This window comes from Dreissena polymorpha, chromosome 1 (assembly GCF_020536995.1).
Source record: "Dreissena polymorpha isolate Duluth1 chromosome 1, UMN_Dpol_1.0, whole genome shotgun sequence".
Classification (NCBI taxonomy): Eukaryota; Metazoa; Mollusca; class Bivalvia; order Myida; family Dreissenidae; genus Dreissena; species Dreissena polymorpha.
In genome coordinates, this window is record NC_068355.1 from 168229888 (window position 1) to 168301976 (window position 72089).

General features: G+C 35.4%; 1 long non-coding RNA gene across 1 annotated transcript; it reads right to left on the reverse strand.

The window, feature by feature from the left end:
* Positions 1-22291: 22291 nt before the first annotated feature.
* On the reverse strand, positions 22292-23412 carry LOC127860351 (uncharacterized). The gene is made up of 3 exons (XR_008039722.1): positions 23173-23412; positions 22698-22900; positions 22292-22399 (listed from the first exon to the last, which is right to left on the reverse strand). It is a non-coding gene; the product is annotated as an uncharacterized LOC127860351 (long non-coding RNA).
* Between the last annotated feature and the right edge of the window lie 48677 nt (positions 23413-72089).

Here is a 72089-nt window from a genome sequence, read left to right on the forward strand (position 1 = left end):
TTGCACCTTTGCAGACTGTCTGGGAGTCTCATTCAGGTGCCTTGACGGTCTGAGAGACTGTCTGACACCGTCTGGAAGTCTCCTGCAGGTGCCTGGAGGTCTTGGCACCGTCCCAGACTGTCTGGGATTCTCCTGCTTGTGCCCGACAGTCATGTATATTGTCTGGCATCGTGTGCGAGTCTCCTGTCGGCGCCCAGATGGTCTTCCCAACGTCATAGACTGTCTGGGAGTCTACTGCCGGTGCCCCGACGGTCAGGGTGACTGTCTGGCACCGTCTTTGAGTCTCCTTCAGGTACCAAAACGGTCTTGGCATCGTCGCCAACTGTCTGAGAGTCTCTTGCAGATGCCCCGGAGGTCTGGTAGACTGTCTGGCACAGTCTGTGATTCTTCTGCAGGTGCCCAGACAGTCTTGGCACCATCGTAGACTGTCTGGTAGTGTCCAGCAGGTGCGCCGCCGGTCTTGAAGACTGGTACCGTCGCACACTGTCTGGAAGTCTCATGCAGGTGCCTCGCAGATCCTTATGACTCTCTGGCACCGTTGCAGACTGTCTGGTTGTCTTCTGCATGTGCCAAGATGGTCTTGACACCGTCACAGACTTTCTTGAAATCTCCTGCAGGTGCCCAGCTGGTCTGGGCGACCTTCTGAAACCGTCGCAGACTGTCTTGGATTGTCCTACAGGTGCCCAGACAATCTTGGTAACATCGCAGATTGTCTTGGAGTGTCCTGGTACGGGTTTTGGGTGCCGACAAAGCGTCATGCAACGAGCAGTCGTGGTGTGAGGGGTGGACTGCAGTCGCTCGACAGTATGTCAAACTACCCGCGGTCGACGGACGATTGTCGCTCTCTATTAAACCCGGTTATCGTCACACAACATAATTCCCTGGTACAACCATAGCCGCCCGACTATGGTCGCTCTCATTAAACCGGACCCTGATGTGTCACTTCCTTGGACAAAAAAGACAGACCAGGATCTGGAGGGGGTTGATGACCATGATTGGGTGTCGAGCTTTCTGTTCTTATGCTGTGCTTAACAATCAAACTTTCAACAGTTGGGTCAGCACACATTTCCAAATAGCTTAAGAAAAGAAGGGTTGTCTTAATTTAAAGAGAGAATGTCAATTTGATCAAATATTAAAATAAAGAAACAACAACATTGATTTTCAATTGAGAGAATTTACTACACCCAGGATAATAATGTATCATTTAATGACAACTACATAATATAATAAAATACACAATATACACTTGTGCATACAAGAATATTTCAAAACATATATAAACATATATTAAGTCTATAGAAGAAATTAATTATTTATAATTAAAATATGTATATTTCGTGACTTATTTTTTAAATATTACTGAAATATATTTGGAAAGAATAAATCATTTATAAATACAATTTTATAATGCGTGTTTTTTTTCAATATGACTGAATGTTTCATGTTTCATTTGTCTCGTGACGGAGTGTTCTTTACAATGAATTTACAGAATTGTAGTACGAATATCTAGAGGCATGAACGCTTAATTTTCAACCGTGCAAGGAACACACTATACTATCAATACTTGCAGAACAAATACTCCATCAAAAGCAGAGACATAGATAACACGTTTTGAACTAATCATTCAATCATTTTTTTGCCACAACACTGTCTTCGTCTGTTCCAAGGATGCTTTTGAGGTTTTTCTATCTGTCAGTCTCATCCCAAAGATTAATAAATTTTGGGTGAAATCGCTGAAATCGGGCCTTTGATGTTCTTTTTTTGGCACCTTCAGTAACAGATTTTTTGGAAGGCATTGTTCATGTTGTTTGTAAACACATGCACATACTTCATGCTTGTATATTATGTGGAACTCCGAACACACCTCTGTGATTATAAATAAATTGGTTTGGGTTGCAACGCTTCATAATATTCAAGTTTTTAAATCGTAAAAAATGCATATAAAGGATGATTTAGAGCATTGGAAATGTTCAGCATTAATATTTCCTCGCAAAAAAACATAACAAAAAACAAAATTTGCAAATCTGAAACCATTTTCTTTTTGTCAATTTTGTCAATTTACCAAAATGTGAAAAGGTCCCTTTAATAAACTATCCAATAATGTTGCCTATTTTTGTCAGTTGATGCAATTAGAATCACTAATGGGGAGTTTTTTTGGTGTCTGTCAAGATACTGTCCAATACTGGTAGACCTTTGCTACCGTTTTTTTCGGTGTAGCTGTCTAAGTCAGCTTTTCACCTTACTGCAAGTGTCCAATAAAATTCAAGTAAAATTTCCCGCGGCTAGACACGAATGAATACACTTCATTTATTCCATTGGCTGATTTGAGCATAATCCCCCAGAACATTGGAAACATGACCCCGTCTTTGTACTATAGCATGTAACACTGTTTTACTGCGTGTTCAGCATGAAACAATTTTATCTCTTATGAAAAGACTTAATGGATAGATCAGTTTTACACACAACTCTTGACATCAATACAGTTTGTGTGTGCCCCTTTATATTCAGAAGATTGTCAGCGCCAGAGCATTTGTACTTAAAGGCTATGTTCTCATATTTATGCCCCCCTTCGTAGAAGAGGGGGTATATAGTTTTGCTCATGGCGGTCCGTCGGCAGGTCGGTCCGCCCGTCCGTCCTTCAGATGGTTTCCATATGATAACTCAAGAATGCTTACGCCTAGGATCATGAAACTTCATAGGTACATTGATCATGACTAGCAGATGACCCCTATTGATTTTCAGGTCACTAGGTCAAAGGTCAAGGTCACAGTGACTCGAAATAGTAAAATGGTTTCCGGATGATAACTCAAGAATGCTTACGCCTATGATCATGAATCTTGAAAGGTACATTGATCATGACTGGCAGATGACCCCTATTGATTTTCAGGTCACTAAGTCAAAGGTAAAGGTCACAGTGACTGGAAATAGTAAAATGGTTTGCCGATAACTCAAGAATGCTTACGCCTAGGATCATGAAACTTCAAAGGTACATTGATCATGAATGGAAGATGACCCCTATTGATTTTCAGGTCACTAGGTCAAAGGTCAAGGTCACAGTGACTTGAAACAGTAAAATGGTTTGCGGATGATAACTCAAGAATGCTTAGGCCTAAGATCATGAAACTTCATAGGTACATTGATCATGACTGGCAGATGACCCCTATTGATTTTCAGGTCACTAGGTCAAAGGTCAAGGTCACAGTGAATTAAAACAGTAAAATGGTTTGCAGATGATAACTCAAGAATGCTTAGGCCTAGGATCATGAAACTTCATAGGTACATTGATAATAACTGGCAGATGACCTCTATTGATTTTCAGGTCACTAGGTCAAAGGTTATGGTCACAGTGAATCAAAATAGTAAAATGGTTTCCAGATGATAACTCAAGAATGCTTACGCCTAGGATCATGAAACTTCATAGGTACATTGATCATGACTTGCAGATGACCCCTATTAATTTTCAGGTCACTAGGTCAAAGGTCAAGGTCACAGTGACAAAAAAACGTATCCACACAATGGCTGCCACTACAATTGACAGCTCATATGGGGGGCATGCATGTTTTACAAACAGCCCTTGTTTGAGTTAAAGGTCAACGCAAACTGGACAATAGTTGCTATATCTTTTAATGGCATTAACCATAGGACCCTTTGCATTGGGATCATTTTAATATGGTAGGAAGGATGGGTTTTGTATTCATCAACTCTATTGGTTTGGATTATTATGTAAAAACATGACAGGTCTTGGTCAAAACTTACACATCACTAACATATTTGGTTGTCATGCTTGTACAAAATTGTATAAGCCTACTATGGGCTGTTTGTCCTTTACCGACAAATTTTGCTATTTTTATATTTTCAGATCAAAGCATCTTGCTGACTTCCACGAGTAATAATTGTTACTGTCTGCGTGATTTATAAAACTGAAAAGCAGAAATATGTGAAAAGACCTTCAAAATAGCTTTGTGTGAAATAAATTGAAGACTTGGAAAAGCTGGATGTCACTGCCGAAGAATATATATGCTGGAAGGTAAGAAACTTGTAGATAGGTGGTGTGTTTCTTCTCCAATTACTGTCCCTCTTTCTATGTCAATGAAACATCTATAGTCACAATATTTTTAGTTCCAATTTCATTCTTATTATTGTCTGTCTTTGATACTTGTCACAAGATCTAGCAATACTTAGCCACAACCTGTGATTGCAAATAAAAAACATCAAGTTATCAAACTGGGACTGCATCCTCAGTAAGCTCCAAATAATAACTTCACAAATTTCTTCCAAAACCTACTTGTTCACTGTTAAAATGTCAGAACAAATATGAAACATGTGCACCTCGATTCCGGTGTACTCCATTGCAGATTAATGCGGGTAGACTTGATTCTTTCTTTGTACTGACTAATTAATCGAACGACGCGAACATATTGCAAATGTATACTTGTGAAACCGAAGGCATTTACGAAAAACATTTTCAATATCAGGATATAAAGTGCAATTAGACCAGGATTTCTGGGTATTATGTAATAATATAATGTAACATAAACTGTAATTGTTTGCTTAAGATGTCTAGATAGGATTAACAATATTATGTAAAATTGGCTATAACAGTATTTAATAATAACACTCCAGTATCTGTATCATAACCGCTTTGTTTCCCCACCATTCTTTTATGCTGCGCGTATGCTAGGTTAGGAGGTGCTGTGTGAGTGATACACTGTAGAGGAAAACAATAGGCAGCAAAGTCAGTATTTATTCAGGAATGTATGGTTTTTTTTAGCTGTTGAGACCAGTCTTTGTCCGTCGTCCGTCCGTCGTCTGTCCACATTTGTTTGTAAACACTGTAGAGGCCACATTTATTGTCTGATCTTCATGAAACTTCTTCAGAAGCTTTGTCCTAATGAAATCTCAGTCGAGTTCGAAACTGGGTTGTGCCGGGTCAAAAACTAAGTCACTAGGTCAAAAAAAAGAAAAAACTTGTAAACACTGAAGAAGTCACATTTCATGCCCAATCTTCATGTTACTTTGTCAAAATGTTTGTCTTAATAATATGTTGGTTGAGTTCAAAAGTGGTTCTGCATGGTCCGTTGAAAAACATGGCCGCCAGTGGGAGGGGCAGTTTTCCTTATTTGTCTATAGAGAAACCTTGTTAACTCTCTAGAAGTCACAATTTTTGCCCAATGATCATGAAAGTTGGTCAAAACATAGGTTTTATAGATATCTCAGACGAGTTTGAAAATGATCCAGATCGGTGAAAAAACATGGCCGCCAGTGGGTGGGGCATTTTTCTCTATATGTATACAGTGAAAACATGTGAACACTCTAGAAGTCACATTTTTGACCTGATTTTCATGAAATTTGGTCAGAACATTTGTTTCCTTGATATGAGAGTTGACTTGGATAATGGTTCCGGTCAGTTGAATAACATGGCTGCCAGGGGGGGGGGCAGTTTTCCTTATTTGGCTATAAAGAAACCTTGTAAAAACTCTAAAGGAAACAATTTTTGCCCAATCATCATGAAAGTTGGTCAAAACATTGGTTTTATTGATATCTTGGACGAGTTCGAAAATGGTCCAGATCGGTGAAAAAACATGGCCGCCAGTGGGCGGAGCATTTTTCTCTATATGTATATAGTGAAAACATGTGAACACTCTAGAAGTCACATTTTTTAACCCAATTTTCATGAAATTTGGTCAGAACATTTTTTTCCTTGATATGAGAGTTGAGTTTGAAAATGGTTCCGGTCAGTTGAATAACATGGCTGCCAGGGGGGGGGGGGGGGGCAGTTTTCCTTATTTGGCTATAGAGAAACCTTTTAAACACTCTAGAAGTCACAATTTTTGCCCAATCATCATGAAAGTTGGTCAAAACATTGGTTTTATTGATATCTCGGACGAGTTCGAAAATGGTCCAGATCGGTGAAAAACATGGCCGACAGTGGGCGGGGCAGTTTTCTCTATATGTATATAGTGAAAACATGTGAACACTCTAGAAGTCACATATTTTAACCCAATTTTCATGAAATTTGGTCAGAACATTTGTTTCATTGATATAAGAGTTGAGTTTGAAAATGGTTCCGGTCAGTTGAATAACATGGCTGCCAGGGGGGGGGGGGGGGTAGTTTACTTATATTTATATAGTAAAAAAAGCTTGTGAACACTCTAGAAGTCACATTTTTTGCCCAATTATCATGAAACTTGGTGAAAAGATTGGTTTTATATATATTACATAATTATTGCCCTTAGATTGTCCAAATTTTTATTATATTATACAAAATCCTCTATTATTAAACACTCTAGAGGTCACAATTTTGTTTCAGATTTTATGAATCTTGGTCATAATATTTATTTTTGTAAGCAAAGTTTGATGTTTAGTAAGGGGGGTCTACTCAAAATATAGGTCACCATGTCAAATCTTACAAACACAAAATCACTCCATATGCCAGAGTTTTGGTTCAATAATTATGAAACTTGACCAGGATGTTTGTCTGGACAATATCTAGGTCAAGTTTGACGTTTGGTAAAGATTGAATGAACCGACTCCTCTCAGGTTAGCGAACTAGGGCCATCTTGGCCATCTTGTTTATACAATAAGTACAACAGATTCAACATAAATCAACACATTTTCAAATTTAGTAATTTAACATTTTCTCATAATAATTCTACAATCAGCTTTTTGTGGTGAGAACTCACTTTGTTGTGGAAGTAATTTTATCAAAACAATATCTTGTATGTAAAATTTCTTACTAATTATCAATCATTACAGTTACAGAAATAGCAGACACTGCATTTTTTTTCTAATATGTTACAATTACATGAATATATTTTTTATATAAGCAATATTTTGATATGCAAATAGTAAAATTACTGTATAGCTTATTTGCCATTTAAGTAATAAGTCTAAAAAAGATCTTTTAATAACATAACCAAGCACTCATTAGAAGAGTTACATTTATTAATAGTGATAATATGCAATTAAACTACTTTACATAAGTCTAAAATTGCCAAATTGAAAACTACATGTAATCATTCAACCCTTATAAGAATAGTAAAAATATTGTTTTATCACAAATAAACAAAAATACATTTAATAAAATGTCTTACATGTGGAGGAAACAAACAGTCAGCAGTTGTCACAATTTATTTTAGAAGCTACATTTCTTTTGCTGCTATGTGACTGCATGTGCTTAAATACTAAATCTCCCAATAGATAGTGCCTATTTAAGAATATGCAGTGCAATTTGAGATCAGGATGTCTTGGAATTATGTAATAATACTATGTAACATTAGCTTTAATTGTTAGCTTAAGATGTCTGGGTATGATGTAACAGAATTCTGTTAAATTGGCTTTTATAGTGTTTAATAACAACACTGCAAATTTAGCAGTTAAACCTATTTTGTTCTACTTATAATACTACTTTTAAATTAAAACTTAATAATTTTTTAACTTAGCAGTTAAAACCATCTTGTTTTATTATATTACTTTTAAATTATAACTAAAACATATTTTAACTTTTATAATATTATTGATTAATCATATCTGATGTGGGGTGCATAACAATAGTTTTATTTTAGTTGTTCCCCATCAAGTTTTGTGTCTACCTAAATGGATATACAAATAGACATCCTATGTTAATGTCAAACTAGACCAGGAGAATCTGGGGATTCTGGGATCCTGTGTAAACTCAAAAGGTACTTATGTGAAACTTGTCATGTGGATAGAGGACCATATTTTAAAGTTTTTTAGATTTGGCAGTCTGTCCTCTGTTCATCCGAAAAATCTCGCTTCTGCAATAACTAAGTAGAACTTAAAAATTGTTTATGAAACTTGGTATAATTATGAAGAGTGAATGTGGAATAGGCACAATTAATTCAGTTTTATTTTGTGAAACAAAAATTGTTGTTGTATGATAACAGAAATACACAATAACTAAAATCTGGATCCTGCAACAACTCAAAAAATACTTCAGCAAGGTTGATGCAACTTGGTATGTGGATAAAGGACCATATGAATATTCATGTTACATGTATTTCAGTGTTTTTTTTTGTCAGACAAAAAGCGTGGCTGATATGGTTACAGAAAAAATTGAAATAATATAACTGAAATCTGCATCCTGCATGCCATAACTAAAAAGTCCTTAAGCAAGGTTAATGAAATATATGAAGATCCTGTTATAACTCTGACTGCTGTTTTATATGTGACAAAAGTTTTGTGATATTTGGACTGAAATAGAATGGTGTATTAAAGAAACATGGCTTTAAGATGTTTAGGTAGTTTCGGGTATTAGTCTTTTGTGATTCCTTGCAATTGCAACCTGCTCAGAATAGTTTCCTTGTGGTCTCATATGAACCTTGGATAACTTATAGCAGATTTAATAATCATAGCTGTCTTTTCCATTCCTTTTGGATCATGAGTCTTTGTCTAGATACTAGGTACCCAGATGCAATACTATTCTATATTTTCACTCCCAATGATGTAACAAAAGTTCAAATATTTCACTCTTGGGTGTGTTTAAAACATGTTTTACAACAACAATTAAGTTTCACTTGTGGTAAAATAAATTTGATAAAATCACATCCATAGCAGTTCATAAGGTCATAAAACTCTGCATTTGGGGTCACGAGATATGAAATATGGTTGCGTTGCTTTGGCGTTTGCTGCATCTATTGCTGCAAATATATCCCAAGCGTACTGTTTTTTAATTTGTGCCAACATCTTATTTTCAATGAACAGTACCTTATTTTCACAACGTATAATCATTTCATCTTCTTTCTTGTGCCTCTGTGCTCTGTCGCGTCCCAAAGCGTCCCAAAAAGTCCATTTTTTCCTCTTCATTTTCAGTGAAGGTCAAAATTACAAAAGCAAACTCATCTACTCCTTTACCAAAGAAGTAAAAGAAAATGTCCACTGTATTGGAAATTTCCTCTGAGAATCGTAGGGGTTGCAGGATGAGACAAATGGCATTAAATTGATGTCCAGAAAAATGAACCAATTTACGCAACTCCCAACGTGTCTCATTGTTCCTGGAGTCAAAAAAGCCAGGTGTGTCGAAAATCTCATTTTTTCGTCTAAATCCATATGCGACCTGAAAAATAGAATTGTTATCCAATGAATTAAAAATTATAACTAGAGAAAGTAATCAAAATGTTGTTATCAGTCACCACATGTTATTTTCATCTAAATTGTTCTACAAAATTAATTATCCTAGAAGGATAATGAAACTCTTGTTGTCCATTCCTGCCTCCTAAGCCTTTATTCTGCTCTATTTAGAACGTAAGGGACTCCTTTTTTTGGCCTTTCATTGGCAGTTAAGGTCAAATGCAGGTGGTACCTGAAGCAATTTAATTCGTTAAAATGTCTCAACATTCTCATTCATTTCTCCTTAAATTTGAATACCTACACACATTGTTTGCATACATTTCAAAGCAATGTACCATATACAAATTAAAGCCATTAAGTATCAATCTTACAGCATTTCTTATGTGATGTTTAAACTAAAGGTCTAATGCTGATTTTTTAACGAATCAAAGTACTGACAGTACTGGTGTAACGATGCTTTGAAGAGGATGGATATAAAAGCATCAATTTACGTGTGTCCAGCACTCCTACCTAATAAGCTTAGACTGACAACAGTTAGGACCAATTTAAAATGATAGCTGCAATTTCCACCTATTTATTTTTTGACTGAAATACTTTTTAATTTTAGATATGGTCTTGTGCTGTGGGGGGATAGGATTTTCCGGAGTAAACCCCACCTTTCCGGTATTGTGACCACAAAACAAACAAAAAAAACATTGCGCCCGGAGCGGGAATCGAACCGGTGTCGTAGAGGTTAAAAAGCATACGTGCTGACCACTGCGCAAGCGGGACGCACAACTACTCAAAGAAATGTTGTTTTATCAATATATATCATAGCAGTGCAGTGTTTATAATTTGCAGGTTCGAAATTGTTCGTATTCTTTAGATTTGTGATCGCGTAAAAAGTTAATTTTACATGTTTTCATTCGCAATTTATTTACAAAATCGAGAACAAATATCAAACACAATAGAGCAAATATATAGTTGTTTCATTGGTCCATAAAGATAAAATGGATAAAATAACTAATTTAAAATCAACGTTTTGATACACTTATTGAATCTGTTTCCCCAGAATATGCTGTTCTATTAATATTTACCTTTATCAATGATAATTAGCAAGGTATGCCGATTAGAAAAATAGAGCTATCTCAATCGGACTGGCTCGGTCTTTTATATAGGTCGCCATTGTGAAGAATTTTTTCATGGTATGATAACTTAGACGAGCTGCTTCGCAGCACTGTCAAAAATGCTATTTTATTAATATGTATATTCTAAAACGAGTGGAATCAAAATGAGCAATGGCAAAAAATATTATGATACTAAATAACGATGTTTCTCTGCAAACTGCTTGAGTATTTTCGACAACTGACGCAGAAACTTGTCCATTGTTATTACGGATCGAAGCGTGAACACTTTGCGATTTACAATGTACATCAACTTTTACACTTAATATCGTGTTATGTTAATACAGTTCTTTTTATACAAGTTTTATTAATAATGTGTGCTTTTTCTGTGATTTTTTTGTGCATGACAATTGTTATCCAACATGGTTCAGTGTGTTGCTTTCGGGTGCAAAGAATGTGGGGAAAAGGGAAACAAGGGACTGTTCGGTTTGGCCAAGGAGGATTTTACTTGTAAGAAACGGATTAATAATATATTATACGCATGATTGTATTAATGGGTTAGTAACAAACAATAAATTACAACCCTTCTCTTATTATTAAGGACAAATATGTTATTCAGTGGAACAGCTATATTAAACAAGAGGGCCATATCGCTCCACTGTTTTTTATGCGAAAAAAGCATGCAATGCGCATGGGTTGAAATGTACTCAAGCATGTGACTTTCTCTTTCTATCCCTCGTCCCATTGGGCGCCTAAAGTTGGAAGGGTGAGCATTTTTATATATGGAAAACGTTAGTACGGTGTTAACTAAACAGACTAAAAAGCCCGGGAATTGTCACACAGGTCCTTTGCTTATAACGTAGGTACATTTATCTCTCCAAAAGATATTGTCATTCTTTCTATTTCACATATTTTTAGATGCTGAAGATCAAATTTTTTTTTTTTTTGGTGTGTGGCCTATTTTCAATTATGTGACCCTTGGGGCAGGGTCAATTTTGACCCCAGATGCATTATTTGAACAAATTTAAAACAGGTTGACCCCAGGAACATTAGTGTGAAGTTTCATCCAAATTGGATCAGTAGATTATGAGGAGATGATTTTTTTAGGAAAAGTTAACGCACGGACGCGCGGACACACGACAGACACCGGGCCATGACATAAGCCCCGCTGGCTTTCAGCCAGTGGAGCTATTTAAGTTTCACAAAAAAGGCCCTATTTTGGCCTATTTTCAATTTTGTGACCCCTGGAGCAGGGTCAATTTTGACCCACGATGCATTATTTGAACAAATTTAAAACAGGTTGACCCCAGGAACATTCATATGAAGTTCCATCCAAATTGGATCAGTAGATTATGAGGAGAAGATTTTTTTTGGAAAAGTTAACACACAGACACACAGCAGACACTGGGCCATGACATAAGCCCCGCTGGCTTTCAGCCAGTGGAGCTAAAAACCATTGTAAAGTATTGGAGATCTAGTGCACACAAACTATGTACTCAATATGCATGGTATTTTGTATAGTCAAGGGCAGATAACTCTGGGGTTACATATCTGATCCGGATATTTTTTACTTCATGTACAACTACATATCATGGTTATCATTTGTGTGACGTTTGGTGAAAATCCATTGTATAGTTTTTGTGATCTAGTGCACACAAGAATTTGCCAACAGACGGCTGATTGCCGGACGCACGCCTCATAACATAATACAACCCTTCGAGCGTATATAAAAATAATTAATAGGAAGGATATCCACATCTCATTTATCGGTGTAAACCAACTCTTACCTTTACAGATGATTATTCTAACATTCAGAAAGCTAATGTATTGTAGGTATCTAAGATGCTGTTACATGCCAAGCTTCTGTAGTTGAAAGGTGCAGCCATCTGATGCTTACAGCCTTAACATCATGTGCTGGTCATAGCTTTACAAAATTGGTTACTTTCAAATGTCAAACACACAAACACATAATTAGTTATAATAATCTCTGTTAAAACTTTGATGGAAAGAATCTTCATAGTGGCCACAAAAATGTGTGTATATTGTTACTTAGTGTTACATTTGCAGATGAACCAGAGCATTTTAAAGGCAAATATAAATGTTCAAGCTTGCACAATGACTGAGATGTTTGATGATTTACATCTATTGAATGTCAAGAAGAGGAAATACCAGTGGTCCAATTTTTGTATAATTCCCTGATAATGCACTGGGTTTTTTTTCCTAATTTTTCTCTGCAGGGATTTTTTTCGGCGTAAGCTGTATTAAGCCAGCTTTTCACCCTGACTTGACCTTTGTAAGGGTCCAATAATACTCAAATAAAATTTACACTTCATTTATTCCATTGGCTGATTTGAGTATAACACCAGAACATTGGAAACATATCCGCGTCTTTGTAACACTGTTTTACTGCATGAAACAATTTTATCTCTAATGAAAAGGCTCAATAGATAGAACAGTTTTACAATCAATTTTCGACATAAATACAGTTTGTGCGTTCACCTTTTATTTTCAGAGAATTACCAGCGCAAAAGCGTTTATACTAAAGGCTATGTTGTCATATTTAGTACTTACTTGCATTGCATTTCAACCCGCGAGGTTTCGGGTCAATAAGCGGCTATTTGTGAAAGTCATAGTTTATATACAGTTCATCGTCGGAGTTCGCAGAAGGGGTTGCGATCATTGTATTACACCGGTCTTACTGACAATAACGTAGTGACTGTAATGCATTGCATTCCAATCCGCAAGGTATCAAGGTCAGTTTGTCAGTTTGCGGTCAGTTGCAGAAATGTTTATATAAACGCCGTCTCGTAAACTTTGTGCACTTGAAGTCTGTTTTGATCAGAAAGATACTAAATAAAGATATTTGGCGATATTATTGTGGTATGTCAATCATCGATTTTTAATATGGTTTCAACATTGGCATGATAAGGACCAATTTTGATAAAATTAATTAGAAATATTTATCCATTTAGACCAGTTTATTAAGCATGAGCACAATAATTCACTATACTATTATTATGCAATTAAATAAGATTCGAGTATTGCCGGCTGACCTATATGCACTCGTTTATTTTCATGTTTCTTGTGTTTTTCTATTCTGTAAATATAGATATCTGAGTAATAATATCACATAAAGCATAATAAGCCACGAAATCTGGCGCAACACCCCGTAATTGATTTGCTTATGATGTAGCTAAGAACTGCGCAGAAAAAAGGCATCTGCTACTTTTTATCTCATAGAGATAACTTTTGATCGTTCATAAACATCGACCACAATCAACGCCGTATATCTTTTTTAAAGATATTTCTTGTTACCTGATAATTTTCCCTGTTTACCAGAATGTGTGGCCACCTGATCATATTGTTTTATTGCTTATCATATTTGATGTTAGAATTGTCCATTTGAAAGAAACAAAATACCCTCAGCCGTGCATCATTGGGTTCCATATATTATTATATATTTCTGGATGCTTCTGAGGTTGTTCCCATATAACAATTAGCAGTCCTATATAACCAATAACTCCAATACAGACCTAAAAACTAGAGTTTACATCAGATGGCTGGAGCTGCTTGCCACACCTTTTCTCAACAGAAACTTACCAGTTTTACAGCTTTTACATTCTGAAAATACAACTTACAAAAAAAATGTATTTTTTCTCCAGCAAAAAGTGGAGGTTTTAGTGCAAAAATAGGAAAAAGTAGTAAGGAAATGAAATAGTAGGAAAAAGTGGGAAAAGTAGAAATAGTTGAAGGCCTGTTTCTAGAGTCGCCTACAAACAAACTCGCAAAATCTCATAATTTTTAGCTCCACTGGCCAAAGGCCAGCGGGGCTTATGTCATGGTCCTGTGTCCGTCATGTGTGCGTCCGTGCGTGCGTCCGTGCGTGCGTGCGTTAACTTTTTCTTTAAACATCTTCTTCTCCTAAACTACTGGTCCAAATCTGATGAAATTTCTCAGGAATGTTCCTGTGGTGAACCTCTTTCAAATTTGTTCAAATTATGCCCCTGGGGTCAAATTTGACCCTGCCCCGGGGATTCAAAAAATTGAAAATTTGCTTATATAAGGCCTATTTTGTGCAAACTTTATAAATCTTCTTGTCCATAACCATTAGGCCTAGGGCTACCAAATTTGGTATGTATTGACATCTTATAGTCCTCTACCAAGTTTGTTCAAATTATGCCCCTGGGGTCAAATTTGACCCTGCCCCGGGGGGGTCAAAAAATTGAAAATTTGCTTATATAAGGCCTATTTTGTGCAAACTTTAAAAATCTTCTTGTCCATAACCATTGGGCCAAGGGCTACCAAATTTGGTATGTAGTGACATTTTATAGTCCTCTACCAAGTTTGTTCAAATTATGCCCCTGGGGTCAAATTTGACCCTGCCCCGGGGGGGGTCAAAAAATTGAAAATTTGCTTATATAAGGCCTATTTTGTGCAAACTTTAAAAATCTTCTTGTCCGTAACCATTGGGCCTAGGGCTACCAAATTTGCTATGTAGTGACATCTTATAGTCCTCTACCAAGTTTGTTCAAATAATGCCCCTGGGGTTAAATTTGACCCTGCCCTGGGGGGTCAAAACATTGAAAATTTGCTTATTTAAGGCCTATTTTGTGCAAACTTTAAAAATCTTCTTGTCCATAACCGTATGGCATAGGGCTACCAAATTTGGTATGTAGTGACATCTTATTGTCCTCTACCAAGTTTGTTCAAATTATGCCCCTGGGGTCAAATTTGACCCTGCCCCGGGGGTTAAAAAATTGAAAATTTGCTTATGTAAGGCCTATTTTCTGCAAACTTTAAAAATCTTCTTGTCCATTACCATTGGGTCTAGGGCTACCAAATTTGCCATGTAGTGACATCTTATAGTCCTCTACCAAGTTTGTTCAAATTATGCCCCTGGGGTTAAATTTGACCCTGCCCCGGGGGGTTAAAAAATTGAAAATTTGCTTATATCAGGCCTATTTTGTGCAAACTTTAACAATCTTCTTGTCAATAACCAATTGGCCTAGGGCTACCAAATTTGCTATATAGTGACATCTTATAGTCCTCTACCAAGTTTGTTCAAATTATGCCCCTGGGGTCAAATTTGACCCTGCCCTGGGGGTTTAAAAAATTGAAAATTTGCTTATATAAGGCCTTTTTTGTGCAAACTTTAAAAATCTTCTTGTCCATAACCATTGGGCCTAGGGCTACCAAATTTTGTATGTAGTGACATCTTATAGTCCTATATCAAGTTTGTTCAAATTATGCCCCTGGGGTCAAATTTGACCCTGCCCCGGGGGGTCAAAAAATTGAACATTTGCTTATATAAGGCCTATTTTGTGAAAACTTTAAAAATCTTCTTGTCCATAACCATTGGGCCAAGGGCTACCAAATTTCGTATGTAGTGACATCTTATAGTCCTCTACCAAGTTTGTTCAAATTATGCCCCTGGGGTCAAATTTGACCCTGCCCCGGGGGGTAAAAAAATTGAAAATTTGCTTATATTAGGCCTATTTTGTGAAAACTTTAAAAATCTTCTCGTCCATTACCATTAGGCCTAGGGCTACCAAATTTGGTATGTAGTGGCATCTTATAGTCCTCTACCAAGTTTGTTCAAATTATGCCCCTGGGGTCAAATTTGACCCTGCCCTGGGGGTCAAAAAATCAAAAATTTGCTTATATAAGGCCTATTTTGTGCAAACTTTAAAAATCTTCTTGTCCATAACCGTATGGCATAGGGCTACCAAATTTGGTATTTACTGACATCTTATAGTCCTCTACCAAGTTTGTTCAAATTAAGCCCCTGGGATCAAAGTTGACCGTTCCCCAGGGGTCACAAAATTGAACATATGCTTATATTGGGCCCATTTTGTGCAAACTATAAAAATCTTCTTGTCCATAACCATTGGGCCTATTTTTACCAGATTAGGTAGGTAGTGACATCTAATAGTTCTCTACTAAGTTTGTTCAAATTATGCCCCTAGGATCAAATTTGACCTTGTCCCAGGGGTCACAAAAATTAACATATGCTTAAATAAGGCCTTTTTTGTGCAAACTTTAAAAATCTTCTTGTTCTTAATTATAGAGCTTAGGGCTACTAAATTTGGTATGTAGTGATATCTTATAGTCCTCTACCAAATTTTTTCAAATTATCCCCCTGGGCTCAAATTTGACCCGGCCCCGGGGGTCACAAAACTGAACATATGACCTTTACCAGTGGAGATTACTGCGGCTGTTTGGCTGTGACCAACAACAACATCAACATCTTGTAAACATGAGATAAAACTCTGTCATTTAGTGCCATTTTAGGTCAGATGGTGACTGCTTACAAAGGCATTGAAGTAAGAACATGTGTTATGAATGTTTTTCTTATAAACTGAAAAAAGTCGGGTTTTATTTAAATATGTCGAATGTGACCATATATCCGGATGAAAATATTTTGGATGACATGTTAATTTCATGTCTTTTTTATAGTGTTAAAACCAGTTTAATAATATATTATTGATTTTAAAAACACAGCTTCCATGAACATAATTATTTCAAGGAAAGTCAATATATGATACTGCACGGTAAACTCAAACTTTGTATCGAAGAGAAGGTGTTGAAATTAATGAAGTGCAATGTCTTAACTATCGTATATGCTGCTTTTTAATAACTAATGATTCATTGTTCCATTTGTGAATCGTGACTGATCATGAATTGTTGAAATGATTGTCAATTGCTCAACAATCCATATATATTTCTGACCATTTTATAATTTTCTTAATATTAGTTATGAATTGATCTTAGAAGTCAAATGTATTACTTAATTAAATACATTTATAAATATAAAGAAATAATCTTTAGATTATCATAATATTCTCAGGCTTGTTGGTCTTAGGGATGTGTGGGTTGATGAGCAATTTCTCCTTTTATCACAATTATTTCTACCCTACCTGATCATTTCCTTCATATTCCATTTAAATTCAATTGACGTCTGCAACCTCTTTCAAATTGGGAAAGTCCAAAATGTGTTGTTTGGTCAAGGGTTAAGGAATTTTGATTCCTATGGGTCTTGTGAATCTGTTTCAAATCAAATGCGTAGATTTGATCTTCAGCATCTAAAAATATGTGAAATAGAAAGAACGACAATATATTTTGGAGAGATAAATGTACCTACGTTATAAGCAAAGGACCTGTGCAACAATTCCCAGGCTTTTTTGTCTGTTTAGTTAACACGGTAGTAACTTTTTCCATATATAAAAATGCTCATCCTTCCAACTTTAAGCGCCCAGTGGGACGAGGGATAGAAAGAGAAAGTCACAATTTGCTTGAGTACATTTCAACCCATGCGCATTACACGTTTTTTTCACAAAGAAAAAACAGTGGAGCGATGCAGGGCCATCATGGCCCTCTTGTTTAGTAATGACTTAATTGATTTTTCTTTTATTATAAAAAAACTCTAGAGAAATTGAAGTCTTGGTTTCCCACTTTTGGTCTATACATTTAATTGAATGCCTGGTTTTGTTAAAAAAAAAAGTTGTAATTGATTTGAAACATATTCACAAGACCCATAGGAATCAAAATGCCTTAACCCTTTACCAAATGACACATTTTGGACTGTCCCAATTTGAAAGAGATTGAGACGACAATTAAATTGTAATGGAATATGAAGGAAATGATCAGGTAGGGTAGAAATAATTGTGATAAAAAGAGAAATTGCTCATCTTGAGCAATTTCTCCTTTTATCACAATTATTTATAAAGTGGTCAGCTACAAACCCGTTAAATCCTGTTAGTGTTTGGTAAAGGGTTAATAATCTCTGGTTCCTTCTTAGAGCCTTTCACACATTTATAACAAATACAAAAGTAGCATCTTTCTTTGTAAACAATCATCTCAAAATATAATTAACAACCCACACATCCCTAAAACCAACAGGCCTGAGAAAATTATGATAATCTAAAGATTATTTCTTTATATTTATAAATGTATTTAATTAAGATATACATTTGACTTCTAAGATCAATTCATAACTTATATTTATGAAAGTTATAAAATGGTCAGAAATATATGGATCATTAAGCAATTGACAATCATATCCACAATTCATGAGTCACAATTCACAAATGGAACAAGAATCATTAGAAATTAAAAAGCAGCATATACGATAGTTAATAACATTGCACTTCATTAATTCCAACACCTTCTCTTGGATACAAAGTTTGAGTTTACCATGCAGTATCATATATTGACTTTTCTTGAAGTAATTATGTTCATGGAAGTTGTGTTTTTAAAATCAATAAGATATTAATAAACTGGTTCAAACACTAAAAAAGACATGAAATTAACATGTCATCAGAAATATTTTTATCCGGATATATGGTCACTTTTGATATATTTAAATAAAACCCGACTTTTTTCAGTTTATAAGAAAAACATGCATAACACATGTTCTAACATTAATTCCTTTGTAAGAAGTCACCATCTGATCTAAAATTGCACTAAATGACAGGGTTTTATCTCATGTTTACAAGAAAATCAGAAGAAAACAACAAAATCAACATTTTTTCCCACAGCTTCGTGACCCAATTTCCGATGGTCTGTATAAACATTGATTTCCAAAAGAATAAAAAAAATAGTTGTGCATCTGCTTACATGTATTGATAGATTTTTTTATTGATAAACATCTCCCATGCTTCAAAAAGTAAAGATAATGTCTACAGACGGACGCAAAAAGACTTGCATGCATGTAGGTTTGTTGTTGTTGTTGTGACCTTGGAACTAATTATGTAAACAATGTCTTAGACTGGTCCGCGCATATGCAGAAATGATTTTGATCCTGCTTTTGAACTGATGGGTTATCATATTAACGGCAAAAAAAGCTTATAAATTTAATTTCTTTGTAGATATGGGATGATTAAGTTCCAAATGCCATTCTCGACCTTCCAATAGACCATAACTCCTTCTGAAGAGTTTTTTTTTGTTTTGAAAACAGGACTTCCGGTTTCAAAAAGGAGAAATTGCTCATGATGAGCAATTTCTCCTTTTATCACAATGATTTCTACCCCACCCAGCCAATTTATAAATAGTCCTTTACAATATTATTTCTTGTCTGCAATCTCTTTCAATTTGGGGCAGTCCAAAATGTGTCGTTTGGTAAAGGGTTAACATTTATGGATAGTTCACATGTTGGTCTACCTTTCACGCTAGACAGGTATGCATTTATCTCTTATAATTAACAAGAGGGCCAAGATGGCCCTAGTTCGCTCACCTGAGAGGAGTCGGTTCATTTAATCTTTGTCAAAAATATGACCGAGTGATCAAGTGTTTGATCCAGATGAGTCAGATACTCTCTATAGTCATATAAGGAAAACTACCCCAACCCCCTTTGTGGCCATGTTTTTGACTGATCAGGACCATTGTCGAACTCATCTGAGATATAAATAAAACCAATGTTTTCACCGAGTTTCATGATGATTGGGCAAGAAATGTGACTTCTTCAGTGTTTACAAGCTTTTTGTCCCCTACCGATGAAACCAGAGGGGACTTGGTTTGCGCTCCTTGTGTCAGTCAGTCAGTCAGTCAGTCAGTCTGTCCGTCACACTTTTCTGGATCCTGCGATAACTTCAAAAGTTCTTCATATTTTTCATGAAACTTGAAACATGGTTAGATGGCAATATGGAGATTATGCACGTCATTTCATTTTGTTCCTACATTGAAAATTCTGGTTGCTATTGTAACAAATACATAAAAAAAATATATTCTGACAATGGTGGAGTTTTACCGGTAGGGGACCATATTGCTTGACAATAGTCTTTTTTTACTATAAAAATATAAGGAAAATGCGTCACCCCCCCCCCCCCACCCTTAGCAGCCATGTTGTTCAACAGACTGGAACCATTTTCGAACTCAACTCTTGTATCTAGGAAACAAATGTTCTGACCAAATTTCATGAAAATTTGGTCAAAAATGTGACTTCTACAGTGTTCACATGTTTCACTATATACATATAGAGAAAATTGCCCCGCCCACTGGCGGTCATGTTTTTTCACTGATCTGGACCACTTTCAAACTCGTCTGAGATATCAATAAAACCAATGTTTTGACCAAGTTTCATGATGATTGGGCAAAAAATGTGACTTCTTGATTGTTTACAAGCCTTTTTTACTATATAAATATAAGGAAAACTGCCCCGTCCCCCACCCTTCCCAAATAAGTGTGTAAAACTCGAGTTAAACACGAGTTTTATCCGTGTTAAACCAAGCGGTATTGGCAGTTGGTTTTTAGTGGGTTTTGGTATGTTGGTTTTTGTGAGTTTTGGTAAGTTGGTTTTTTCTGTGTTTAAAGTGGGTATTTTTACCAACTTGGTTAAAACTGAGTTAAACACAGAAAAAACTCACTTGTTACATAAATGTGGGCTTTGGTAAGTTGGTTTTTTGTGAGTTTTGGTAAGTTGGTTTTTTGTGAGTTTCGGTATGTTGGTTTTTTGCGAGTTTTGGTAAGTTGGTTTTTTCTGTGTTTAAAGTGGGTATTTTTACCAACTTGGTTAAAACTGAGTTAAATACAGAAAAAACTCACTTGTTACATAAATGTGGGCTTTGGTAAGTTGGTTTTTTGTGAGTTTTGGTATGTTGGTTTTTTGTGAGTTTCGGTATGTTGGTTTTTTGTGAGTTTTGGTATGTTGGTTTTTTCTGTGTTTAAAGTGGGTTTTTTTACCAACTTGGTTAAAACTGAGTTAAACACAGAAAAAACTCACAAAAACCAACATACCAAAACTCACAAAAAAACAACATACCAAAACCCACAAAAAAACCAACATACCAAAACTCACAAAAAACCAACATACCAAAACTCACAAAAAACCAACTTAAACACACTTATGTCTACAATAGTGTGTTTACGTTGGTTTTTGTGAGTCTTTTGTTTGCTTAAGGGATCATAAAATTTTGCTTGTTTGACCTGTAACCTTTGTAAAAAAAAATATTTACACCTTAATGGTAAAAAGGTTATTTGAGATAAAATCACAACAGATCATTACAAGCCCCATGTGATTATAAATAAAAGACACACACAATTTGCAAAAAACTATGTTTATATTAAAAAAAACAAATAATGTGAACATTTTTACAGTGCATTTTTAACAAAACCAGGAAAACATCTACGCAAGATACATTATCACAATATGCGAGCACATTTAACATAATAAATTAAAATAAATAACATTCTCCTCTTTGGGCTACCACAGGTAAAAATGGGAGGAAGGGTATGAACCATGATTATATACAGTTTCAGTTAGTGAGGGGTGATACAGAGGATAAAATTAATAATAATTGTTTTTAACTGTGTTGGTGGTACCGGATTTATAAAATGACAACATTAAGGAATCCTTCATCCTATATTTTCCTGGAATAGTCCTTTACACATATTTACACCTTTGAACAAAGGAACATATTGCTCAGCACTAAACAGTTTATATATTCTCCCCGCAGTACATGACACAAAGCCTCCTCAAGGCCCATCTCATGTTCTCTTCCACTGTTGATATGGGCAGGGCAAACTTTTTGGAGATGACAACTGAAATGTATATGAACAATCAATGCAGGATTTTACTGTACAATACAGTATTAAAAAAACATGTAGAAGTTTATTCCACCCAAATCAAGTCTGATCTGAATGACTTGATTTTGGTGGAATAAACTTTTACATCAATATCATCAGTTCAGATATCCCATTTTAACATCATCTACATTAGAAGGATTTCAAAAGAGGTTTTTGAAACAAGGAGGCAAATTACTGTTGCTTGAATTTTTTATATCGTTCAAAATTAGAGCTTGATTGTTAACTTTATACTGAGGTTATTTTTGTCTGCCTATGTGTTAAATTCTCAAAACTTTTATACACAAACACAATTTTTAGTAACTCTTAAATTTTAGCAGTAGTATTAAATTAACGCAAGACAGATTATGTGCTGGAGTCAAATTTGAATCAATTGCATTATGTTTGTTTCAAAATGAATATGGAGGCAGTAGAACACCTATATATTTAAATCCCCTTTTTCCCTATAAAAAAGAATCATACCAACCATGGCCTAGTGTTCAGCAATCAGGAGACCCTCTCGAATCTCCCCTTTAGGGGAGGTTGAACAGCACTTCATAGAGCAGTCACCAGCTGATCAGGTCTGAAAACTATACTGTCATGGCCTTTGTGAGGTGCGTCTTGTGCATGATCTCATTTGAGATCAGGTCCTGAAAGATTTTTTATAATATAAGTGATAAATATTGCTGTTATGGTATATCTTGTTACTATAAATATTATTAATTTAAATCAATACAAGTTTGTTTGCTTGTTGTTTTTGTTTGTTTATTTTTGCAATTTAAATCCTGTGATCACATGTGACTTAACGCTTGTCATAAATAATAAAAAGAAATTACGTGCGGTAGAAAATACTGTTTGAAAATGTACCAAGATATGTGGTCTCATTTGGCTGTGTGGACTGGTCGGAAGTGTGACGCCTTTCAAATGCTAAAACCTGTATAGTTTTACCTCTCAACAAATCCAACTTTCCTTGGTCAAGGACAGGGCTTGGTTTTCCCACTCCTGATCTACTCAAGTTGGGCTGCTCGTGCAGGGTAAAATCTGGTGTCAAAATCCATACATCAGTTAGTCCCCCTTCTGCTGTCTTTTGGCATGAATATTCTATCCAAAGAATCTTCCAATCAATGTAAATTTCACCTTGGGAGTTTAACCTTCAAATTTAAAATATAAAAGTTTTCATTGAATATGTGGGAAAGAAATCTGTTCATTAATGACCAGAAATAGGTATAAATAGCATTTAAGATGACAATAATCATAAAATACAGCCATAATTATTCAAATGGTGTTGTTTTTCCTTATAATTGCATTACATTTATACTTATCCATTTACATTTCCCAGTGACAATACATAAATATGATAATGATCATAATTAATTCAATATAAAACTAAATAAAAAAGTGATGTAAAAATGAAAATACAAACCTAAAACAACTGTTCTTCAGTATTCCAAGATAACAGGCAGTTGATGAATTATGAGACCATATCACTTTAACCATCCACTTTGAATCTCCTTTGCAACAAACTTATTGTTGATTTACACATTGTAGTACATAAACATTGTTTTCACCACACAATACTTCATGCTGAAAGTTATTCAAGACATTTTAAACTAGAATTATAAGTCTTAATGTTACTCAATTATACCTTAAAGCTCAAAGTCAGTTGATGAAAACACCCTTTGTTTTCAAAACATAACTTCCTGTCTCCAGCCAATCAAAGTCGCTTGTTTTCAAATAGATGGCTCAGCCAATCAAAAGTCTATCAACACCCCTTTGTTAGGCCTATAGATGGAGCACTGATACTGTGATAAGAATTAATGTTTATGATTTAATTGGGGGGGGGGGGGAGGGCTAATCTCTTATGTGTGTCAGCCAATTACTAAATCTGAGAATTATCTACTGATTTCAACACCAACATATATGTATTTATTGAATAATACACAGCACCCTTAGCATATTATATTTAATTGTGAATATTTAAAAGAAACATGCTGAATGGTGTTAGCAAATAATATTAATAGTATAAATATTATTTATTTTTATTGCCTTTTTAATTGTATGTTAAAGGTCAATGTGGTAGGCATTAATTGTATTGGGGTTAAATATCAGTATAAGAAAGTTAAAATAGTTATTGTTTTTATGTTGAGGAGATATAATTGATGCTGGCAAGCCCACATAAGTTTCCATATATTAATCAACACTTTCACACTGAAACTAGTTTTATTTATTATAGAAACAGTGTCACTCTCCCCCTCAAAAAATGAATAAAAAAACACACTGTAAGTCTATTGAATTCTCCAATGAACATGAATTAAATGGAAGTATTCACATTTTTATAGATGTGTGATTGTTCTTATAATATATTTAATATTTATGTATTGATTCAAAGTGAAAGACAAACAATTTCATATTCAGGTATAAAACTAAGTTTGAACATTTTAACATTTTTATAGTATCTGTGAACCTGTGATGTTCTGAAAGAGCAATTTTTATCCAATGTTTCCTTAAAATTATGGGGAGCCCATAAATGTACAAAAGGTGCAATGGCAAACAAGCTGTAAAAAAGCCCCTTTACAATTCACCTTGATAATATATGGCTATAAACATGAAACAAAGACCTAGTTGAAGAATTATTGTTTTATTGTTGAGTTATGTTAATAAACAAAAGACCAACTTATTGATAAGTGTGTTAAAGTGAGTCTTTTAGCCTTGTTGCGGCTTTCAAATTATTTATAAAAAGACCAACTTAAACTCGCTTTAACCCACTTCTGTTTATAAAAAGACCCACTTCTGTTGTAAAAGACTCGCTTATGAAACAAAAAGACACACTTAAACACACATAAACCAACTCATAAATAAAAAGACTCACTTTTGACACATAAAAAACCAACTTCTTACAGCAAAAAAACTCGCTTTAACACACATCTACTTTAAAAAACCAACTTTAAACTCAGTTAAGCACAGTTTAGCTCACATAAAACTCGCTTTTATTAGCAAAAACCAACTTCCGCTCAGAAAAACTTAGAAAAAACACAGTTTTATGTTGGTTTAAGTGTGTTTTGGTATGAAAGTGGGTTAACTTTTTGCAAGGGCTGGCAACCATGTTTTTCAACGGACCGGAACCATTTTCAAACGTAACTCACTTATCTAGGAAACAAAAGTTCTGACCAAATTTCATGAAGATTGGACTAAAAATGTGACTTCTAGAGTGTTCACATGTTTTCACTATATACATATCGAGAAAACTGCCCCGCCCCCTGGTGGCCATGTTTTTTCTCCGATCTGGACCATTTTCGAACTTGTCTGAGATATCAATAAAACCAATGTTTTGATGAAGTTTTATGATGATTGGGCAAAAATTATGACTTCTAGAGTGTTTACAAGGTTTCTCTATAGCCAAATAAGGAAAACCACTGGTGGCCATGTTTTTCAACGGACCTGAACCAATTTTGAACTCAACCAACATATCATTAAGACAAACATTTTGACAAAGTTACATAAAGATTGGGCATGAAATGTGACTTTTATGCTCCCCCAAAATTTATTTTGGAGGGAGCATATAGTTGCCGCTTCGTCTGTCCGTGCGTGTGTCCGTACGTGTGTCCATCCGTGTGTCCGTCCGTCCATGCACAATTTTTGTCCGGGCTTTTTCTCAGCAATTAATGACCGGAATTCAATTAAACTATATGGGAAGCTGCACTACCAAGCGGAGATGTGCATATTATCAGCCGGTTCTGGTCGGATGATTTTTCACAGAGTTATGGCCCTTTGAAATTTTCCATTTACTGTGCATATAGTGCAATTCTTGTCCGGGCTATTTCTCAGCAACTAATGACCGGAATTCAAAGAAACTTTATGGGAAGCTTCACTAGCAAGAGGATATGTGCATACAGTCTTGGCATTAATTTTTTTAGGCACTAGCCTGGTTGGGCTACCAGCTTTGAAATTTCACTAGCCGGAATCAATTTTAACTAGCCCGAATTAAAAGTTATAATTCTGTTACATTTGTAACTATGTTTGTATTGATGAAACATAGAACAATAAAGATTAAGCAAATAAACACTTGATTCTGTTTTTATCTACAGTTAATATCTCACAAAAAAATTAACACAAGGTCTCCTGACATCTCCATTCCATCATGGTCATTGTCTGAGTCTCCGACATCCAGGTCTGACATATCATGTATGCTCCTTAAGGTGGCCTGAAAAAAAAACAATTGTATAACATGATATAAATTTTCCAAACACATATCTGAATAAAGTAAATAAAATGTCAAACTAGCAATAATACCTGTGCATAAGACGTAGCACAAGGAGGCAACTTTCCTGCCCAAACTTCTGAGTATTCTAAATCTAAAACCACATTTGTAGCAGCAGTTCTATTGCCTAAGCCACATATGATATTTGCCGATTTGCCGATTGTACCAGCATCTAAAATGCAGTATAATACACCCTTTGAATTTACTGTCAGGATTTGTGCCTTGACAGATAAACTTTATCTGTAAAAAACTATACTTGTAAGTTAGTGCATGATATTTAATTGCATATTTTTTCGGCGTTAGCTGTATACGCCAGCTTTTCACCTTTTCCTGATCTTTGTTAGCGTCCAATAGAATTCAAATAAAACTTCCCGCGGCCAAGTACAGATGAATACACTTCATTGACTGTATTGGCTGATTTGAGAATACGACCAGAACATTGGAAACATGTCCGCGTCTTTGTAACACTGTTTTACTGCGTGTTCAGCATGAAACAATTTTATATCTAATGAAAAGGCTTAATAGATAGAACAGTTTTACACTCAATCTCGGCATCAATACAGTTTGTGCGTCCACCTTTTATTTTCAGAAGATTTTCAGCGCGAGAACGTTTGCACTTAAAGGCTATTTTCTCATATTTAGTACTAACTTCCATATTCCTGTCAACATGTTAACATGTTAAAGTATAGAGAGCAGTGGAAGCGAAGACTCACTTTAATGCATTGCATTTCAACTCGCGAGGTATATCGGGTCAATTTGCGGCCACTGTGTGTGAATGTCAGAGTTTACATACAGGTCATCGCTGCGTCTCTACCCTATGTGCTGATCGGAGTTCACGGCCAGGAAAATAATCGTTACATAATAAAGACGCTATAGCGTGAACTAGGTGAACTGGAATTTTCTTGAGACCAGACAGATGTTTAATGAAGATATCCAGCGATATCATATGGTATGTCAATAATAGATTCTTAATGTGTTTTACAACAATACCATGATAAATATTATTTTTAATTAATTTTACAAGAATTATGCCATCATATTGACTAATGAATTAAGCATGAGCGCAATGATTCTCGATACTGTTAATAATCGAATCAAATAGCAACGCCAGACAAACCACTAAAACAGGTTTGTTCGAAGAACGCGCGAATAAATATTTAAAATATGTACGGATACTTCCCGTGTGGCCGGTTGACTCATATGTTTTAATTTCACTTCCATTCTTCTTTTGGTTTTCTGTTTTGTATCTATACGTTTATGAGCATGAGCGCAATGATTCTCGATACTGTTAATAATCGAATCAAATAGCAAAGCCAGACAAACCACTAAAACAGGTTTGTTCGAAGAACGCGCGTATAAATATTTAAAATATGTACGGATACTTCGCGTGTGGCCGGTTGACTCATATGTTTTAATTTCACTTCCATTCTTCTTTTGGTTTTCTGTTTTGTATCTATACGTTTATGACCAGCAATATGTAATAATTTAAAATAAGCCGCGAAAACTCCGCGTATCATCCCGTACTGCGTTTGCTGCAGCTAAGAACTGCACAGAAAAAGACATTCGCTATCTTTGATCTCATTCATTGAAGTCTTTACCTTTCATCAACTGCAACCACAATCAACGCCGTATATCTTTTTTAAAGATATTTCTTGTTTACATTATGTATGACATGCACATACCAGCAAGTCAGCAATGCAGGCGCATAATCAAATTTCTCAATACTTGGAGACATCAAAACGAAGCCAAGACTGATTATTTTTCCATGACATTTGGAATTTTCGTTTTGTTGTTCATATTTTGTGTTGCTACCTTCATTCTCATTTTGCGGTTGATGTTTGTGTGATGCGCCCTCAATATAACACAGAAGATACATTAAAATAATTGTATCGCGGCAAGTTCTCCACCAGGTAATAATAATTGATATAGCGTCTCGCGAGATCGACTTACAACACTGTTCACTAAGCGTCTAATCAATAACTGCTCAAGGGAAATAACCAATGCAGTCTTGAATAAGCGTCTATATGAAGCTATTTCGGACTCGTTACTAAGTTCGGACACGAAAAAAGCACTCAACCCATCGGGCTACCGGCTTAGAATTTTCACTCGACCGACGCAAAAATCACTCGACCCAGTTGATGGTCGAGCAGGTTACGGCCAAGACTGTGCATATTATCAGCTGGTTCTAGTCAGATTATTTTTCACAGAGTTATGGCCCTATGAAATTTTCCATTGTACATATAGTGCAATTCTTGTCCGAGCTATTTCTCAGCAACTTATTACGGGAATTCAATGAAACATTTTGGGAAGCTTCACTACCAACAGGAGGCCGGGTATGGTCTGATGATTTTTTACAGACTTATGGCCCTTTGAAATTTTCTATAAACTGTACATATAGTGCAATTCTTGTCTGGGTTATTTTTCCCCAACTACTGACTGGAATTCAATGAAGCTTTATGGGAAGCTTAACTACCTTGAGGAGATGCGCATGTTATTTTTATGGGTTCTGGTTAGATGATTTATTTAGAGAGTTACGGCCCTTTGAAATTTAAAAGTTGCTAAACCATCCATCGTATTATTTTGTCCAAAGTTATGCCCCTCAAGACGTTTCCATTTATCTGAATATATAGTGCAATATTGTGACAAAAAAACCTTTGGGGAGCATCACTCATCTCCGACGGTTTCTTGTTTGACCTAGTGACCTAGTTTTTGACCCGACACAACCCAGTTTCCATCTCACCTGAGATTTTATTGGGACAAAGCTTCTGACCAAGTTTCATGAAGATCGGACAAGAAATGTGGCCTTTAGACTGTTTACGAACAAATGTTAACGGACAGATGGACGGACAGACGGATGACGAACAAAGACCGGTCACAAAAGCTCACCTGAGCAATCAGGTGAGCTAAAAAGTTATTCCAAGTGTGTTTTGTTAAACTTTTAGTTTGAGAAGAAAATAATTTATTCATCCCATAATGAATAAATAGCAAAAACGCATAAACATGCAAAGTTCAACGACTTCCTGTGGCCATGTTTTTTGACAAATCAAATTTTCTTGAACAATTTTTTAATGGGAGCCTTCAAGGGATAAATTTGGCCCCAGGGGCATAATTTGAAAAAACTTGGTAGAGAACTATAAGATGTCGCTACATACCAAATTTGGTAGCCCTAGGCCCAATGGTAAGATTTTTAAAGTTTGCACAAAAGAGGCTTTATATAAGCATATGTTTAGTTTTGTGACCCCCAGGGCAGGGTCAAATTTGAGCCCAGGGGAATAATTTGAACAAATTTGGTAGAAGACTATTAGATGTCACTACATACCAAATTTAGTAGCCCTAGGCTCTATAATTATGAACAAGAAGATTTTTAAAGTTTGCACAAAATAGGCCTTATTTAAGCATATGTTCATTTTTGTGACCCCTGGGGTCAAATTTGACCCTGCCCCGGGAGATTTTAATACATACCAAATTTGGTAGAAATAGGCCCAATGGTTTTGGACAAGAAGACTTATAAAGTTTGCACAAAATAGGCCCAATATAAGCATATGTTCAATTTTGTGAATCCTGGGGAACGGTCAAATTTGATCCCAGGGGCTTAATTACGGTTATGGACAAAAAGATTTTTAAAGTTTGCACAAAATAGGCCTAATTTAAGCATATGTTCATTGTTGTGACCCCCGGGGCAGGGTCAAATTTGACCCCAGGGGCATAATTTGAACAAACTGAGAAGAGAACTATTAGATTATACTACATACCGCATTTGGTAGCCCTAGGCCCTACGGTTATGGACATGAAGACTTTTAAAGTTTGCACAAAATGGTCCCCCCATCCAAGCACTTGTGTGATGGATGGGGGACATTATTGGAATAAGGCCGGAGACCAAAAGTATACAAGCATATTACTCCAGTGACCAGTCTATTTCGCTGTTTTTAAAGGTCAAAATTTTGACCTTAACCCACGTGATAACCACCTATAAAGACAACGAAATGCATGAGGCGCTCATAGATTTTAAAGTCATTTATGTTGGCGATAAAACTCTAGGTAAAAATAACATGGTTATTTTTATTTCCCCAGATCATTAGGGATGGGAGAAAACTCTATAATTCATTTTACAAAAGGAAAAGTAAGGGTGGGTGCTTGTATACTTTCGGCCTCCGGCCTTATTCCAATAATGTCCCCTATCCATCACACATGTGCTTGGATGGGGGGACCATTATTTTCACAAGGCCTCCAGCCTACAGTATACAAGCATCTTTAAAGACGCCAACATAAACACCCAAAAGAAAAAAACAAACTATTTGAATGTCTATTTTACAAAATTTGTATTCAACATATCATATAATCCTTAACATACGAAAATTGTATGTTCTAATATTATGCAATAAAAGCAATTTTCATATCATAACAATGATAATATTGACATAATTTCTAATAAGATTCTTGTTTATTCCATTTAAACCATTCATCTGTTCATCATAAAAATTACAATTTTACAAATATGATCAATAATTGACTGACGATGTGTCTTTTAGGGACGATTAGAAACATTTTTCGTAATGTCATTTGGGCAAAATATCTTCATAGTCGAGATTCATAGCAAAAAATAGAGCATTCCTATATGACTATTTATACCTTGTCAAACAAATATAATTGTAACTGATATTTGAAAAACACTAATTAAAGCAATAATGTAAATGCAAATCAGAAAAGACAAAAAACAATCTTCATATTACAGCAGATATGAGTTCTACAATGGGTAATCAAATCAAACTGTTACTTGTGATCATTTTCAGAACATTGTGGAAACAACATGTTTCTTTAAGTAATACTATGTTCTTTCTCTAGACAAAACAGCAGTACTAAATGACTGAGCCTGATCACTTTCTGAGTGATCAATATCTCTAAGATAGAATTTAATTTTTTTTTAACTGATGACCAATCAGCAGTTTTTAATATGTCAGACACTTTACAACCTTTCATGAACGCGGCAGAAACAGAGGCTTCTCTAAATGAATGAGTCTTATAAATGTTTGTATCAACACCTGCAAGATCTTACACATATTTGAGCCATCTTGCAATGGTACTGGTGGACACAGCCTTAAAATTTGAATAAGAAACAAACAATTGTCTAGATTTTCTTAAATCCTTTGTCTTAGACAGAAAACATTTCAAAGTCCTTACTGGACAGAGTCGAAGATCTTCAAAAGCCCTCAAAATTAAAATATGATCATTACCTGGCTTTAAATGCTTTAGCTTATCGCCACAATTAAACAAGACCCTATCAGCTTCCAAAACACAACGATCTTCACAAAGAGATTTTAATGTCTGTACCCTTGCGGCAGTCGACAAAGTAACTAAAACTGTTAGTTTACATGTTAAATTTTTTATAGACAACTTATCAAGAGGTATCCATGTAGAAATCAAATTAATAACTTTACTGACATCCCAAGTAAAATTATATCTTGGTTTTGGTGGAATAGTGTTGTATAATCCCTTCATAAACCTAATAATAATCCTACTAGAACCTTTGAACTTAGGATTAAGAAGCTTCAATGTTTCCATAATCACAGATTTATGTGTACTTATTACACTGTAGGATTTATTCATGTTCTTCAAATAAAACAAATATTTTAAAATTAGTTCATGAGTTGGACAAATGGGATCTCTATATTGGATGTAACACCACAAAGTCCATTTCTTCCAAGCTGATGAATACTGCTTTCTTGTGCCTGATTGCCAACTGTCGAGGATGCCTTCCGCAATCTGCGGTGAAATGCCTCTATCAGCAAGGGATTTCCGGACACAACTGTTCCAATCAACTGCAACTTCTTCCCCATTGGATGTTGTGTGTCGTTGTGTGGAAGCGTCAAAATATCCTTGTGACGTGGTAATCTAACAGGCAAAGAAATTATACACTGTAGTAAGGATGGAAACCAAATTTGATTTGTCCAGAAAGGACATACAATCAATGCCTGTTCGACATTATCTTCTCTGATTTTATTTAAAATAGCTCCCATAAGACAAAAGGGTGGAAAAATGTATGGAGTAAATTTGGTCCAGCTCAATGAAAATGCATTTGTTGCAAAAGCATTTGGATCTGGCATCCATGAAGCATACACCTCTAATTGACAATTAAGCCTTGAGGCAAATAAATCAATATTTGGATGCACAAGTTGTGTGATCAGTCTCGTAATTTTTTTCTTTTTAAGTATCCATTCAGTGCTATCTAAAAAATGTCTTGAGAAGAAATCTGCTTCTACATTATTCTTTCCTGGTATATGATATGCCGATATGAAAACATTTCTTGCCAAACACCATTCCCAAATAATTTTTGCCAGATCATCTAAAGAGGTATTTGCCATTCCACCAAAATCATTTATATATGCAATGGCTACCAAAGAATCTGACTGAATTCCTACATGTATGTCATGTTTATGATAAATTCACACCCATGGTCTTGATTTTTCCTATTTTATCATTTGGCAAGAAAATCTTGAACAGCTCTGAGTCAATCACAAACCCAAAATAGTTAATCCTTTTAACGGGCTCTTCAACAGATTTCTCGTCATTAATAACAAAACCCAAAGACTCCAATGTTTGAATCATTAGTTCAGCATTTGACTTGCACAATTTTCTGTCATTATTCATTCCTATCGAATCATCTATGTAATAATAACACCTTATTCCCAGTTTCCTAAAAGAAGCATAGATTGGCTTCAATGTTTTTGTAAATACAAAAGGTGCAGAGCTTAGGCCGAAAGGCAAAGACACAAACGCATATAACTGATCTTGCTTGAGAAATTTTAAAAACTGTATGCAGTCCTGATGAACGGGAATAGACCAATAAGCTGAACGCAAATCCAGGGAAATAAACCAGTCATTTGGTTGTATTAGTTCCAAAATAAACGCAAAAGTTTCTTGTTTGAATTTATCATAGTGAACATATTCATTCAGCTGCTTTAAATGTATAACTGGTCTAAATTTACCATTTGGTTTAGGAAATAAAAATAAATTTGATATAAATTCGCCATTCTCGTGAGTAGAATACTCTATTGCACCCTCTTTAAGCATTTTGTTTACTTCTTGGTCAATGAAGGTTTTTTCATTCTCTGAAAATTTGATTTGATTTGGAATATTTACTTGTATTGGAACCTGTTCAAAATTAATGTTTATCCATGAACAGTGTCCAAAACCCATGAGTCTGAAGTTATATTTTTCCATTCATCAAAACAAGACATTAATCTTTTAGAATTACTTACAGTAGCATCAAAATTGTTCGCCTTCAGTTTGGGGCAGCTGATGTTGCTGTTGCTACTGCTGCGGGTTTTCTCTCTGTAGAATAATTGCTAAGAACTAGCAATAATTTTCACTACATCCTTTACATAGTTTACACAAAATGTTTTACTTTTCGACTCTTTTGACCTCGGTTGGTTTGTCTGGAACAGTTGTACCTTTTCTCTTAAAGTTTACTAGCCACACTCAAAATTTAAATCATTAAAAATTACTTGTTTTTCTGTGTTTTATAAACAAGAAATCTAAGGTACCCCATTCAATTTTTGAAATTTTTAGCAGATTGAGCATCTTTTCAAATATGAAGAAAACAAAGAAAAGTAATCAGATTCTATAACTTGGATACACAATATTCTGGCAAAATTCGCCTTATTTACAAAAGATAAAAAATATTATTTAAAGTCAAAAAGCATTGTGAAGATTTAATTAAATAAATTGTTCATATCATAATCTTTTTTTTTAAGTCTCCAGTAAAAAATGCAAAATTAGTAATATAACCAAGGAATCAATTGAATCAATTGAAGTGTTGTTAGACAAGGTAGTTTGCATACTCTTAGTCTTGACCACGTGTGTCCAGCAATTTTTTGCCCAATTGGGAAAAGTACCGGTATGTGTCAATTCGGAAAATTTTGCATTAAAAAAACCTTGAAATTGGAAAAATTCGCGTCGTGATCGAAGTCTTCATATTGGGGAATTGGTGTATTTGATTTTTTGCTCCAAATACTTTAAAATTGATAACTAAATTGTTAAGTTGATTTACTTAGGTTCAAGCCATAGAGCTTCATAGGGGAACTAAACTAAATGGTTTTTTTTTTTTTTTTTTTTTTTTAGAAACCTTCAATTGGGATTTTGTTGACAGCATTATTGGGAAATTTGTAGGATTTTTAGCATAGTTGCGGTTACGCAACTATGCTTACGTTAGAGCTACATTTCGAAAACCGACATGGAACGTTTGACCATTATGAAGCCTTACCTGATCAAAAATCAGACGAAATATCTATTTAATATAGTATATGGTAATTCTAACATTTTTTTTATTTAGAAACGTTTTTCTAACGTTTTCTTCCAAGAATATTGCTGACACCGTTTTTAGTAATTTTTCTAAGACCGTTTTACTTGAAAAAAACCTTCTAAGAAACTAAAACAAATTTCGTTCGTAAAACAATTCTCTTCTGGTTGATAGTGATCTCACACCTACTTTCTATTTCCTTTGTTTACTGTTCTGGGAGAGGTCAAATTCATTTGGCCCTGGTTTAAGGATATGAAGAATTTTATTGGTTAATTATAAATAGAAATTAACATATTCTCAACAGGAAGTGGGGCATAAAGCACTTTTATTCTTTGTAAATGTGTAAAAAAAATAGCGGAGTACGATGAATGTTTTCTGATTTATGACATGGATTCTGACCAGCCTTTCTATGGATTTAATGAAGTAGAGTTTGAAAGTAATAGAGATGTGTTAATTGAAATTAAAATGATTTAATTTGAGCCAGAAATTAACGTTACGAGTAGAGCTAACGGTTTAAATGTGGCATCGAATTTAATGGATTCGCGCAAATTCTGGACGAGTGTTGTGTCTGTAAAATATTAAATGGAATGCCGTAAATGTATCAAGTCGGAAAAGAAAACGGATGGTTGCATAATGGTATGCGTGAAATAATGTAATTCTACGTATTTATTTTCATAGTTATGTCATTTTGTAACCATTCACATGCGTCACGATTTAGAATTCCCGTTTCTAAAAATAGAACTTTTTGGTAGCATGAACCAACAAGGGAGGCGACTCGTGATGTCAGAAATTGTTAAGGTTACAATAAACTAAATAATCGAGTCATGAATAATCGAGTCATGAAGGTCTGTACTGTACTCTCTAAACCAGGGACCTATACTGTATAGGTCCCTGTCTAAACAAATCATCATATTTTCCTCGAAGGCATGTTTTACACTTTAGACTGTTGTTCTGGTTTTATCGTTTGGAGATATTGATAGGGTAAGCATAGGTGTTCACTATTAAATACCTGAAATAGGATAAAGTTAGAGATTAAAGTAAAAAATGGTACTGCAAAAGGTTACAATCCACTAGAAAACGGCCGAAAAAAGAAGGTGCAAAAACAGTCGATTTTGATTTGAGTCGAATTTTTTTTTGGTTTGAACATGACATATCTTTTTTATTGCTTAAATCGATTCAGCTAAGAATGCCCGTCAAGAAAAGGTATGGTTATGGGGGTCTCTAAGTGCAAAATGTTGTATTTATTTTCGCTCAAATTTGTCGCTTTTACATTGAAACATATAAGGCAACTATTTAGTATATTTTGACCTTAACATTAACTTCAGCAGCAACTTCCCTGTATCTTGCAACTATGCTTTCAACGCCATCGGCGCTCTCGTTCTAATTGGGAAAGTGCCGTTTTCTGGTACTTTATAAAGAAGGAAAAAAATCGCTGGTGTCACTTCCTTGGACAAAGAAGACAGGCCAGGATCTGGTGGGAGCTGATGACTGTGATCGTGCATGGGTGTTTTCTGTTCCCACACTGTGCTTAACAGTCAAACTTTCAACAGTTGGGCCAGCACGCCTTTCCAAATAGCTTAAGAAAAGAAGGGTAATGTCTTAATTTAAAGAGAGAATGTCAATATGATCAAATATCAAATTAAAGAAACAACAACATTGATTTTCAATTGAGAGAATTTACTACACTGGATAATAATGTATCATTTAATGACAACTGACTACATAATTTAATATAATATAATACACAATATGCACACTTGCATTCTAGTATATTTTATAACATATATATAGTCTATAGAAGAAATTAAATATTTATAAATATTATACCTCAAATAAATTTGTCTCTTCTTTGCGTATATAAACTTCATAGGTCCGTTATTTTGAATTGTGCCCTGTAAAGATGCGCGCGCATCTACATGTAGTCAGCAGGCGCTATTCAGAATAGCGCCCGCTGACTAGATGCGCGCGCATGTAAAAGTGCCCGCTAGAATGGTTATTTGTAATATGCAAAGATTTTTGCTTTATATACTTAGGGTAAACGCACGATTCGTTTGACAGGTCACAAGTGTGCGTCTTTTTCGGCGTAAGCTGTATTAAGCCAGCTTTTCACCCTGACTTGACCTTTGTAAGGGTCCAATAATACTCAAATAAAATTTCCCGCGGCTAGGTACGAATGAATACACTTCATTTATTCCATTGGCTGATTTGAGTATAACACCAGAACATTGGAAACATATCCGCGTCTTTGTAACACTGTTTTACTGCATGAAACAATTTTATCTCTAATGAAAAGGCTCAATAGATAGAACAGTTTTACAATCAATTTTCGACATAAATACAGTTTGTGCGTTCACCTTTTATTTTCAGAGAATTACCAGCGCAAAAGCGTTTATACTAAAGGCTATGTTGTCATATTTAGTACTTACTTGCATTGCATTTCAACCCGCGAGGTTTCGGGTCAATAAGTGGCTATTTGTGAAAGTCATAGTTTATATACAGTTCATCGTCGGAGTTCGCAGAAGGGGTTGCGATCATTGTGTTACACCGGTCTTACTGACAATAATGTAGTGACTGTAATGCATTGCATTCCAATCCGCAAGGCATCAAGGTCAGTTTGTCAGTTTGCGGTCAGTTGCAGAAATCTTTATATAAACGCCGTCTCGTAAACTTTGTGCACTTGAAGTCTGTTTTGATCAGAAAGATACTAAATAAAGATATTCGGCGATATTATTGTGGTATGTCAATCATCGATTTTTTATATGGTTTCAACATTGGCATGATAAGGACCAATTTTGATAAAATTAATTAGAAATATTTATCCATTTAGACCAGTTTATTAAGCATGAGCACAATAATTCACTATACTATAATTATGCAATTAAATAAGATTCGAGTATTGCCGGCTGACCTATATGCACTCACTTATTTTCATGTTTCTTGTGTTTTTCTATTCTGTAAATATAGATATCTGAGTAATAATATCACATAAAGCATAATAAGCCACGAAATCTGGCGCAACACCCCGTAATTGATTTGCTTATGATGTAGCTAAGAACTGCGCAGAAAAAAGGCATCCGCTACTTTTTATCTCATAGAGATAACTTTTGATCGTTCATAAACATCGACCACAATCGACGCCGTATATCTTTTTTAAAGATATTTCTTGTTATTATTAATCACATCTTTAAAATACAAAAATTAAATGCTATATTTGGGATCAATGGTTTGAAACATGTTGTCTGTAATAAAAGCAGATATCTTTATATAAAATGAATCTCAACATGTGTTTTGTTGGGGTGTTAATTAATAACAAGTCCATGTTACTAATCTAAATATTTATTAACACACAACAACTATATGAATCTACTTGATGAACATGAGTACTATTGTTAAGAGAGAGAGTGGTAAAATTGAACTGCCACGCTGGAGCGTGTACTGGCTATTTAAACTGATAAGCCTTGTGGCTTATAGTAGACTGGCTACCTGAACACATGAGGAAGCTATAATATAACATCTCCCTTTTTTAATTAGTTTAGTTTGTTGTACAAAATAAATTTTATACAATACAATACAATCATGTAGCCATAAGTATATTCAAAGTTAGCTGATAGATAATACATGGATAGCATAAGTCTTAGCTTAAACCCCTGCTGTTTCAGTAAACCTGTTTATCTGTCACTTGTACACTGATACAGGTAAACAAAAACTCGTTGTTAACTGAACAGTTCATTAAACGTCAATTATTTGCCTGGGCTTCACCTGGCGTCCATATCGTGTGGTGTACACTGGCTGACCAGTTCCGCTGTTAACGGGTGGTTTTGATTGTGCAGGAACTGGGGATGGTTGTAGTGCCGGTAATTGGCTTGCTTGCAATGACTCTGGGTTCAAAGGAATGAAGCCATTGCTTTCATTGTTAATTGTTTCCTCTGCCAAAGTCTGACAATCAAAGCTTGGTATTTCAGGAAAATATTCATTGGTTTTCATGAGGTGATGTCTATTACGCCTGTATGAAACGCCTTCAGGTGTCTGAATAGTGTATGCCCTGTTATTGTGTACCTTTGTAACAACAGCTGGTTTTCATGAACCTTTCTCTACTTGCTGAAACCTAACTGACTGACCTTTGTTTAGTGGATGTAATTGTTTTGAGTGTTTGTCATAATTTGTCTTTTGTTTTTCTTTCTGAATTTTAAATTTGTCTCTAACAGTTTCGTGATTGATGTTGTAAGGTACAAGTTTGTCAGATGTGATTGGTAAAAATGACCTTATTTTCCTTTCCATAAGTAATTCTGCTGGAGAATAACCTGAACACAATGGCGTTGCACGGTATTCCAAAAGTGCAACCTGTATATTTTGACCACTTTCTCTTGCCTTTAACAAAAGAGTTTTAGCTCTTTTTCACACAAGATACTGCCAAGCCATTTGACCTGGGTAGTGGGGTGATGACTGAACATGATTGATGTCCCATTCAGCCAGGAAATGTTGAGACTCCTGGGAACTGTTATAGCTGGCGCAATCTCTGGGATACCATGGTGTGAAAACTAAGATTGAAGATGTTTAAAGACGCTTGAGGAATTGGTGCTGTTTAATTTACCCAGTTCAAAGTAATTTGAGTAATAGTCACAGGCGATAAGGTAGTCTTGACCATTAAATGTAAATACATCAGTGCCAACAGCCTGCCAAGGATAGAGAGGAAGTGGCTCTTTGATGATTGAACTTCTGTGATTCAAACAAATTGGGCAATTGAGAACTAACTGTGTGATTTTTGCTGAGATATGTGGCCAGAACATGATATCTCCAGCTCTACGTGAGACCTTCTGCAGTCAGCAGGTGACCAAAATAATAAACTTCAGTCATGCCAACCTAAATTTTGTCCTCATTTAGGATAATACGTTCAACAAGCGCCTTTTCAAGCACGGCTTTAAGGTTGCTGTCATGTTCCTGTCAAGTTGGACCATAGACAAGGATGTCATCAACAATTGTGACCACCCCATTAAGGCCTTCAAAACATTGATCCATTCGTCTGATGAATTCGTCTCCACTCAAGCATAGACCAAATGGTAACCTCAGATAACGATACCTTTCAAATATGGTACTGAAACCTGTCAGATATGATGACTCTTCACTAATGTTAACAGCTCAGTAACCTGATCTGGCATCAAGTTTTGTGAAGTATTTTGCTCCATTAAGGGATGGCAAAATATCGTCAAGGGATCGCATAGGGTAATGCAGACGGCGGACGCTGTATACATTTATTTAGGTCCGTGGGATTCAAACAAACTCTAAAATTGCCTTGGCCTTTTTCCACGAGTACCATGGAATTAACCCATTCGGTAGGTTCATTGACCTTTGTGATGACCCCTAATTTCTCCATTTTTGCCAGTTCAGCTTTACATCTGTCCTGTAGTGCAACAGGTATTACAGGCTTACTGTCGGGCTTTAAATGAATGTTGCACTCATCCTGCATGTTGCCTATTCCTTGAAAAAGCTTTGGAAAGTCCCGTACAATAGTCTCTTTCGTCATTGGACAGTTCGATGTCTGGGATTCCACTGAGAAAGATAGCTGGATTAGGCCAAAATTAACAGACGTTTGTAAACTGAGCAAAGGCTGTGATTGCCTATGCACTACATGGAATTCAACATTCTCAGAATGACCATTACGTGCGTGTATGCAATGTTAGCTAATAGTGCCTTTAGTCTTTAACGGGGTGCCATTTTATGTTGATAACCAGAGATTTGAACGTTTGAAATTTCCCTTGGTACCAATGCTTTGATAGTTAGAAAATGGCAGTATATTTACCTGAGATCCAGTGTCAATCTTGAACTTGATGATTTGTTGTTTTGGACCTACCCCAATTTCTGCAAAACTTTTCCATTAACTATTTTGGATTCAATACTATCCACAAAAACACTATCACAAAGCACATCATCACTATGTACATCATCACTATGTACATCATCACTTCGATCGGCACTGTTAATGTCGTGGACATTCCTAGATCGGCATGTGGATGCGAAATCTTTCCACTTCTTGCAAAGGTGACAATGTTTTCCATGGGCAGGGCATTGTCCTTTTCGGTGTGCGGTGGTGCAGTTTTGACATGTCCTCTCCTGTTGAGGATGCAGTCTTGAAGACTTGGCGTTTAAGTGAGGTGATGGTCTGGAACGACCATGTCTGGATGCTGCTTGTTGGCTGGCCGACTCCGATTTTGCAGATGGACGTGGTCTCTGTTTGCTCGACATGTTTCTGAATTTAACATTGTCAACTGAATCCTCTGTCTTCATTTCTGTCAACTGTTTTTGTGCATACTCGTAGGATTGGCTGATCTCAATGGCTTTTCGCAATGTAAGTTTGTCACCCTGTGCGATAAGCTCTCTCGGAGCTTTTCAGACTTAATCCCAAACACTATTTGGTCTCTAATTAAATCATCTCTATATTCTGCTCCATATGCACAATCCAATGCTAATGTTTTAAGCCTGGTAATAAATGCTTCTTCTGTGGAATTTTCTTGTTTTTCATTATGAAATTTATATCTGTTGAAGATATTGTTGGATCTTGGTTGTACATGCGTTTGAAATGTATCAAATATCGCTTCTGTTGATTGTCTTGCCTCATCTGTAAGTGGAAGTGTGTTGAATATTTCAGGGCCTTTCTCACCGACCCAAAGTAACACATACGTCACTTTTGCGCTCTCCTCCTTTGCTAATGCTCCTTTTAAAATGAGTTCAACATGTTGGCGGAACTTTTTAAATTCCTCCAGGAGATTTGCACTGTCCAAGTTTATCATTGGAATTGGAATTCCTGTTAGATCCGTCTTATTTTATGTATAATTCCACAAAATAGAATGTAAACACAAAATAGTCATCAGAATTAATTTCTGACACCATGTTTTGTTGGGGTGTTAATTAATAACAAGTCCATGTTACTAATATTAATATTTATTAACACACAACAACTATATGAATCTACTTGATGAACGGGAGTACTATTGTTAAGAAAGAGACTGGTAAAATTGAACTGCCACGCTGGAGCGTGTACTGGCTATTTAAACTGATAAGGTTACAATATACTAAATAATTGTTTCATGAGGGCTGTACTCTCTAAAAAAATAACATAGTTGACTCGAAGGCATGTTTTACACTTTAAACTATTGTTCGGGTTTTATCTTTCGGAGGTTATTGTTGGGCATAAATAGGTGTACACGACCGAATCCCTGAAATATGATAAACTTGGAGACTTTAGTAAAGCCTTGCACTGAAAAAGGTTACATTCCACAAAGAAACGGCCGAAAAAAATAATTGCAAAAACAGTCAATTTTGATTTGTGTCAAGTTCTTTCTTGGATTGAACATGACCTATCTTTTTTATTGCATAAATCGATTCCGCTTAGAATGGCCTTTAAGAAAAGGTATGGTTATGGGGTTCTCTATGTGCAAAATGTTGCATTTATTTTCGCCCAAAGTTGTCGCTTTTACAGTGAATTATATAGTGAAACTATTTAGTATATTGTGACCTAAATGCAAACCAGGCCTAGTAACAAAGCATTGTGTACACACCGGTCTTACTGACCTGTGTACTAACGCGCAAGGAATTGTGGGTAGCACTTCTTTTACAAGTGAAAAGTAAAAGCGAAAGTAAGTCAAGTAATCGTGTTTCTGAAAATCGCTATCAGTCTTAATTGAGATTCAAAATCGCATTTAATCATACTAAATAACATTTCTTTAAACAACATTCCATTTTAAACACATATTTAACACCGTTTTTCTTATTATAGATAAATATTCATTCCTACGCGGAACTATTTTTGCGGAAGCACAAATCCCCAAATCAGGGGAATGTGATGCGTCCTAACATAGAGGTGACAATAACGAAGTGACGTCACCATCTATGTATAGAATGAGTAACAAAGGAGCTGTATTTACAGTAAATCATCATTTTTTGGGTGGGATATTACGCGTTTTGGCAAATTTCACGGAATAAATGTGTTTGTTTCATGAATTTCAGGAGCATTGTGAGTTTTTAAGAAAAAATTTGTTTTCAGAGGAAAATAAGAGAAAAAATGTACAAAAACTCGTCTTGAGCATCTCAAATCGCAACAATCTGTGCTGGAGGAACTCATGGACACGTCTAAATAGTTGTTTCCTTCTTTTTCTTCATAGCTTGTAACAATATTCCAGTATTTTGACCAATTGTTATTATTTTGGGTAATCGTTTTACTCCTGAACGCCCGTTATAAATCAAAGCTCCGACCGCAAAACCCAGATGGCTTATCAGGTGTTATAATAAAATGCATTTCTACGTGAAAGATCGGTCTGAAATTTAGACTGCACATAGAAAATAGGTTTATAAGAATCGAGAAGTGCTTATTTTTGGCGATAATAACAGTAAACGTTGTCTTATAGGTTACAATATACTAAATAATCGTTTCATGTAGGGCTGTACTCTCTAAAAAAATATAGTTGAATCGAAGGCATGTTTTACACTTTAAACTATTGTTTGGGCTTTATCTTTCGGAGGTAATGATAGGGCATAAAAAGGTGTACACGACAGAATCCCTGAAATATGATAAACTTGGAGACTTTAGTAAAGCCTTACACTGAAAAAGGTTACATTCCTCTAAGAAACGGCCGAAAAAAATAGTTGCAAAAACAGTCGATTTTGATTTGTGTCAAGTTATTTCTTGGATTGAATATGACCTATCTTTTTTATTGCATAAATTGATTCCGCTTAGAATGGCCTTTAAGAAAAGGTATGGTTATGGGGGTCTCTATGTGCAAAATGTTGCATTTATTTTCGCCCAAAGTTGTCGCTTTTTCATTGAATTATATAGTGAAACTATTTAGTATATTGTGACCATAAGCCTTGTGGCTCATAGTAGACTGGCTACCTGAACAGATGAGGAATCTATAATATAACAACATGTGAACTTCTTTACAATAAAAATGAATTTTGTATAAAGAAGCTAATTTTTCCGTGTCCAACGTTCGCAGGGACACAACTCGCGTACAACAATAATACTGTTCATATTATTAATAGTCCCGATTCGGTTGGCAGGTCACAAGTGTGTGTTTTTTTGGCGTAGCTGTCTAAGCCAGCTTTTCACCTTACCTGACCTTTGTAAGTGTCCAATAAAATTCAAATAAAATTTCCTGCGGCTAGATCAGAATGAATACACTTCCTTTATTCCATTGGCTGATTTGAGCATAATTCCCCAGAACATCGGCAACACGACCGCGTCTTTGTAACGATGTTAAACGCATGATCAGCATGAATCTACTTTATCTCGTATAAAAAGGCTTAAGGGATAGAACAGTTTCACACTCAATTCACGACATAAATACAGTTTGTGTGTGCCCATTTCCATTTACTAGAAGACTGTCAACGACATAGCATTTGTTTTTAAAGGCTGTGTTCTCATATTTAGTTATCATCAATACAACCGTATTGCATTCTTTGATCACGTATATTTTAGATCATATAAATATTGTTGTTCCCTATCCGGATATTCGTTTTGACCAAACTATGATAAATTGTTTTAGAAACACCGAAAACAATATGTAAAAGTATAAAGCTTTAAACAAACCATTGTTCCAGCAGTGGAATCGTGACCTAACTTTAATGCATTGCATTCCATCTCGCAAGGTATAAAGTTCAGTTCGCGGTCAGTACAAGACTAGTTATATAAACTCTATTGCGTTAACCCGGTGAACATGACCGTAAATATTTTTATTGCAGATTTTCGGCGATATAATTATTGTGTGCCAATACAAGATTTTTTCGGCGTAGCTGTATAAGCCAGCTTTTCACCTTACCTGACATTTGTAAGTGTCCAATAAAATTCAAATAAAATTTCCCGCGGCTAGACACGAATGAATACACTTTATTTAGTCTGTTGTCTGACTTAAGCATGCCACCAGAACATTGGAAACATGAACCCATCTTTGTAACAGTTTTACTGCGTGTTCATCAGGAAACAATTTTATCTCTAATGAAAAGGCTTGATAGATAAAACAGTTTTATACTAAACACTCAACATCAGTACAGTTTGTGCGTTCACCTTTTATTTTCAGAGGATTGTCAGCGCCAGAGAGTTTGTTCTTAAAGGCTATGTTCTCATATTTAGTAATTACTTTCATATTCCTGTCTGTGTACTAGTATATTTAAGTTCATAAAAGTATCGTTTTCCCTATCATGATATTCGTTTTGGCCCAACCATTTTAAATTGCTTTTGAAATTGAACATTTAACATGTAAAAGTATAAAGTTTTAAACAAGCCGTCCTTCCAGCAGTGGAAGCGTGGCCTTACTTACTTGAATGCATCGCATTCCAACCCGCAAGGTATCAGGGTCAGTTCACGGCCAGTAAAACAATCGTTATATAATATAGACGCTATCGCACGAACTAGGTAAACTGGAATTTTCTTTAGACAAGAAATATGTTAAATGAAGATATTCAGCAATATAATTATGGTATGTCAATAATAGATTCTTAATGTGTTTTTAACAATACCATGATAAATATTATTTTTGATTAATTTAACAAGAATTATTCCACCATATTGACTAATGTATTAAGCATGAGCGCGATGATTCTGATACTGTTAATAATCGAATCAAATAGCAATGCCTGACAAACCACTAAAACAGGTTTGTTCGAAGAACGCGCGTATAAATATTTAAAATATGTACGGATATACTTCGCGTGTGACCGGTTGCCTCGTATGTTTTAATTTCACTTCCATTCTTCTATTGGTTTTCTGTTTTGTATCTATAGGTTTATGACCAGCAATATGTAATAATGTAAAATAAGCCGCGAAAACTCCGCGTAATATCCCGTACTGCGTGTGATGCAGCTAAGAACTGCACAGAAAAAGACATTCGCTATCTTTGATCTCATTCATTGAACTCTCTACCTTTCACCAACTTATACCACAATCAACGCTGTATATCTTTTTCGGCGTAAGCTGTATTAAGCCAGCTTTTCACCCTGACTTGACCTTTGTAAGTGTCCAATAATACTCAAATAAAATTTCCCGCGGCTAGGTACGAATGAATACACTTCATTTATTCCATTGGCTGATTTGAGTATAACACCAGAACATTGGAAACATATCCGCGTCTTTGTAACACTGTTTTACTGCATGAAACAATTTTATCTCTAATGAAAAGGCTCAATAGATAGAACAGTTTTACAATCAATTTTCGACATAAATACAGTTTGTGCGTTCACCTTTTATTTTCAGAGAATTACCAGCGCAAAAGCGTTTATACTTTAGGCTATGTTGTCATATTTAGTACTTACTTGCATTGCATTTCAACGCGCGAGGTTTCGGGTCAATTCGCGGCCATTTGTGAAAGTCAGAGTTTATATACAGTTCATCACCGGAGTTCGCAGAAGGGGTTGCGATCATTGTGTTACACCGGTCTTACTGACAATAACGTAGTGACTGTAATGCATTGCATTCCAATCCGCAAGGTATCAAGGTCAGTTTGCGGTAAGTTGCAGAAATCTTTATATAAACGCCGTCTCGTAAACTTTGTGCACTTGAAGTCTGTTTTGATCAGAGAGATACTAAATAAAGATATTCGGCGATATTATTGTGGTATGTCAATCATCGATTTTTAATATGGTTTCAACATTTGCATGATAAGGACCAATTTTGATAAAATTAATTAGAAATATTTATCCATTTAGACCAGTTTATTAAGCATGAGCACAATAATTCACTATACTATAATTATGCAATTAAATAAAATTTGAGTATTGCCGGCTGACCTATATGCACTCGTTTATTTTCATGTTTCTTGTGTTTTTCTATTTTGTAAATATAGATATCTGAGTAATAATATCACATAAAGCAAAATAAGCCTCGAAATCTAGCGCAACACCCCGTAATTGATTTGCTCATGATGTAGCTAAGAACTGCGCAGAAAAAAGGCATGCGCTACTTTTTATCTCATAGAGATAACTTTTGATCGTTCATAAACATCGACCACAATCAACGCCGTATATCTTTTTTAAAGATATTTCTTGTTTAAGCAAACCTGATTGCTCAGGTCAATATCTAGGTCATGTTTGACATTAGGTTAAGATTGAATGAACCGACTCCTCTCAGGTGAGCGAACTAGGGCCATCTTGGCCCTCTTGTTAAAAAGATATTTCTTGTTATTATTAATCACATCTTAAAAAATACAAAAATTAAATTCTATATTTGGTTTTAATGTTTTGCAACATGCTGTCTGTGATAAAAGCAGTTATCTCTATATAAAATGTATCTCAATATGTGAAATGCTTTACAATAAAAAAATGAATTTTGTATAAAGGAGCAAATTTTTCCGTGTCCAATTTTCGCAGGGAGACAACTCGCGCACAACAATAATACGGTACATATTATTAATAGTAACTGATAAATATTTATGGCATCTATATTGTATTATTTATTTATATTTATATTGAAATTTATCTGCACAAAAATGTTCGGTATAATATAAGAATTAGAAAACCTCACTTCAGGCCCAATGGCAGAAGAGTGACCAGCCATGCAGGCAGCCCGAAATGGTATATGGACCTCAGCCTTCGGCTTTGGTCCATACACTATTTGGGGCTGCCTGGCTGGTCACTATTCTGCCAAAGGGCCCTCAGTGAGGTTTTCTATTTCTTAATTAGAATATGTATATTTCGTGACTATTTTTCAATATTACTGAAATGTATTTGGAAAGAATAAATCATTTATAAATAAAATATAATAATGAGTGTTTTTTTTTCAATATGACTGAATATTTCATTAAAAATGTCTTATGACGGAGTGTTCTATACAACAATTCACCAAATTGTGGTACGAATATATAGATCCATGAACTCTTTATTTTTCAACCGCGCAGGGAACACTTTATACTTTCAGTACTTGTGTACATATAATTAGGTTGCAGAGACGTAGATAACACATTTTGAACTTATCATTCGATCAGTATTTTTGCCACAACATTGTCTTCGTGTATTAATTTATAGCAAATCGTTGGAATTGGGATGTGCGCATGCGTGTACTTTATGCTAGTATATGTTCAGTATTACTGTTTGCTCGAAGGAAACATAACAAAAACAAAAATTTGCAAATCTGAAACAGTTTGTTTCAATTTTGTCAATTTACCAAAACCTAAAAAGGTCCCTTTAATCAACTACAGTGAAACCATTATTAATTGTCAGGCATTAATTGGTGTATTTCGTCAGTCCACAGATTGACAAATTCAAGATCTTAACGAACAATTCCCGTCTGTAGATCTGCCGTAGAATCATATGGAATTCTATAGAAATTGTTCAATGGAATTGCATGGAGTATTAGCACTAACTTTCCATACGATTCCATGCAATCAATGGAAAAGTGAAAACAAAATCAGAGGCGGGACTTGATATGGTATGGAATGCCATACAATTCTATGGAACGCCATAGAATTCCAAGGAATGCCATACAATTCCATGAAACGCCATAGAATTCCATGGAATGCCATAGAATTCCATGGAACGCCATATAATTCCATGGAATGCCATGGAATTCCATAGAACGCTGTGGAATTTCATAGAATTATATGGAATTCCGTAGAAAGCTATGGAATTTAATGGAAAGCTGGATTAAAATATAAAAAAAACAACAGATTATTATAGATTAATGGCATTTTATTGATTTTGAGCAAATAACTAGAAATGTGCACTGAATCGGTCTGTTTACAAAATGCCAACATGGTGGCGCTGGTATAATGATGTTCATTGTTGCTGCAGTGGTTAATGCTGCTGCTGGGTTGGTTGCTGCTAGAGTTGTTGTTGTTGCTGCTGTGGTGGTTGTTGCTGTTGGATAAATTGCTGCTGTTGGAGAAGTTGCTGCTGTTGGAGAAGTTGCTACTGAAACTGTTGCTGTTGCTCTCCAAGTCGGCCATCAAGCTGTCAAAAAGAATGACAAACCATTGAAATCAATAAATCTGTAGTCTTCTACCCTTAATATTGAAGTCCGACTGGTGACTAAAATAAATCTTCTTTTGATCTTATGTCACGTTTTGAATAAGTCAATTTAAAGAGATAAAGTGTCAGGTTGCAAGATAGCTCATTCTGTGGAGCACCAGCCAAGTTAATGAGCACTTTTTGCTCAGGTTAGCTTAAAACTAAACAAAATTATGACAAAATATATTTAACACAGTATCTTTTTTTAACTTAATGTGTTGGTATGATTAGTACAAATTTAATATTGCTACAATTAGAATGATGTGTAATTCTATATGTATGAAAATGCACAGTGAAACCAAAAAATGTAATTTATTAGATGGTCGCTTTAGCGACCGTCTAATGTGCTTGATGTAAAATTCAGGTCGATACGGCCTGGGTATGATTAGCCCAATTCCCGCTTACACTACGCGCGAAGAAAGAGTTGTATAATTTATGCAAGAGGTTTGAGTTCTCCAATTATGTTTATTCACAAATGGAAACATTATATTAATATCGTGTTAAATGCAATAGTTTCGAATGGTGTTTTATAGAAAAGAAATAAAAAAAACAATGATCGTATTGCACGTGTCGCGGAGGAGATTGTTTATGAATGATTAAAATAGTCCACTTTCTGCTGCGTCTGCGTGACGTAGTATTTTCGCTCATCTCATTCATAAATCTGAGGCTGGCGATAAACAAAGGGGAGTCCGGGTGAGAATTACGCACTAGTATAAGGTTACGCTTGTTTATATTCACAGGTCTCAATTAATAACACGTTGACCACGAGTTCAACAATTATTACCGGGATACGATAGACAACATAAAAATGATTCATTATCGCTGAAACTGTTAAAAAACATTTAAATATAACAAGAATATTCTCTAAAAATGTAGTCTTGCTGTTTTGAAATAAGGTTTGGAATTTTGGTTTCTAAATAACTTAATTAAAAACAAAAGTTTAATTATAGTGTTTTTTACTTTTAGTCGCATATTTACCGCATTATAATGTGTGTTATAATAGGCAAACCATACATTAGTAAAATTCAATCTGCCTTCGCACATAGAAGGAATGGGTCAATTAGGTGCTGCGTTTCGTTTGCTTACTTCAGTTAGAGGTCAATTCTTTACGTAAAAGCAATCACAAGGCCCCGGCTTCAGAGGAATTGCGGAGCGTTCTTACATAATTAAAGTCGTAGTCGCATGGTATTTGCGTTTAGCGTCCTATTTGGTCACGTGGTTCTTTTTTGCGGGTGTTTTGGCATTCATGATATGAGGCTATTAATAGATGCGCCTGTCGATAAACAAAGGAAAGTTTACGGGCGATAACAACGCAATAGGTTACGCTCTCACATACAACTCAATGACATAGTACAGGTCGTAAATTGAGAGATTTGGGAAAAAGTTAACGCTTATTTATATTCTCAATGTATACAAGAAATATCTTTAAAAAAGATATACGGCGTAAATTGTTTAATGAATGAGATCAAGGATAGCGAATGTCTTTTTCTGTGCAGTTCTTAGCTGCATCACACGCAGTACGGGATGTTACGGAGAGTTTTCGCGGCTTATTTTACATTATAACATATTGCTGGTCATAAACCTATAGATACAAAACAGAAAACCAAAAGAAGAATGGAAGTGAAATTTAAACATATGAGTCAACCGGCCACACGAAAAGTATCCGTATTTATAGGCGCGTTCTTCGAACAAACCTGTTTTAGTGGTTTGTCGGGCATTGCTATTTGATTCGATTATTAACAGTTTCGAGAATCATCGTGCTCATGCTTAAAGTGATATTATGGGCATTTTGCACTGTTGAATTGAGCTGAAAAGAATTAATAGGTCAAAATAGTTAGTTAAAATGTGGTTACTGATCAATTATCTGCAACTCACCTTGCTACCAGTTGTTTATAAAAATATATTTTATATTCGATATTCTTACGTGACCCACCCAGTCCTGTAAGCGGAAATGATCCGTAAAACAATATTGTGTCTTTGTGTCGTATGAGCATATCTGCACTAAAACTAAATTTAGGTTCAACTCGTAAACGCATGATCAGTTGTCAAACGAAAGTACGGTTGATATTCAAATGCATTATTTTTCTCTTTCTGGTATATTGTTTTAGTATGTTGATGCTGCATTAATTAATATAAGTGTATATGAAGTAGAAACATCAAAAATAATCAACAGTTGCGATAGACACCTATAAACTGTTACATGCTCATAATATCACTTTAGTACATTAGGCAATATGGTGGAATAATTATTATTAAATTTATCAAAAATAATATTTATCATTGTATTGTTGAAAACACATTAAGAATCTATTATTGACATACCATAATTATCTTCATTTAACATATTTCTGGTCTAAAGAAAATTCCAGGTCACCTAGTTCACGGATAGCGTCTTTATTATATAACGATTATTTTACTGGCCGCGAACTCCGGTGATGACCTGTATATAAACTCTGAATGTCCGCGAATTGACCCGAAAACTCCCAGGTTGAAATGCAATGCTTTAAAGTGAGGCCTCGCTTCCACTGCTCTTTATACTTTTACATGTTAACATGTTGACAGGAATATGGAAGTAAGTACTAAATATGAGAACATAGCCTTTTAAGTATAAACGCTTTTGCGCTGGTAATACTCTGAAAATAAAAGGTGTACGCACAAACTGTATTGATGTCGAGAATTGAGTGTAAAACTGTTCTATCTATTAAGCCTTTTCATTAGAGATAAAATTGTTTCATACAGTAAAACAGTGTTACAAAGACGCGGATATGTTTCCAATGTTCTGGTGGTATACTCAAATCAGCCAATGGAATAAATGAAGTGTATTCATTCGTACCTAGCCGCGGGAAATTTTATTTGAATTTTATTGGACACTTACAAAGGTCAGGCTAAGGTGAAAAGCTGGCTTAATACAGCTTACGCCGAAAAACGTTGAACATAAGTTCAACAATAACTTCAGCGATACGATAGACTAAACAAGAAATATCTTTAACAAAGATATACGGCGTTGATAGTTCAACGAATGAGATCAAGGATAGCGAATGTCTTTTACTGTGCAGCTCTTAGCTGCATCACACGCAGTACTGGATGTTACGCGGAGTTTTTGCGGCTTATTTTACATTATTACATATTGCTGGTCATAAACCTATAGATACAAAACAGAAAACAAAAAGAAGAATGGAAGTGAAATTAAAACATATGAGTCAACCGGCCACACGCGAAGTATCCATATTTATAGGCGCGTTCTTCGAACAAACCTGTTTTAGTGGTTTGTCTGGCATTGCCATTTGGTTCGATTATTAACAGTATCGAGAATCATCGCGCTCATGCTTAATACATAAGTCAATATGGTGGAATAATTATTGTTTAATTAATCAAAAATAGTATTTATCATTGTATTGTTGAAAACACATTTAGAATCTATTATTGACATACCATAATTATATTGCTGAATACCTTCATTTAACATGTTTCTGGTCTTAAGAACATTCCAGGTCACCTAGTTCATGGATAGCGTCTTTATTATATAACGATTATTTTACTGGCCGTGAACTCCGGTGATGACCTGTATATAAACTCTGACATTCACACACTAACCGCGAATTGACCCGATACCTCGCGGGTTGAAATGCAATACATTAAAGTGAGGCTTGCTTCCACTGCTCTTTATACTTTTACATGTTAACATGTTGACAGGAATATGGAAGTAAGTACTAAATATGAGAATATAGCCTTTAAGTATAAACGCTTTTGCGCTGGTAATTCTCTGAAAATAAAAGGTGCACGCACAAACTGTATTGATGTCGAGAATTGAGTGTAAAACTGTTCTATCTATTAAGCCTTTTCATTAGAGATAAAATTGTTTCATGCAGTAAAACAGTGTTACAAAGACGCGGATATGTTTCCAATGTTTTGGTGGTAAACTCAAATCAGCCAATGGAATAAATGAAGTGTATTCATTCGTACCTAGCCGCGGGAAATTATATTTTAATTTTATTGGACACTTACAAAGGTCAGGTAAGGTGAAAAGCTGGCTTAATACAGCTTACGCCGAAAAAAATCATAATCACTTAACCCGAATATAACAAATAATTTATAATAATAATACGAATGACCTGTTTCATAACCTCGTTGAAGCTACTACATCGGGTATTTCTGGAAAGCGTTCTTGGTTCTCAACACATAGCGGCGATCTTTTGTATTTACGGGTGCTAGCAACGCAATAGTAGAAGCTTAGTAGAAGGGTTAGCTTGTTTATATTCACAGTTCTCAATACATTGACAGTTGGATATGAGTTCATCAATTACTCAGGCATACTATAGGCAACCTCGAAAATGCTTTATAATCGCTAAAACCGAAAACAACTAAATATATTATATTAAATATATTTATAACAATACATGTCTTTTAAAAATGTAGTCGGCGTATACGCTGACTTTGAAATAAAGTTAGCAATTTACTTTTCTAAATAATTGAATACAATTAAACAAAAGTTAAACTATTGTGTTGTGTTTTTCACTTGTAAGCTGCATATTCACCGCATGAAATGTGTGTTAGCATTGTCAAACCACACATTAGTGTGAGTAAATAAAAAATATACTAGGGGAGAGCACTTCATATGTGTCCTCATATGCCTTGTTATAAGTATCTTTCTTCATTATCGAAATATATCGTATGTTTATATTTGATTTAAACGCAGTTTTCTTTCGTCACATTTAAATCACACGTCAATAGCGCCGTCATGCGAAAATGGGTCTTATGCGTTTCGGCAAGCGTTTGTTAAACCCAACATGTGCTCTTGCGCAGTCAGGCCATAGGCGACGCTGTTCGCTTTAAAATCACTCAATATGTTATGTTTCTCTTTACCAGAAGGAGGGATAGCTGAGTGGGCTATTTATATGATGGGCGCATATGGAATAAGACCCATTTTCGCATGACGAGGGTCATAACAAATCTCATTGCGAATTGAAAATCCCACATTTAAAAACAATGCTTTTTGATACAAAATTGAATTCAAAATAGCAAACTTGTTAATAATGGCAGCCTATCGACGCATTAAGGAATGATTTCCAGACGTGCTGACCAAGTACGGCAAACATTGTGGTATGATAATTAAACGATTTTCTCTTATCGTGACACTATACTATTTCGCTAATGATTGTTTTCTCATCTTGGAGGCGAAATTGAAATTCTGCGAGATGGATTGTAACGCGTAATTGTAACAGGGCCACAATTTGTGTCGTTTGAGCATACAGAGAGTAGTCCGGAATTCCTTACACTGAACAGTGCTACATCCTTTGAATTGAGCACATACGCAGTGATGAAGCAAAAATTCAGAGGTTGTATCTCGAATCAGCTTATTAAATATTCGAAAATATTCATGCGTGTCTGTTGGCGTTATGTTAAAGTCACTAAGATGAAAACTGAAACAGCTTCGCCTAAAAGCGCATTAGTGCTCTATACCTATGTTTATGTTAGCGTTGTTGACACCGTGTGAACTGCTCGGGTAACAAGTAAAGCATAAAAAGCAATGTTTATATACTTTTATTCCTCCATATACAAGATACGAAGATTATTGTATATTTTGAATTTGTATATGGTGTCAAAAATCAAAAGTTTTGTACACGGAACTTTCATTATGAATTTATATTCTTGGTGAGATAGTCATTTGATATTAGAAAAAATATTCCTTTAATATGATGGTGACTGCAAATTTTCTTTATATTAAGTTCTCATTACCATTTTCATCATACTTTCTTTGCTTTCAGAACTTCCAAAAAAGCATGCTGTTTTTATTTTGTCTTAGTTATTTCTATGAAATAATAAGGATGATAAAAAGTGCACACAAAACTCGACCCGTGCGCTATGACACACACTTTTTAAAGTTGAATGGCGTGTGTTCATTTCAAACTTGCGATTGATTTTGAAAAATGAATTGCGTGTTAAATTATGCAATAGCGAACATCTTCAGTGCCTTCAGCGCTTTGATTCATTTATAAACATTAACATCATTAATGAGAATTGAGTGCTCATCATACACACTGCACAAAACTCCCTTTAAGCCTCAGTTCCCTAGCATGATAAACTTCCAATACTACATTCAACCTTATTAATTTGTACACATTAGGTCTTATTTTTTCCTTTATCAAGCTGCAAACTGCACTTAGTGAAAATTTGTGTGACAGCAGCATTTAAATTAATTTGCCATACTATTACCTCAAACATCACATCCAAAAAAGGTCTACAATGATAACATAGGAAGCATAAATTTAAGGAATATTTAGAAATATTATGAAAAGCACAAACCTTCAGTTGTTGTTCTATTCCTAGACAGACTGCTGAAACACTGTATTCATCACTCTTTAACAACACTTCATGTCACTTTCCAAATGATATCAATACATTATTATTTTAAGAAAGTGTTGGTAATGGAAAAAGTCATCTCTACTGTTTGTGAAATAACTTAAAGTTCATTTTAACAACAAGTTTTAATCTGTATATTTTCTCACATGTGTATTTCAAACTAAGAGGTAAACCATCTGTGTTTGTATTCAGCCAATCAGAAAAGGCTGTTATATTTTATAACCAATAGATTAACAGCAGACAAACCAACATCAGGGGCTTATCAGATAACTTGTATACCTCGACTGTAATTTGATATTCAGAGAAATAAGAGTGTATACGAACTTGAACAGGGTTAAGAAATTTTAACTTGTAGAAATTGCTTTGAAAGTTACTTCTACTACAACTACTACTACTTCTACTACTACTACCACCACTACCACCAACACCACCACTGATACAACAACTACAACTGCTACTACAACAATAACAACAGCAACTACTACTACTACTACTGCTGCTGCTGCTGCTGCTACTACTACTACTACTACTACTACTACTACTACTACTACTACTACTACTACTACTACTACAGTCGTCTACTGCTACTACTGCCACTGCTGCTGCTGCTGCTACTGCTACTTCTTCTACTTCTACTACTACTACTACTTCTACTGCTGCTGAAACTACTACTTCTACTACTACAGCAGCAGCAGCAGCTGCTGCTGCTGTTTTAGTAGTAGTAGTAATAGATGCTGCTGCTGCTACTACTACAGACTACTACTACTACTACTACTACTACTACTACTACAACAACAACAACAACTGCTGCTGCTGCTACAACTACAGTCTACTACTACAGTCTACTACTACTACTACTACTACTACTACTACTACTACTACTACTACTACTACTACTACTACTTCTACTACTACTACTACTACTACTACTACTACTACTTCTACTACTACTACTACAGTTCCAGAACTGTTCCACTTTCTAGAACAAATTTATAATAATATTCATTGCATTTTCTTTTTAATACAAAATACGTGATGCAAATAAATTCATACATGTATTAAACTACAAATACATTTCAGACAACCAGCAAAATTTAGTTATTTTCCATTGATTTCCATCCAGGAATGTCTATGTTATTTTCCATTACGATTTCCATTGAAATAAATGGCTAAGTCCAACTTTCCATAGTGTTTTCCATATATTCCTTAGAAACGCATGGAATTTTAGTAGAAATTCTATGCAATTCCATAAAGCATCAGATGGAAATTTGGCAAGTGGATGGAATTCCATCAAATTCCATTGATTTCCATGGAATTCCATTGAATTCCATATCATTTTCTATAGAGTTCCATAGAAAAGTGCTAATCACTATGGCAGATCTACAGACGGGAGTCAATGTCCCATATCTGAACAAAATGAAGAATGAATTTCCAAAGGCATGAGACACTAAAATACAACGTAATCCATGCATACATACTCCGTCTGTTTCGTAATCAAGAAAAATCCGGTTTAGGGGTGTAGATTACACAGTGTTCTTAACTGACATGTGACATTGCTGTAAAACGCGAGTGCAGTACAGCTTTATCGATTGCGTTGACTTCGTTTTGGTAGAATAGTTATGATTAGTGCTAATTTATTAACAGCTTTATTACCCATTGTGTGTATTGTGTTTTTCAGTGTTGTTGCAGATTATAATGCAGCCTCCACGCAGCGTATTAGCATCAAAGACAATAAACGAAATTAAAAGATGTGATATTCATTCTCTGCATTGATTACAAATTAATACTGAACCTATTGATTTGTGTTTGGTTGTTTGCTGTTAACTACAATACAGGTGTGAAAATAGCTTGTGGTTCGTTTATGGGCTATTGATTTTTTTTAATCATTGACAGCTTTCACAAGTTTTACAATACATGTTTCATTGTTATTTGTAGCAATTTAAAACGTAACAGGTAAAGAGAAATTAGAAATCATAACGATTGGTTCAATTCAAACATAGACTAATGGATTACAGAAATTCACTTTTATTTTCGCGCGATTTTCAGGAAATCCCGGTGAAGCACGTTTTTTGAATGACTGAGTATGACGCAATAAAACATCGCTTTGTATCCTATTGCATTCAATCTAGTTTAAACTTACTCGTCCATTGGTTGTTACAATTAAATCTGAACTGTGCCCTATAAAACTGCTGTCCCATAATGCACTGTTAATTTTACACTTCCGAAAAATCGCGTATGTTTGTGTTTATGAAATTTGTAAACACATTTATCGAAACTTAAACCCCATTAACCGCGTTATATTGGAGTTAGTGTATTTATTTAAATTTGCTAAATTCATTGATATTATTTAAAGTGACGATTCAGACAAATTACTGTACTTAAAGTGATCAAATACTTCTAACCAATAATGTTCGCACCTTCTCTAATGTGCGCCGATAAAGGTAAGACTGTTATCAGTTTGGCCATGATAATAAATGAATAAGACCAATTGACATGACGCCGCCTGTCAATCAAATCCTTATCTTAGAATTGATCTACCAATAAGCGATCGATTAATCGGGCGCGCGTGTTAGCAACGAACTGACAGTCCGCCATTTTTCTAGACAAGCTATGTCTAGGTTCACTTTATTTCAACGAGTTTCTTTTGTTTTCCTCTTTGAAAACGTAGATTAAAATGGTGAAACGGTGTCAATGGGGATTATGTAACTCGGACAATCAATATCCTGACAGATTAGTTGGTGGCATTGAATTCATATCATTGCCAAAGCCGAAAACAGATCTTTAGAAGTGTAAGAGATGGATAAATGCAAGCGGTCGTTCCCACGAACAACTGAACGTCAACACTGTCAAAGACAATTGCAGATCTAAATAGATTATGTTATCGATCTGATCATCACATAATAGTTCATGTTTTCACTAGTTTTGTCAGTTACTAGGTGATTCATAGAATCAAGGTTCATCTGCATTACTTTAAGAGAAGTAAAATCCAGCATGAAGCCTAATTCATGCTGTGTTTTATTACTCTGATAGTAATGCTCTTTATTGTCATTATACAAGTTATTAGAAGGTGACACGTGATATCTTATCTTAATAACGGTATCTACACATGTGTAGACATGTGGTGTCACCATGCAATGAACGCTTTTAATCCACACTTGGAGATCGAATGCCTAGTTCTCATTTTGTTTTCAACAAGTTTCATTTTGTTCGAAAAAAACACAACGGAAATGAAATATGGCAAAACGGTGTAAATAGGGATTATTGTAATAAACAGAACTAAGACGTGTTGACGGCGTGACTCGTTCTCTTTATTTAATAATCGTCTACAGATAGTATTGATCCACACTGATCAAGGTAACATACTACTTAACATTTACGAATACATGACATCCCTCTCCTTAAGATAAATTAATAATCTTTAAGACATCAACTTTAAGCAAAGTGTTAAAAACTGATATGTCTATGTAATTAGAATGTATTAACATAACAATGAAAAGTTTTAAAATTTATCTTAAACAATCAGTAGTTATCATTTACATTTCTAATGTAACTACATTAATGTTACTGTACTCAAATATTAAGTTAACAATTTCAAACATTAGTTTCACTCATTGACATATTATATTTTATCAAATGCAATAAAGCTAAAGAGAGGTAACTCAAAGATGTTGTCCTTTTCCAGAACACATTTTCTTAATTCCCTTTGATTCCTTATATTCAATTGAAGGGAATAAACTTGTCCATTGTCTACACATGCATCAATACAGTTAGTTATACAGTGGCTCCCTTCTTTTAAAACAAAATGCAACTATTTCTTAACATCGTTCACAATGAATTTATGAATAATTGTCAAAATTGAAATTGTCACATTATGCCTTTTTTTTCTAAACTAAGAGATACACTATGGTTATGTATCAACTATGAAATAAGAACTAATGACTAGAGTCAATGTCTCTCAATGTCTCTGAACCTTTCTATAACAACCTCAACTACATGTATTGTTGAAAAGCTTAAATGAACTTACAAGAGTTTTTTTTAGACTAGAATTTGGATCTGTCTTGAGACAGAATGGCACCACAGGGTTTATTATGCCCTTTAACACAGTGTATGCCATTAAATCTAAATATCAACTTTGTAATCACTGTACTTCGATGGCACTTTAACTATTCTGCCGGATCTCGTTGTTGTAGGTGTTGGAGCACTTTGAACCACCGATGCTGGAGGGTCAACAACAGGAGGCTCTTCAGTGAGCATCGCACTGTCATTGTCTTCAACGAAACTGTTCTTGAATGTTGCTTTTGTCAGCTTCAGATGTCTACGGTTTTGCCTGTGTTTCTGTCCAGTATCCAATCCGACAATATACAATCTCAGTTTATCGTGCTTTTCTACAACAGTTGCTGTCGTCCATGTTTTATCGTTTTGATCTTTCTTCATTACCACACGCTCTCCCTGTTTCAGATTTGGAAGTGGTTTTCCACAGTGTTTGTCATAGTAGAACTTTTGCTTCTGTTGTGCAATTTCCTTGCTTTCACGCACAGATTTTGAATTGTATTGAGGTTGTAATAGTTCGGCTGTCACAGGCAATGTTGTTTTTAGCCTTCTTCCAAGGAACAGTTGCGCTGGTGAAAGTCCTGTGTCTTCAATGATGGTGTCGCAATACACCATGAGTGATTTATAAGTGTCTTTGGCCTTTTTCAGAAGCTGTTTGACCGTTTGAACACCACGTTCAATCAAACCATTGGATTGTTCATACCTTGGCGAACTTGTGATATGCTCAAAACCGTACTCTTGTTTGAACTCTTTGAATTGGTGTGAATCAAACTGAACACCGTTGTCCGAAGTCAGTTCGTCCGGAATTCCGTACCTCGCGAACTGGCTTTTTAGATGCTTGATTGTGTTTTTGCTACCTAGATTATCTAGTTTCTCTAACTCTGGCCAAGAGCTAAACCTATCAACTGTCAGCAGGTAGTCTTCTCCATTGAAATGAAATAGGCGACACTTATTTGCGACCATGGCCTTGTCGGAATATCACGTTTGATCATTGGTTCCTTTGGATTGCTCTTTTGATGTCGCGCACACATTTCACATTGTGATACTTTGTCTTCGACTTCTTTCGCCATTCCTATCCAGAATAGGGTCTCTCGCGCTCTTGCTTTGCACTTCACTATGCCGGTATGCGCTTCATGTATAATATTTAACATTTCCGGTCTGAGTTTTTTCGGCACTATTAGCTTGTGGCCTTTGATCAACATACCATCAACACTGGCAATTTTGTCACGAAAGTTCCAGTATGGCAACATTTGTTCAGATGCTTCTTCACGTGTCTCTTGCCAACCTTGATCTACATACTCTTTCAGTTGTTTCAGTTCCGAGTCTTTCGCTGTTTCTTCTTGGAATATCTTCCTTTTTGAACTGGAGACTGGAAGGTAGGTGATCAAGTTCACTGAGAGCATTTGCGAGTTTAAGTCTTCTGTGGTTTCATCGTAGAACGCGCGACTAAGACAGTCCGAGAGGAACATCTCTTTTCCCGGTTTGTATTTCACTTTCAGGTCATATTTCTGCAAACTCAGCAGAATTCGTTGCAGTCGCGGCGGCGCCTGCACTAGCGGTTTTGCGAATATTGCCTGTAGCGGTCAGTGATCTGTTTCAACCAGCACCTCTCTCCTGTAGATGTACTGGTGAAATTTTGTACAGCCATACGCGATTGCGAGTGCCTCTTTCTCTATTTGGGCATAATTTTGTTGAGCTGTAGTCAACGCACGTGATCTGAATGCGATTGGTTGTCCATTCTGAAGTAGGACTGCACCTAGCCCTTTTGACGATGAGTCAACGTTCAACGTTACTGGTTCTTTCACGTTGTAGTTCTTGAGAACTGGCGCTTTCGTGATTGACTTTTTGGTGGTTTCAAATGCGTCACTTTGTTTCACAGCTCGTACTTTTTCACCACCAGGTTTCAATCCCGCACTTGATAGCACATGATCAACATACGTTAGGCTTGTTTTCTTGAACTCACATTTCTCCTTGTTTAGCTTGAGGTTCTTTTCATTGAGTCGGTCTAAAACTCTGAACAGCCTTTGATAATGTTGTTTTTCGCTTTCTGCCCAAATAATTAGATCATCGACTATGGATTCACAACCATCTAGGTCTTGAATGAGTTCAGCAACCAGTTTTTGATAAACTTCTGGTGCTGATTTTATGCCATACGGGAGCCGTTTGAAAGAGTATCTCCCGAAGGGGGTGTTCATTGTGCACAGCTCCTGTGATGGTTCGTCTCGTTTACATTGCCAGAATCCGCTACTCCCCTGCGAAATGTTGTTCTGCAGTTCACGAATAATTCGTGAACAGTTCATGAACTGTTCGTGAACTGAGTTCATGAACTGTTCACGAATAGTTCGTGAACAGAAAATGAGCCATGTCTGTGAAAAGTTCTTGAAATTTTAGTTCATGAACTGTTCATGAACACTAATGGCATGAAGTGTTCATGAAATATTCTTGAAACCTAATGGCATGAAGTGTTCATGAACTATTCTTGAACCCTTATGTCATGAAGTGTTCATGAACTATTCTTGAACCCGTGTGGCATGAAGTGTTCATGAACTATTCTTGAACCATTATGGCATGAAATGTTCATGAACTATTCATGAACATCAATGGCATGAAGTGTTCTTGAACAGTTCATGAACAACACAATTCTTGAAAAATTCTTCAGGGTTTTGCTGTTCACGAACAGTTCATGAACATTTTCCTTCTATTTTTCAATGGCTCATTTTCTGTTCACGAACTGTAAGTGAATAGTTCATGAACCATAGTTCTTCAAGAGTTCATGAACTGAGGTGGCATGAAGTGTTCATGAACTATTCATGAACAAGAATTTGTCAATTTTGCAAAGGTTATCATAAGTGTTACTAAAGCTCAACAAACAGGTCAGGGTAAGAAGAAACAAGTCTTGTATTAGCACTTAACATATTGATAGCAACATATAACAATAATTTAAATATAACACTAATAACTGAGATACAAGTGGTTTGATAATACTCTTTAAATTTCATAATACAACTTTGCACTATATGTTCATGAATAATTCATGTATTGAAAAGATTATGAATAGTCTCATTTTCAGTTCAAGAATCATTTACTAATCAATGGTTTCCCTGAAATGGTTACACTTACAGTGCCAAAGAACTTGAAATGGAACCAATGGCTGATCAGTTCAGCCGGTAATTTATTAAAGACTTACATTTTCAAATATAACATAAACCATGTGCCTTCCGTTTCAACTTCCTGTGCACACAATATTCTTTCTTTGTAAAAACAGCAATACAATGTACATTGAGTTCTTGATATCATCTTAAACTGTTCTTGAAATAAGATGTCCTTTAAACGTTCTTAAACTTGTCTTTTAAGTCTTCCAAGAACAATGACAGATCCTTTTAAGAACATATTGGATTCTTAAAAAGTCCATCATACGTTCAAAAACATTGTGTAGACCTGTTTAAGAACATCAGAAGGAAACATGTTGTTCAAAAAAGTTCTTAAAGTATTCAAGAATAGTTTAAGAATAATTCAAGAACAGGAAAGGCCCTTAAAAAGTTATTGAAGTGTTCCTGAAGGCAGTTCTTGAACAGTTCTTGTACAAATGTTCTAAAAATTCTATAGAACAGGTCAAGAACTCTAACTTACAGTGGTGAAAGTACTATGCATATTCATACTAACTTCACAGGTCATACTAACTTCACAGGTTTCACAAATCTACAAGATTTGTATGCTAGACATTTCAATATTACTTTCAAAAATATGTATGAAACATCTAGCACAAAGGAATTCATGAATTATTCATGATGGATCCTTAAAGTCTGTCTCAGAAAAGTCATTAGAAATACTTGTGCATGAAATGTTCATCACTAAGTATTTATGGTTAGATGAAGAACTGTTCATGAACTTTGAAATGTTCAACAATAATTCATAAACAGTTCATGAACATGTCTTAAGAACAGTTCATGTCCAAAAGTTCATGAACCAAGCTCAGGAACTTTTTCAGAACCGTTCATGAACAGTTCTTGATTGGCTTGAAGTGTTCATGAAATCATGAACAACATTTCGCCGGGGTTAAATTATTTAGTGGCGTCCAATTTGGAGAAATATTTGGCGTTAGCCATCCGCGGTAGAATTTCTTCAACTGTCTTCATTGAGTGATGTTCCCGCATATTGCTCTGTTAAGATCTTTAGGATCCATGCAGATGCGTAGCTTTCCATTGCCGGTAGGTTTAACTACTGTCACCATCGAGCTGCCTATTTTTTTGACAGTTGCTGCATTTAAAATCACTGATGGAGAGTTTTATTTGTGTCTTTCAAGAAAATGTCCAATTTGGTAGTCTTTGTTCTCATAACATTTTTTTTCGCTATGTACGAAAAAAAAATTGATGTTTTGGGGGCAATAACACCCTTTTCTTTGATTCAAATTAGTGTTTTAAATGAATTTAAAAGGCTTAAATAATTTTCCAAGATATTTCCAAATACTTCGTTATTTGATTATTATCAAACAATGTTTTTTTGTAATCCTGAAAGCTATTTGCAATTTTTACTGAAAATGGTTATTTCATTTCTTCATTGTCAGCCATCATGTAATATTGACTTATGGGTAATTTGTGCTTTACTTGTGTGCTATGCGTGATCTTTAGTCAGGTAAGTTGCAAGGACATTGGCTATTATGACAGACACATAGGTATAATAATGTGCTTAAAAAAAACTTTTTGAAATTTTGTTTTAAGAAAAATTAAAATCTTTATTTTAGCTTTAAATGAAATATCATGTTGGCGGGAGCAATTAGAATAAATTTTACAAAATTTTACTTTTGTTGTGTGTTTGTCTGTCTGTGAGTCTGTCATACTTTTCTGGATCCTGCAATAACTTTGAAAGCTCTTAATATTTTTTCATGAAACTTGAAACATGGATAGATGGCAATATGGACATTATGCACGTCATTTCATTATGTTCCTACGTCAAAAAGTCGGATTGCTATGGCGACAAATAAAATTAAAAAAAATTCTGACAATGGTGGAGCCTGTAGGGGACATATATTGCTTGGCAATAGTCCTGTTTGAATTTGGCAAAATTTAAGGTCGGCCCTCAAGGCAAGGCAAACAAAAGATATTTGGCCTTATTATTTCTTAACCTTGTCTTAGACATGCAAGCTTAGGAATGTATATTTGCAAGGTAGGGCCAAAATAAAAAATAGGTCCGTTTCTGGTCTCCTTGGGAAAAAAAAAGGGTCGGTAGGTAGGGATTTTATCTTAACTTTTTTTTTGGAATGTCCCCCACTATAGTAGTGGGGGACATATTGTTTTTGCCCTGTCTGTTGGTTTGTTGGTCTGTAATGGTTTGTTTGCGCCAACTTTAACATTTTGCAATAACTTTTGCTATATTGAAGATAGCAACTTCATATTTGGCATGCATGTGTATCTCATAAAGCTGCACATTTTGAGTGGTGAAAGGTCAAGGTCAAGGTCATCCTTCAAGGTCAGAGGTCAAATATATGTGTCCAAAATCGCTCATTTTATGAATACTTTTGCAATATTGAAGATAGCAACTTGACATTTTGAGTGGTGAAGGTCAAGGTCATCCTTCAAGGTCAGATGTCAAATATATGTGGCCCAAATCGCTTATTTTATAAATACTTTTGCAATATTGAAGATAGCAACTTGATATTTGGCATGCATGTGTATCTCATGGAGCTGCACATTTTGAGTGGTGAAAGGTCAAGGTCATCCTTCAAGGTCAGAGGTCAAATATATGTGGCCCAAATCGCTTATTTTATGAATACTTTTGCAATATTGAATATAGCAACTTGATATTTGGCATGCATGTGTATCTCATGGAGCTGCGCATTTTGAGTGGTGAAAGGTCGAGGTCAAGGTCATCCTTTACAAGGTCAAGGTCATCCTTCAAGGTCAAACGTCATATAGGGGGACATTGTGTTTCATAAACACATCTTGCTTTTTTTTTGGTGGGGTGCGGGAGGTACTAAAATGGAAGGCTAATAAAACTTTTAATAAGAAATACATGTATATATATGCTTTGTATGCTTGATATTGCATCTTATATGAACAAAAATGAAAGAAAAAAATTATACATACATATATATTAATTTTTTTTTACCACCCCAATAAAATGTTGAGGGTCGGCACCGATTCGGGAGACACGGTCGGGCGACCGGAAACGGACTTATTTGTTATTTTGGCCTAGGTGAGTCCTTTCTAGCAGAGGATCCAGATTGACATTTGGGTATACTTGGCTCAAAGGTCAAGGTCTTACAATTAAATGTATGATCAATGGATAGAAACCCATCTGGTACATATAACTAAATAAACCTTATGCCTTAGTTCTTGCAACCATAACCTGTTCATAATTTCATGATATTATTACCAGTTATAAAAGATACAGTAGTAGAAGATTATATAGGACGCTTTTATTATGAACGAAATTAACAAAACATGCAAACATTTATAAATGAACTTTAAATTCATGTCAATATTGCTCCAGACACCTAAGTAGCTTGAGTATGTCATATACAAAGTATACAGCAATTGTATAGATTAAAAAAAATAATTTTGTTACCCTTAGTTAAATAATGGAAATACTTAAAATGACAAAATTTGAATGCTGAATAAAACTTTGTGGCACATGGGAGACAGTTGTTGAGACATGTCCGTATTGACGTAAAACTGTTAATCTATTATGTTGGACAAGTTGGGTTATTGTTTGTCGCGTTACACAGGCGTGAATGTTATGAACAATGATTATGCGCTAAAAATCTGGACCAAACTGGAAAACACATAAGAAGTCCTTGTTCACACCTACAGTACAGCCAAAGCGGAACAAACGTATTTCGCGATCCGCGGCGGCAAGGCGAAACGAGTCGATGCCGCGTCAGTCGTTGAAGCCGCGTCAGTATTCGGCGGCAAGTCGCATTTCGCCGCGAAACTTCGCATCTGTCCGCCGAGGCATTCCGCGATCCGCGACATGATGCCGAGTCGATGCGCATCATGAAATAAAAAATCTGTTTAAAAATATTAGTTACATCTAGTTAACAAATTTTTAAAGAACAATTATAATAATCATTAAAATCATAATATATTTATTGTGCGCAGATTGTATTAGCATATACATGTAAGCATAGTTAATGTGTCTGGCCAATTAAGTTTGTTTCCCGCCCGTAGTGTATGTATTTCACACATAAACAATGTCACGTAATTATGTTTTCGCACATACAAGTGGTCAAAGCTCCAGCATATGGTGGATTTATAAATTAATTGCATGTTGATTCTGCTATTATATTTTAGCTGAGAAAATTAGCAGTTTGAAGCCACATCAATAATCAAGACGGTGAGGACGTATTTGTTGTTTTGTTAATTATCAGCTTATTTTAACTATTGTTTGAATATGCGTATATAAATACGTTTTATTTTGTTCATATTATACAGTTAATATCGCTACTAATTACCCGATAATCCCGTTTATTCCAGTTTTAAAGCAAATGCTAGTAAATATTTACGATACACAAACATTCTCGATATTTCCTTAAGTATCAAATACATTTTGGCATTTGTTACTATTTATAGAGATGATAAAATAACGTCTAATTGGGGCGTTTTTTTTTTCCACTGAACACGCGATTTACGCCTGACGTGATGTTCATGTATTTATACAACACAAAATACACCCAAACTTTCCAAACGACGTTCTACATGTCTGCATAATTTTCGCGCGCATTTTATGAAACAAAGGATATTTTAGCACAGTTTATTTGACGCTAGAATTTGCCAAAGGACGCGTTAGCATTAAAATTTGGAAGTGTGTTTCGGATTACAAATTTAATAATGATAATCGAACGAAATATAAACAGCTGCGCGTAATTAATTCTACGCTACACATACATGTATGTACATGTAGGTGGATATCTTTTCACTCGATCCGCCGCGTACGTATGCGGCGGATTTACTCCGCGAAAGTACGCGAGGTTAATACAGACTCGGCGTCGTTGCGCGGATCGATGCCGAGTGCCACGGCGATACGCCGCGTGAACACACGATTCGGCCGCCGCGGACTAATAATCTGGCCGTGGCGTAGCCGCGGATTATGTTTGTGCCGCTTTGGCTGTACTGTACAGTTACCTGCAAAAATGACCAAATACCTTTACCAGTCCAATGTAAGCTGCCAATGTTGAAGTGCACAAACACAGACAAATAAATGTTCGCATACTTTATTCCAACATTTTATTTTATTGTTAATAACAAATGCGACACCTTTCTTAACTGCCGTTACCGACTTTTTGTTGTTTCGACAACGGCCCCTTCAGTTTGTAAGATTATAGGGTGTAGTTTTCTGGAATACAAAAATGGCGGCTATTATGATTATTTACGATTAGGAAATGAATTATTTGCAATTTAACAGCAGGGAAAGCGTTGTATCAATGTATTACGCCCATCAACTTTTTAATTTGAAATTTGGAGGTAAAAAACTGCGCGCTATACAAAGGAATGTACGGTATAGTAGCTTATGCAAATACTGCAAGTAAAAAATTCCATTCTTCTCGATTGAATCGAAATTTTATGCTATACAAACTGAAACGTCTTGTAATGTAACGAATATTGAGGGGCATCATTGTTAACATAAAACGATTGAATTTAAGAAAATTATAATTACATCTTTAATCACAACAGTCATAATTATGTAAATAGAAATTTTGAATTTTCGAAATTATGAATAGATGTTTAATTATGAAGAATATATAAGTATATATAAAATAAAATAATTTTGATAAAAATATTTCCTGAAACGTAAGAAAGAAAACGCAAATATGTTTACATTAAAACGCATCTAGGTTATTGCAAGAACGCGACTAAGGTGTCGAACAAACATTTTGCTATGGGCATATAGATAAAAGATGTCAAAATGATTTAAGTAATGAAACTACCGTCTGCCTTGCCTCAGGTATATTACTCTAAATTAAATGTAACAAGACTATTGCCAAGCAATAAAAGTCCCCTACCGGTGTAACTCCACCATTTTCAGCAATATTTCTAGTCTATTTGTTGCCAAAGCAACCGGAATTCTTGACGTAGGAACAAAATGAAATGACGTGCATAATCTCCATATTGCCATCTTTTGATGTTTTAAGTTTCATGAAAAAATATGAAGAACTTTTAAAGTTATCGCAGGATTCAGAAAACTGTGACACACTGACTGACAGACACACAGAGCGCAAACCATAAGTCCCCTCCGGTTTCACCAATAGGGGACTAAAAATATCCTGGGGTCAAACAGATGAAGTAATTTAGGCTATTTTCAACCAAAGGATTTAATTGGTAGAATAGCTATTCAGTCAATCAAAAATTAGGAAGTATGAAGGCAAAGTTATATTACACCAATCAAAATTGTATAGTCCATATGTTTGTGTATTCTGAAAACAGTACAGGCTAGGGATAAATATAATGCGTGGATAGACAGCGCTAGGGTTTCAAGTTTTGTGAGCAACACACTGAATACACTGTAACTCCATTATATCACGGTTTGCGGGGTCCAAAAATCATGATCATGCTATATCCGGAGGGCAATATATATAACTTGTATGGTCATTCATGCATATATATATGTATGGATAAGCATAGTTTGGCAATTTCAAAACATGCTATTTACGTACCTTATTGCATTATGTGTTAAATCAATGTGTTATACATATGCATAACATAAAAACATTATTCCATATCAGTATTTCAAAATGCATTTCATAAAATCCAAAAGCATAACCACTTTTTTTATGCCCCCGGATCGAAAGATATATTGTTTTTGGCCTGTCTGTCTGTCTGTCTGTCTGTCTGTCATTGTGTCAGTCAGTCATTGTTTGTGTGTGTCACAAAACGTTTACCTTGGTTAAACTTTTTTAACTTTTGCAATATTGAAGATAGCAACTTGATATTTGGCATGCATGTATATCTCATGGAGCTGCAAATTTTGAGTGGTGAAAGGTCAAGGTCATCCTTCAAGGTCAAAGGTCAAAAAAATAATTCAAAGTGGAGCATAAGGGGGATTTGTTTTTCTGACAAACACATCTCTTGTTTTTTTTCCTAAAACTTTAACCTTCGTTAAAGTTTGGTCATAACTTTTTTAATATTGAACATAGCATTTTGATATTTGGCATGCGTATGTATCTCATGGAGCTGCACATTTTGAGTGGCTAAAGGTAAAGGTCAAGGTCATCATTCAAGGTGAAAGGTCATATTTATGGCTTCAAAGCAGCGCAATTGGGAGCATTGTGTTTCTGACAAACACATCTCTTGTTTTGTTCATGAAAGATGACAAAATCTAGCCACCAAAAAACACTCCATGTGTATTTCCTGTAAATTATTTGTACTTATTAAAAGCATGCAAAAATTAGACCTCATGTACAATATCACATCATCCTTCCGGTTGGAAAGCGTGGTTGTCAATATTTGAATACTGAATACAAACTTCATTAATGCATGGGAGACAACTCACGTTTAACTTTACTTTTAAATAAAAAATTGGTAGTGCAAAAAAACTGTGCAGACTTTCCCTCTAAATTCAAAACAAAGTGTTTACGTCGTATCTAACGCACACAGTTCGTTGAGAAAGGTCAGTATAAATCTGTAACATTTACAGTTATTGTGTACATTGTACTATACACCTGCATGTAGGGGACTGTTTGTTTATTCAACAGCCTAAGTGCTGATTGGCTGGTACAATTACCAAGAGGAAAGTGATTGAAAGCTGGCATCATGCCAGTTCAAAGAAAACTCAATAGAGAATGTTATGAAACGTGATGGGCAAAATTACCTTTGATGTTTAGAAAGTTTGATTTTTGTTTGTCGCAGTACACAAGGGTGAATGTGATGCTCAAAGAAGGAAAACAATCTGGACCAAACTGGATTTATGAATGTCGGATTACACACAAAATTAAAGTGGGTGAAAAATGCGGTTCACGGCCAATTCGCGATATATTGGACATTGAGATATACCGGACCGCAATATATTGGAGTTGCAGTGAACATTGTCAGTGTACATTGTCTTAACAGTTGTCTCCAAGGCTAGACAATGGTAATCCTGCCTACATGATAGGGAATATGGTAGCTGGTATACTTAAGAGACAACTACATCAAAGATTCCATTGGGTGTTCTAATGAGAAATTCAAAATATCTAACAATTCAGATGCATGAGGATAACATTGCATGTTTGTATGACGAGATGCTTCAGTTAAAAAAATAATGCATCTGCAACAAGAATGTATTTGCTATATTCGATTGTAACGCTGATATGATCTACACCATTGTTGATAACTTGGACGTGGACATTTGGCCCCAGAACTGTAAAGTGTTTACACAACCACTGGCAATGTTAAATATTCAATAAGGATATTCCTCTTGAAACGAATTTTATACATTATGATATTGATATTGAGCGATTTTAATGACCGAAAAAAACTACAAATGCCAGTAGAAATGGCACAAAACATGTGTTGCCACTGAATGTTCTGGCTCAAATGATCAGGAAAAAATGCTTAGAAAACTGACTTTGGTTTTCTTTAAGATACACTTACCACTGAGTCATGTCATGAATAGGTATTCACTGAAATAATTTTCAGAAGTTTAATGATCTAGAAATGTATCTTAATAACATAGCATCTGCCAGTTGTATGTCTAAATTCTGGGGGGATAATGTTTGATTAAAGCATTATTTCTTGTAACACCCAAACTAAGCAAGATACGGACACCGTTATTTATAAAGGTCAATGGAGAGAAGGTCTAAAAGCGCTCATGACATTTAGGTGAGCATGTCATGAGCCCTGTTATGCGAATATGAAATACTATATGAAGCATTATGTTCATAGAAACAACTTTTATGAGATATGACCATACTAAGAAGGGCATTACAGATTCAACACTTAAACCTGACACTTTCAAGGTTTGGAGTCTGAGCCTAAATAATTAAAGCAAAATGGAAGAAGATCTAAGATAAATGAGCAGTACCAATTTAGTGGACACTGATGAACAGAACCAAGAAAAAAAGCGGGGGAGGATCAGTGCTGATGCTAATGATGAAGAAGTATTCAGAGCAAGTTGGTAGAATGTATTGATCTGTTGGATCCAGCATCCACCCAGTATAGTGAACATTGTGACAGGGATAATTGCACCAACGTCTGCTATTGTTGATCATCAACAAGCAATAGATTGTGGTACAACCCAAATGATGAAATCTGAAAACTCATGTGCAATTTTTATGGGTCAATATCTGAAATGGTTGAAACTCAGGTTGTGTCTAGAAAGCGCAATAGAGTTGCAGAACATGAATGGCATCAATCTGGTTTATTCAAGAGTGATTGGCTTACAAGCTAGTTCTATGGAAATTGACATTAATTATATTATAAACCATGGATTGGCTCCAGTATTATGATATTATACATTCAATAATGAATTTTTATATACAAAACCCAATAAGACTGAAAATGCCATCTTGAATTTCTCAAAACCCTGTAATCATTTGCCTGGTTAAGTGAACGAAAGTGCCAAGGTCATTGAAAGCCCAGGCAAGGAAATATACAGGGAAGTTTAGCAGAAGTAAATTTTAAAGAAACAGTTGACTGAATGAAAATATAAAAGGCTATCAAAAAGAAAAGTTTTTTTATAGAATAAGTACATATAAATGAAAAAAGAAGTGGTAAAATATTGCAAACCATCCTATATCAATTGGAAAATCAGAAATATATATCAAGGGAGCTTGGTATTTTGCAAACAAGTAAATGTCTGGATGTTTATGTTATTTCTGCTTTGCCAGATGTTTTATTTATGTTCTTGTTGTCCCCTACCAGTGACACCAGAGGGGACTTTGCGCTCGAGACTGTCTATCTGTCAGTCTGTCCATCACACTGTTCTGGATCCTGCCATAACTTTAAAAGTTCTTCATATTTTTTCATGAAACTTAAAACATGGATAGATGGCAATATGGAGATTATGCACGTCATTTCATTTTTTATGCCCCCTTTCGAAGAAAAGGGGGTATATAGTTTTGGCACTGACCATCTGTAAGTCTGTCTGAGTCTGTCACACTTTTGGTGTCCGCTCTCTTATTCAAATAGTTTTCATCAGATCTTAACGAAACTTGCTCAGAAGTTGTATCTAGATAATATCCAGGTCAAGATCGAATATGGGTCATGCCGGGTCAAAAACTAGGTCACGGGGTCGAAAAAAACAAATCCTAGGGAAGTAATAAGCTTTAAATGGACATAATTATCTGACCTGCCAAATTATATATTTTTGTTAAATAAACCAAAGAGGCGCAGTAGGCGGCATTGTGTTTCTGACAAACACATTGTTGTAAAAGGTCAAGGTCAAGGTCATCCTTCAAGGTCTAAGGTCAAAAATACAA